At 40.0% G+C, this 72,089-nt stretch overlaps 3 protein-coding genes across 3 annotated transcripts; 2 read left to right on the top strand and 1 right to left on the bottom strand.

The window, feature by feature from the left end:
• Positions 1 to 4,932: 4,932 nt before the first annotated feature.
• On the top strand, positions 4,933 to 12,502 carry LOC142593486 (uncharacterized). The gene is given in 5 exon segments (XM_075709869.1): positions 4,933 to 5,603; positions 5,904 to 8,038; positions 9,778 to 10,014; positions 10,677 to 11,065; positions 12,197 to 12,502. Coding segments are annotated over 5 exon segments (3,738 nt in total).
• An 8,139-nt stretch (positions 12,503 to 20,641) lies between these two features.
• Positions 20,642 to 23,881, top strand: ZNF518B (zinc finger protein 518B). The gene has a single exon (XM_009481671.2). The coding sequence runs from the start codon at positions 20,642 to 20,644 to the stop codon at positions 23,879 to 23,881; it is 3,240 nt and encodes a 1,079-aa protein (XP_009479946.2).
• A 4,885-nt stretch (positions 23,882 to 28,766) lies between these two features.
• On the bottom strand, positions 28,767 to 64,613 carry CLNK (cytokine dependent hematopoietic cell linker). Its single transcript, XM_075709686.1, has 17 exons — positions 64,552 to 64,613; positions 63,493 to 63,542; positions 59,654 to 59,691; positions 57,057 to 57,219; positions 54,072 to 54,151; positions 53,724 to 53,769; positions 50,865 to 50,893; positions 50,573 to 50,592; positions 48,998 to 49,108; positions 45,888 to 45,915; positions 41,616 to 41,634; positions 40,370 to 40,445; positions 39,167 to 39,207; positions 35,300 to 35,433; positions 34,840 to 34,917; positions 34,554 to 34,709; positions 28,767 to 28,913 (listed from the first exon to the last, which is right to left on the bottom strand). The coding sequence occupies exons 2-17, from the start codon at positions 63,515 to 63,517 to the stop codon at positions 28,767 to 28,769; spliced, it is 1,191 nt and encodes a 396-aa protein (XP_075565801.1). The 5' UTR covers positions 63,518 to 63,542; positions 64,552 to 64,613.
• Positions 64,614 to 72,089: the final 7,476 nt, after the last annotated feature.

Raw genomic sequence — 72,089 nt, 5'->3', positions numbered from 1 at the left:
GAAGCTTACTTAGTTGTTCCTTACATGAAAGTTGAGAGCAAAGTACCTTTGATCATCCTTTTTACCTTTCATTGAAGTTTTTCCACTACTATTCTTAGATTGGATATTAGGAAAAATTTCTTCATGGAAAGGGTAGTCAAGCATTGGAACAGGCTGTCCAGGGAGGTGGTGGAGTCACCATCCCTGGAAGCGTTCAAAAAATGGGTAGATGTGGCACTCTGGGACATGTTTTAGTCTAGTCTACCCTTAATTGGTTTAGTGTGGACTTGGTAGTGTTAGGTTAATGGTTGGACTGGATGATCTTAAAGGTCTTTTCCAACCTAAATGATTCTATGATTCTATGATTCTATTCTATTCTGTCTTCCCTGAGCTGAGGGAACTCAGAACCACACACAGCTTTCAATATGTGGTCAAATCATGAATTTACACAGCAGCAAAAGGATGCTTTGTTCTCTGTTCCTTTTCAAACCTCAGCATACAGCTTGCTTTTCTGAACTCTATTAACCACTGAAGAAATGCACTGTAATTCCAGGATTTTGATCCTGCACAGTACTAGTCAGCTTGGAGCTCATCATTTTATATTTGAAGTCAGGATGTTCTTCCCCACTGTGCATCACTTTTCTCTATCCAGAATGTAATCTGCCATTTTAATGCCTAGTTATTCAGGCTCATAAGGTCCTTCTTGCAGATCTTCAGTGGGCTTTTGGCCTCGAGTCCCTGAATAGCATCAGAAGGTAGCGACCTGAGTACCCAGCTCCTTTTCCAAGTCACTTGTGAGTATTTTGAGCATGTCCAAGCACAGATTGCTACAGCGGTGCACCTGTGACGTCTATACTACAAGTACCACACAGTCACTCCCAGCCCCTGTGCTCCATCTTTAACCAGTTACTCATTCCAAGACATTTGGTCTTATGTCATTACTGCTTAGTTTCTTTGACAGCCTTTGTCAAAAGCCTTCTAGAAATCCCAAGAGGCTCTATCAGCCAGAAGACCTTCTTCATAAGTTTTAAAAATGTTCAATAAACGGCAATGTTCCAAACTCCACTGTTAACAGTTTTGTTGATCAAAAGATGTAACAGACTCTGAGGGCAACATCTCACTTTAGAATTAAAAAATTAATAGTTGAGAGGATTCTTTTCCCCCAAAGTTTCCTGTCTGATAGCTTTAGCTTTTCCTTTCCTTTTTGGTGACCCAAAGAGCCTATCCCAAAATCTGAGATCCCTGAAGATCCATGTTCATGTCTAGACAATGGTAAGGATAGGTCAAGCCCTGTTTCCAATCATTCCAGTACAGAATTGATCAGAAGATGTAACTTACTTGTGGTTCCTCTTATCATACAGAATCTATGCTAACAGAACAATCAGCAAATTGGAGTATAACTTTGAAGTCATGTACCAAAAAGCTCCAGTTTAAAGATACCATTTGGAAAGACTTTGGGCCCTATGTTAAATAAGGTTTCCTTTTTAAGCAGAGTGGTTAGATACCGCAGTGATGCTAAAGGTACTTTAGATGTTATCACTGAGGTGCTACCACTGTTGCTGACTGGCTCGGCCTTGGCCAGCAGTGGGTCCATCTTGGAGCTGGCTGGCTTTGGCTCGATTAGACAATAAAGGGGAAGCTTCTAGCAGCTTCTCACAGAAGCCACCCCTGTAGCCCCCCCGCTCCCAAAACCTTGCCATACAAACCCAATACATTCCACCCCTTGCCTCTGTGAATCACATAGTTAAGAATTATCATTAAAATCCACATACATCACACAATCTACGTAACAACCAAAATTCCCCATGATCATTCTGTTCTCTGACATTGTTCAGTCCATGTTTTGCCTGTTACCTCTCCCAATTACTATCATTTCCTCTAAGTGCTTATGCCCCATGTTGGGTGCCAAAACAAGACTGTGGTGGGTTGACCCTGCCTGGATGCTAAGTACCCACCAAAGCCACTCTATCACTCTCCTTCTCAACTGGACAGGGGAGAGAAAATATAATGAAAAAGCTTGTGGGTCAAGATAAGGACAGGGAGATCACTCACCAATTAGTCATGGGCAAAACAGACTTGACTTGGGGAAATTAGCTTAATTTATTATCACTCAAATCAGAGTAGGGTAATGAGAAATAAAACCAAATCTTAAAATGCCTTCCTCTCACACCTCTCTTCTTCCTGGGCTCAATTTCACTCCCAACTTTCTCTACCTCCTCCCCCCAAGCAGCACAGGGGAACAGGGAATGGGGGTTGCAGTCAGTTCACCACATGTTGTCTCTGCTGCTCCTTCCTTCTCAGGGGAGGACTCCTCACACTCTTCCCCTGCTCCAGTGTGGGGTCCCTGCCACGGGAGACAGTCCTCCACAAACTTTTCCAATATGAGTCCTTCTCATCCACTGCAGTTCTCCACAAACTGCTCCAGTGTGTGTCCCTTCCATGGGGTGCAGTACTTCAGGAGCAGACTGCTCCAGCATGGGTCCCCCACGGGGTCACAAGTCCTGCTGGCAAACCTGCTCCAGTGTGGGCTCCTCTCTCTCCACGAGTCCACAGGTCCTGCCAGGAGCCTGCTCTGGCATGGGCTTCCCACGGGGTCATGGCCTCCTTTGGGCATCCACCTGCTCTGGTGTTGGGTCCTCCATGGGCTGCAGGTGGATATCTGCTCCACCATGGACCTCCATGGGCTGCAGGGGGACAGCCTGCCTCACCATGGCCTTCACCACGGGCTGCAGGGGAATCTCTGCTCCAGCCCCTGGAGCACCTCCTCCCCCTCCTTCTTCACTGACCTTGGTGTCTGCAGAGTTGTTCCCCTCACACAGTCTCACACCTCACTCCAACTGTTCTTTGTGTCCCGGTGTTTGTGTTTCCCCCTTCTTAAATATGTTATCCCAGAGGTGCTACCAGTGTTGCTGATTGGCTCAGTGGCGGGTCTATCTTGGAGCCACCTGGCATTGGCTCTATTGGACATAGGGGAAGCTTCTAGTGAAAGGGCTAAACCTCCGACAATGCCTGACTCAGACAGTTTTAGTTATTTGCTGAAGCAGAGCAGATAAATAGGACAGATACTTCAAAGAATGTGACTCCTTCTCTGACACAATTAAAACAGATCTTAAGCTCCTTAGGCTTACTAAAGCACTGATAACATAGACTCAGGACACCTATGCCAAGATGAGCACTCAAGGAACTGGTTTCATAACATTCCAAGGCCAAAGGACTGATCAGCTAATTCAGTGACCATATATGGACAAAGGAGGCCCAAAGTTCAACCAGTGGACAAGTAAGGAGGACTATCGGAGACCACCAGAGGACCCCTGAAGACCACCAAAGAGGACGACCATGCCTGTGGATTGGACATTTGCATATATTAATGAGTTCCAGGAAATCTCATGTTTATGTGTATAAAATCTCAGAAATCCTGTGAATATGTACAACTTTATAGTATATAATCTTTGGAAGTTTCCCAAATCATTGGAGCACTCATGGTGGAACGATCCCCAGTGCTGCCCAGCGCTGCAATAAAGGATGCCTGCTTAATAGTATCTTTGTTGCTATTGAGTTTTATTTCGGGAACTTTCTGAATACTCCGTTTCCTCCTGTGGAGAGGTTCGGACTTTGAAGAATACTATCCACGAATTTTTGTATCAGTTTTGGTGACCCAGATGGGACCATCTCTGTCCGGCTGCAGGACCCCCTGAGTCAGAGACTCCCTTGGCCGGCCCCAGAGACTTCTCTGGAGGGACTCCCCGATTCAGCGGATCCATGCTGGGGCAGACAAGGACCTCTGGTAAGAATAAGGCATTCTTGTTTTTCTGTTTTGACCGGTCATTTGAAGCTACTCATAAGTTGAGGTTCAGGAGAACCCCGCAGGCATACAACTGCATGTACAATTTGTATTAATCACCCGGTTACTATGTTGCATGGTTGTATTGATCATTTGATTAGTATGGTTGTTTGTTTGTGCATTTGTATTTGATTTTAGTTTACATAACGCATGTGTGATATATGTTTGGTATACACATATTTGAAAATCTCTGATCACCCTATGTAGACATTTATTATCGGGGGTAGTAGTTGTTATTGTATCTGTGATAGTAATTGTTAGTTGTGTGTGGTGTTCGTGCCCCAGTCTCTGTCCTTGTTCTTGTGTTGTATAAATTTTAGAACGGGGAACCAACAAGGCAGAGTTCTGAAAAAGAGCCCTTTGGGCTGCATTTTAGCTCACTGGAAAGACATTGGGGGGCCATCTGCAGGGAATGTGGATCGTAAAACCTTGATAAAATATTGTAATCAGTGGTGGCCTTTATATAAGTTAGACGATAGCGAAAAATGGCCTTTTAACGGAACTTTAAACTATAATACTTTGTTGCAACTTATGTTATTTCTACAACGAGAGAGAAAATGGGATGAAGTGGTTTATGCAGATATGTTTTTCACTTTGCGAAATCACCCTGAATGGCAGAAAGAATGTGGAATTAATCTAGCGCCTCAGGACCCTATGGTTCCGTCGATAGAAGGAGAGAAAAATAAGCAGCGGAGAGAATTAAAGGGTGTTGCTCGGCGTGTAGCATTGGACAGAGATGTTTAAAAGTTGGCTCGCAGAATGAAAGGCTGGAGGATTATTTGCCTCCGCCAGAAAGAGAAGGTGATTGGGAGGGAGATGCTGGTGCTGTCGGGGGTGAAGAATCGGAGGCAGGAGTCAGGGAAGAAACTAATATCAGATCTTGTCCCATCACTGCCAGAACTCAGAGTAAAGTGGGACCTATTATACGGGCTCCACTAAGGCAGGCAGTGGGTGTGGGAGGACCTGTTAGAATTAAAGTGCCTTTTACATTAGCAGACTTGGACTGCTGGCGAATTACTGCAAAGAATTATCGGGATGATCCCGAAAAGGTTGCTAAAGGATTTGAATTGATTGTGAAAACTCAGGACCCTGATTAGGAGGATGTGGATGCAATGTTGGATGCGGCGTTTAGTAAATCGGAGAAGCAGATGATTGTGAGAGCAGCCAGAGCCCAGGTACAGACACTGGTTCTGGCTGGAACTCTGCCAGGAACGGTGGATAATCATGTTCCAGTTACCAATCCTGGCTGGGACCCTAACCAAGCAGGAGCCAGGGATTTATTAGTGAGGTACAGGGAATTGATTGCATATGGAATAAAAAACGCTGTCCCAAAATCAGTAAATCGGTCTAAATTGTACGAGATAAAACAAAATAAAAAGGAATCACCCACTGACTTCTTGAATCGGTTAGAAGAAGCAATGCAGAAATATACTCCTTTAGACCCTACCACCCAGGAGGGAAAGGGTCAGTTGATATTCCTGGTTTTGGGACAGTCGGCGGATGATATCAGGAGAAAGTTACAGAAGGTGCAAGGAACAGATGCGAGAGATTTACAGAAATTGCTGGAGACTGTTTGGCAAGTGTATCGGAACAGAGATAGACAGAAAGAGAGAATAATGGGCAAAACAATTGCTAATGCTACAGTGGCTGCCTTGCACACCACAGGGGGTCAGACACCACCCTCTTGGAACTCCTCAGGAAACAACACTAAGGGAGGGAGAGGAGCCATGAGAAGTGGTGTAAGTGCCCTACCCAAAGGAAATCAGCCCCTCTTGAGAAACCAGTGTGCTTATTGTAAACAAATGGGGCATTGGAAAAAGGATTGCCCAAGATTGGGCAAATTGGTGAAAGTTGCCAACATGGAAGAAAATTGACGGGGACCAGCGGAATCTTCCCTAGCAGAGCCCTTGGTAAGAGTACAGCTAGGGAAAGAGGAAAAACCTGTAGAATCTCTAGTAGATACAGGTGCCACATTTTCAGTATTAAATCAAAATTTATTGCCTGTAAGTAGGCAAAATGTTAATATTGTGGGAGCAACCAGACAGGTCAAGAAGGCTTTCTTTTTGAAACCCTTAAAATTCAGAATTGGGAAGAGTGTAGGGATTCACAAATTTCTCTACCTGCCTGAAGCTCCTAGACCACTTTTGGGAAGAGACTTATTAGAACAATTAAATGCCGAAATAAAATTTAACAATGGAGAAATTGTTTTTAAAATACCAGAAGAAAAACACATAGAAATTCTAAATCTAGCTCTCACTGAACCCCGAGCTAAAGAAGAAGAAATTATACAAGAAATAAAAGACCAGGTATACCCAGGAGTATGGGCCTCGGGAATACCGGGAAAGGCTAAAAATGCAGAATTGATTGTTGTTAAACTCAAAGAGGGAGCACGACCTATTAAGGTAAAACAATATCCCTTGAAATTAGAAGACAGGCAAGGAGTGAAAAGCATTATAGAAGAATTTATAAGAGTTGGATTATTGATTGAATGCTCTTCAGAGTATAACACTCCTATTTTGCCTATCAAAAAGCCTGATGGCAAAACCTATCTATTGGTACAAGACCTGCGGGCAATAAATAAGATAGTTGAAGATTTACACCCAGTAGTGGCAAACCCATACACTTTATTAACTAATTTAAAAGAAACCTATGAATGGTTCACAGTACTAGATCTGGAAGATGCATTCTTTTGCCTCACCTTGGCCCCTGAAAGCTGCCATTTATTTGCCTTTGAATGGGAAAACCCTGATTCAGGACGAAAAACCCAACTAACCTGGACAGTGTTACCTCAAGGATTTAAAAATAGCTCTACGATCTTTGGAAATCAATTAGGTAAAGAATTAGAGACCTGGGAAAGACCTCCAGGAAAAGGTATCCTTTTACAGTATGTGGATGATATTTTGATAGCCACCGAAAAGGATGAAGAATGTAAAGAATGGACTGTGAGTTTGTTAAATTTTCTTGGACTAAGGGGTTATTGAGTCTCATTACAGAAAGCCCAGATCTTGAAGAAGGAAGTAATATACCTGGGATTCATGATTTCTAAGGGACAGAGACAGCTCGGGAATGACCGAAAAGAAGCCATTTGCAGGACTCCAGAACCGACTACAGTAAAAGAACTTCGAACATTTCTGGGAATGACAGGTTGGTGCAGATTATGGATACATAACTATGGACTTTTGGTTAAACTTCTATATGAACTGCTGAAAAATAGCCAGATACGATTAATACGGACTGATGAAGCCAAGAGGGCATTCAAAGAACTGAAATTGGAATTAATGAAGGCTCCAGCTTTGGGCCTGCCCGACGTAATGAAGCCCTTCTGGCTGTTCTCGTATGAAAGGCAAGGAGTGGCTTTGGGAATTTTGGCCCAGAGAGTGGGTCCTTATAAACGAGCTGTAGCGTACTTCTCCAAACAATTGGATGAAGTAAGCAAAGGATGGCCAGGATGCCTTCGGGCAGTGGCTGCCATTGTCTTGATCATCCAGGAAGCCCGAAAATTCACGTTGGGGCAGAAGATGATTGTGCACACTTCCCACACTGTAACCTCCGTTTTAGAACAAAAAGGGGGACACTGGCTCTCTCCATCAAGATTCTTGAAATATCAAGCAGTTCTGATGGAACAGGATGATGTAGAAATTGTCACATCTACTATTATCAACCCTGCTTCCTTTTTTACCAATAAACAGGAAATGGAGGCTGTCGTGCATGATTGCATAGAAACCATTGAGACTGTGTATGCGAGTAGGCCTGACTTGAAGGAGGAGCCACTAGAAGAAGCTGACCACACCTGGTATACCGATGGGAGCAGTTTTGTAAAGAATGGAGTTCGAATGGCAGGATATGCTGTGACCACCACAGACCAAGTGGTGGAAGCGAAGTCACTCCCTAAGGGCACATCTGAACAACAAGCTAAAACAGTTGCTCTAGTAAGAGCATTAGAGCTTGCTGAAGGATTGCAAGTGAATATCTGGACAGATTCAAAATATGCCTTTGGTGTAGTTCATGCCCATGGGGAAATTTGGAAGGAGCGAGGACTTTTAACCGCTCAAGGAAAAGTCATAAAACATGCTGATATAATTTTGCGACTTTTAGATGCTGTACAACTTCTGTCAGCTGCAGCGATTATGCACTGCAAAGGACATCAGAGAGGTAACACTGACAGGGAAGTGGGAAATAAATTGGCTGATCATAAGGCAAGGCAAGCTGCGGAACAAGGTGAGATATTAAGTCTAATTCCTGAAAAATCTTTGCCACTACCTGAGGTAGTTGAACATGATGAAAAGGATCAGAAGTTAATTACTGATTTAAAGGCTGAAATTTGCCCATCAGGGTGGGCAATGTTGAAAGATAACAGAATAATAGTTCCCTTTAGAATATTATGGAAATTGGTAAAAACAGAACATGACAAAACTCATTGGGGAACTGAAGCTTTGTATAATTCCCTCACCAAGCAAATAGTAGCCAGAAATCTGTTTCAAACTGTAAAAACTATGGTTGATAGATGTGAAATATGCTTAAAGAATAATCCGAAGGTAGAGAATCGTGTAAAATTTGGAAGTACTGATAAAGGGAATGTTCCAGGTCAAAACTGGCAAATAGATTTTTCAGAGCTCTCTAGAAAAGGGGGGTATAGGTATCTATTAGTATTAACTGATACCTTTTCCGGATGGCCTGAAGCTTTCCCTTGCAGAACAAATGAAGCCCGAGAAGTAACAAAAATTCTATTGAAAGAAATTATTCCTAGATTTGGAGTGCCAGAAGTGATCTCCTCTGACAGGCGACCACACTTTGTGTCACAAGTAGTGCAACAAGTTAGTAGACTTTTAGAAATTAACTGGAAATTACATACAGCTTATCACCCGCAAGCAAGTGGGCAAGTAGAAAAGATGAATCATTTAATAAAGACACAATTGAGTAAAATTTGTCAGGAAACCAATTTAAGATGGGACCAAGCCCTCCCTGTTGCATTACTAAGGCTCCGAGTCAAACCAAGAACTAAGGAAAAATTGAATCCATTTGAAATTCTATTTGGGAGACCATTTCAAACTAGTTATCAAGGGCAAGATCCCACTCAGGTAGGAGAAATTAATCTACAACTATATATGATTGCATCGGGGAAACAATTACAAGAAGTAAATGGATTAGTGATATCTACCCGAACATGGGGTTTAGATTCCCCGGTACATTTGTTCAAACCTGGAGATTGGGTTTATGTTAAAAACATTTCAGGTGATCCTCTTGAAGAGAAGTGGAGCAGCCCTTTTCAAGTTCTGCTCACGACCTACACTGCATTCAAGCTTGAGAGGCACGTTGCTTGGATCCACTATTCGAGAATTAAAAAAGTGCCTGATGGACTATGGAAGTCCGAACCCACGGGACCCACATCTATAAGGCTGGTCTGAAACTAACATTAATATTGTTATGCTTTTGTCTGGGATTGGTAAGTGCATTTACTCCCAGCTGGCCCCTAGAGAAAAAAGGTGAATCTGTTGATGGTCTTCGGTGCATTTGGGGAAACAACACTGAGACATTAGTTCATTTTGCTGAAAACTGCTCTCTATGGAAACCCTATACTAGGAGTGGCAAATTGACAGGATGGCACAGAATGACCTTTGTATTATGTTCAAATTTGACGAATATCACTGTGATAACGAATGTCACCTTAAAATGTTGTGCAATCAAAGGCATAGGGCCTCCATTGCAAATGAAGAAGTGTTTTCTTCAAAATAACACCCTCATAAATGGGACACAGACTTGGAAAACAGATGACTGGGATACACTAATGTGTACAAATAGAAGTGTTAATAGAACTGCTGGAGTGGTAGCCTCCTTAACATTGTTGAATCCACGACCCATTGTGAATCAGGACCAAATAATTAGGTTACCATCCACTTGTAAGAAGGTAGCAACGATAAGGCAAAAACATATGTTGTTCTTTAATATATCCTTTCCAGCTACACCTCCCTGTAGAGCAAAACGAGCTTGGTATGACACTTTACTTGGAGGCACAGGAACCGGAATAGGACTCCTAAACTCAGCAGATCTTGAAACTTCAAAGAACAAAGTTGGAGCAGCAGGATTTGATGTAACTCAAGCAATCAAGATTCAGGCTGAATGGATGCCAACCACCTTTAATCCTCAGATGCAAACTTTAAAATATGATAAAGAGTCCTTGAATCTCTTTAATAAAAGTATAATTGCCCAGATACAATCACTTAAAAATTTGACAAAATTTATGGATTAGACCGGTTGTACCCTACAAGTTATGTGGCAATTGGAACAAAAGAATAAGGTACAGTCCTACTTGATGAGTAATAATGAGTTTATGTGGAGAAAATTATTTGGACAATGGGTCCACCCCAGACACTGGGTAAAAGCCTATTCGCAATTTGTGCAGTGCTATGATAGATGGTATGCAGGAAAACTGATATACTATAATGTAACCAACCCTGAAATAATGTGTAAATTCTTAATTCTGCCAACACTCTTCTCGAGTCAAGAAAGCCTAGAATATTGGTTACTGGAATTCTGAGGGAAATATATTGGGAATGATAATAAAACATATGATTTGGATCTTTGTGAAACCACCTTTCATGGCATCTTGTGTGGACAACAATCTCAATTATATGAACCCTGTTTGTTAGAACATTCTGCTAACAATTGTAAATGGATGATCCTGTCTCCTAATGTGTTTGAAATGTTTGTAGAAGTTAATGCTAGATATGTGTGCTTAGTGACTAACAAACGATCAGTATTGAAGAATACAACGTGACCACCCCATTCATAGGATGCCTTAAGAATATAACCCATTTAACTTGGCATGGTCAAACGTATTCATTTTTTGCATATACAGAAGAACAAGTAGCAATGTTTTGGCATTATGAGAGCCTAAAATTAAGTCATGCAAGTTTACCTCTGAGAAAACTAAATGATATTTTAAACCAATCTCAGGAACTTCGAGAACATTTAAGAAAAAGAAACAAGACACTAGCAGAATCTGTCATTAAAACGGCAATAACTAGAGACAAACTTGTTGGACTGTCTAGTCAAATTGAATCTGATACCGCCTATCACTGGTGGGATATCTTTTCAGGATACTCACCCTCTGCAGAGAAAACTTTGAATATTTTAGTTCACCCGCTTTTGATATTGTTAGTGTTTGTTATCATACTAACAGTCATCAATTGCCTTTTGTGGTATAAGCTAAACAAACTGGCCATAAGAGTTTGGCCTTTGCCTAAGGTAATGAAATATGAAAATTTAGAAACTTTGTAAAGGAATTTACAAAGTTTAAAGAAAAGGGGGGAATGAAAGGGCTAAACCTCTGACAATACCTGACTCAGACAGTTTTAGTTATTTGCTGAAGCAGAGTAGATAAATAGGACAGATACTTCAAAGAATGTGACTCCTTCTCTGACACAATTAAAACAGATCTTAAGCTCCTTAGGCTTACTAAAGCACTGATAACATAGACTCAGGACACCTATGCCAAGATGAGCACTCAAGGAACTGGTTTCATAACATTCCAAGGCCAAAGGACTGATGAGCTAATTCAGTGACCATATATGGACAAAGGAGGCCCAAAGTTCAACCAGTGGACAAATAAGGAGGACTATCGGAGACCACCGGAGGACCCCTGAAGACCACCAAAGAGGACGACCATGCCTGTGGATTGGACATTAGCATATGTTAATGAGTTCCAGGAAATCTCATGTTTATGTGTATGAATTCTCGGAAATCCTGTGAATATGTACGACTTTATAGTATATAATCTTTGGAAGTTTCCCAAATCATTGGAGCACTCATGGTGGAACGATCCCCAGTGCTGCCCAGCGCTGCAATAAAGGATGCCTGCTTAATAGTATCTTTGTTGCTATTGAGTTTTATTTCGGGAACTTTCTGAATACTCCGTTTCCTCCTGTGGAGAGGTTCAGACTTTGAAGAATAGTATCCACGAATTTTTGTATCACTAGCAGGTTCTCACAGAAGCCACCCCTGTAGCCCCCCTGCTCCCAAAACCTTGCCGTGCAAACCCAATACAAGAGGGCAAGATGCTGGCAGTTAAAATCCTTTTTTCTCCCTTCAAATTTGGCTAAGATCAGTTTATTTAAAGAGAAATTTGGATTTTATAGGAAGCATCTGAAAATATGCATCTACTACGTCACTGTGCTACTTAACTGAGCAATCCCCGTGAAATCTATACCCACGCCATACACTAATAAAACACCGTGGTATCAGGGGGAGTGTAGAGAGATTGCTGGGAACAACGGTTCTTCCTTCAGCCTGTTGTCCTGTCAGAATCCTTGAGGGACAGCCAGCTGGCGGCAACCCGATGGTACACCTTCTTATATACCCTCGCCTGTCATCTTGCAGGTGTTTCAACGCCAGCCCGGCCTCTTCCCCCATGGCTCGTACTGCGTTCCCCCCTCGGTGCTGGGTCCCACACGGGTGACAGGTCCCCACGCGGGTGCGGGCTGCGCTCCCCGCAGCTCCCCGAGGTACCACCTCGGCGCCGGGGCCTTCGCCGCGGGGCTCCCGGCCGGGCCGGGCCAGGCCGGGGTGCGCAGCGCGCCTGCGCCGCCGCCGGGGCGCCTCAGTAGAGCTCTACACGGCGCCGCCGGCGGGAGCGGCGGGGCGGCGCTGGCCAATGGCGGGGCGCGGCGCCGCAGCGGCCGCTGAGGTCAGTTCCGTCGCCGCGGTGGGCCGTGCTGAGGAGGCGGCGGCTGCAGCTGCAGCGGGGTGCTCGCCCTTGCCCTCGCTGGGGTAAGTACCTCAGGGCGGAGCGGGAGGGCGGGAGACTGCGGGTCGGGAAGGATGAGGATCGGCGCTGCCTTTCTTGTGCGCCTGGAGACAAGGGGAGGGTGGCGGGGTCTGCCCCTGAGGGAGGCAGCCCGTTGTTCTCCTCGGCCTCCTCCGAGCCAGGTGAGGCTCCCCCGCCCCCGGCCTGCGCCAGGCGCCCGAGCGCCGCGGCGGTCAGCTGCTCGCCGCCGCCGCCCTGCCTGCCCGCCCGCGCGGGGGGGCGGGGGTCGCAGCGGCGAGCGCGGGCTGCGGGCCGGCGGGCCGCGCGGTGCTGCCCCCTGCGGGCCGGCGGCGGCACTGCGCGGCGGCGCGGGCGGAGCCCGCCTCCCCGGCGGCGGCGGCGGCGGGCGGAGGTCTGCGCGGCCTGCGGAGGGTCCGCGCCCGCCCGGCCGCCTTCGCCCGGCAGCGGCGGGGCTCGGCCTCCGGAGACGGGCCCTGAGCGAGGGAGGCCTCTCTTCCCCGGAGAGGCGGCAACACTTGCGCGTGGGTGGGCTGGATGCCCAAGAAAATGGGGTTTTTTTTTGGTGTTGGCTGGCGGTTGCTGCTGTCTCGTGGACGCCATCAGGCTGCGTTAGACTCGACTGGACTGTAAAGCTGTTGTCCAGGTTTGTCATCTTGGTCTTCTTCCTGAAGAAAACAAGCTTTCGGGTTAGTAGCTGTGTTACTGAGCAAAATAGAACATCATGCATTTTGTATGTAAATAGTGTTCTTTAGAGAACTTATTATTTAAAGAGTTCTATTTGGGCATAGTGCTCGCTTACGTAAATCCTGCATTACATCTTGTTGCAAGAGAATCTGTCGTAAAAAAGTATTACATTGGACGCTTAGGATTAACTTAAATGTGTCCTGAAATATACGTTTAATAAAAAACTGTTTCTTTTATTATTAAGAAGACTAATGGTATTTTACAGGATTTTGCTAGCATTCTGTTCTGCATTGTTACTACAGTAAATGGTTATAGTCAAGGCCCTTTTCTTGCACATACAGATAGGATGTGGCTGATTTTAGCAGGAATGAATTGTATGGAAATTAATTTTAGCATCTACGTGAGTGTTTTGAGAACTGGGCACGGAGGGGTGTGTACTTTTAATGGGACTCTCCCCCCTCTTTCATTTTCTTCAGTGCCATACATCTGTGCTTTATTGCTTACAGGCCTTAAAGCTTAGAGTAAGGTAATGCTAAATACTAGTCAGTACACTTTGGCTATGCAGAGAGATTTTGAAAATGGTTGTAAGTTGTGTGAAATGATGAAATGTGCAGCATAAATTTAGACGTTTACCATAAACGTAATGATAAACAACTGTATAAACATCTCTGAGCACTCTAAAATACTGCTGTTAATACAGTAGTATATCTGAGAATGCCTTGCTTAGCTTATTGCAAGAAGATCACCAAGCAATTGAATGTTATGTCAGAAATGTGTATCTTTCAGATAAAAATAAAGCTAGGCCTCAGCCCTAGAGCCATAGAGCAGCAGACCTCTGTTTCAGTAGAATACTTTAGAGTCCATATATGTACCGGACTTCTTACAGTGCCAATAAATGTCAATAAATTGGACAATTTTTCACTTATGCATTCTAAAAATGATGATTCACTTTTAATTGGTATTTTGCATAACTTCATAAGTAGTGCAAATTTTGAATGTAATTAATTTTTTTCTGTAGAGTGAAATAACTGTGTATTTTGTAATAAAAGTAAGCTCTGAAAACCTGGTGCATGGTCTTTGCTCTTAATTCTCTGCATTGACATTGCTTATTCATGTTGATGGAAAAACTTAATGTGGATTTCAAATACAAAAAGTGTTATGACTGTGTGATTAGCTGTTATTGTGAAACAAAATGTTCTTAAAAAAGTAATAATTGTAGATAAAATTTCTTTGGTGTATTTGAATAGTTTTGGTTTTAATACAAAATCAGTTCTTTTAATTATTACAGTATGTTATACTTGAGTGAAGCAGTTTGGATCTCTGCCAGTCATTAGGCCTAAAATTAATGACTGATAATTGCGGCTATGTAGTTGGATCAGTAGGACAGTTAATTCTGCTTAACAGAGGTAGTCAATCAATGTTAAATGGATAATATATGGCATATATATAATTGTAAAATACAGACAAGGTAATTTTAAGTTTACGCAGAGATTCAAGTTTTTCCACAGAGACTCAGATTTTACACACTGTATCTTCCTGATATAGTGATGCACAGTGTCTTCCAATTCTGTTTAAACTTTCTTGTTAGGAGATGACTTACATGGGCTTTTCAATACCAAAGCAGGCCTTGATTGTTTGGTGCAGTTTGTGAACTTAGTGTGTGAGAGGTGTGCACTTTGCTGAAGTAAGGTCTTATTTATTTGATCACTTATGATAAAAGCATGATGCTCATCACACCCATTTCATTGATAGTAGTGTGCAAGTTGAGATAAAAAAGGGAACTAAAACACCAGAAAATAACTATTTTTCCTTGAAATGATGAACAAAATATTGATGTATTTGAAATAAATAGAAATTTCAGGAGTACAGAATAATGGGAAGACATTGGCAGTTCCTGTCTGACAGTGGCCCCATCAGTGGTTTGTAATCTACTGCAGTGCAAAAAACCTTGTACTGGATGAATTTGGCATAGTCAGGCTGCAGAGGATGTTTCTTCCTATTTTTCTTGTTTTGAATTGGTCTTTGATTTTTAACCTTTTATGTAAATGTGGTATCCACTGTTTGGAATGCCTTTTGACTCCTGCAGATCTATTGAACTCTGGGTGTTGAGCAGCAAGGTTCAAGATACACTAGTGTTGTGTGAAAAGCGGGAATATTTCCTTTTATTAAATGCCCCACTGTTTAATATCACTGAATTGCAGGTGTTTGGTAGGAGTGAATGAGAAAGTTTGGTTTATCTTCCTTCTGTTGTCCTTTTTCTGTGTGCCTCTAAGTTTTTGCTTCCGGTTTTTTTCAGAACTAATAAGGCCTCTAAATTTGTTGAATTTCCTCTAATTCAGGTACCTTATTGTATTTCAAAGTATTTTCACAAACTTTTTCTGAATCCATTCCTGTAAAGACAGTGACTGGAATTGATTTTAAGACTCGCAGTACTTCCATTCTTCATCTGTCCTGTTCTTGTGTTTGTCACTCAGACTCCATATAGACTTTCAGGTCTTCCTTTAACGTTATCTTTGGATTGGTCTGCTGTCATGAATACAGGTTTGTGAATCATGCTGATTATGTTAATTTATTGTGAATGAGTGACTTTACACAGTTTGATTTAGTAGCAGTTTAGAAATTACTTCACAGGATTTGATTGTAGTATTTTAATAGCACTCAGTCATCAGTGATTAACAAAGTGATTAGACAAAAATTGATCAAAACAATGACTCAGTTACAGATTTGAAGATGGCAAGGTTCACTCTATTACTACATGGAAGTGCATAAAGGAAAATTACGTTACACTGAGTTGGAATGATTCACAGAAGGATCGTGGGTGCAGGGGATAAGGGGGACCCTCCCGTTGAGTCACGAGGTTCAGAATAGACCCCCTTGCTTTCTAAACTGCTTTTCAGGGAGGAGTCTAGGTGCGGCTGCGTCCAGTCTTACTCTCAGACTTGGTCAGTGGTTTATAGGAATAAGGATAATGCAGCAGTATAACACTCACTTTGAAATTAAATCGTACATCTACAGACTACTTAAACTGATTCGCACGTGCATACACACAAACATGAATACATATATATATAAATGGTATACCTGTTAAAAATTCCCCTCAAGTTCAGTGAAATATTCACGTCTAATGTCTTGGCATTTCTCAACGGGCGAGGGTTGAGCCTCAAGGAGTGAAGGGTTTCAGCCCAGGCTCCACTGTCTGTCTTTGGCAATGGACCTCTGATTTTAGCAAACTTCAAGAGTTTGCTAGCTCTCAGAGGAGTCCTGCTCAGAGGGAGGTGCTGGTGCAGCCCGCTGCAGTCCAGGAGAGCTCAACGGGCCTCACTTAGGACTGCTGTTTTATAGGATTGTGAGATGATTGGCTTTAGTCATAGTAAATCTCCATCCGAGCCACAATCTGGGTTGGTAATTACTGCTCTGTTTCAAAGCTGTCAGGGGTAACTTGATTGTTCTCACTCTCTGCTTCAGCCATGTAGGAGTTTCTGGTACAATTAAGGGGCACCTAACCGACCAACTCACTACACAAGATCGTGGTCTGGCAGGAATCCTTGAGGTTGTAAAGCAGTTGAAGAGAAAAAAAGGTGGTGGTGGGGGGGGATGCACTACCACATCTGTGCGCTCTGCATTTGTTCGTAACTTGAAAAATTGAGTATGTATCTTTTAGTTAAATCTTCTGCAGTATGTCTCTGCTAACCCTTTCAATATGAAACCCAATCTTCGAGGGAATCCTCCCCCCGCTCCACTCATACGGAGTGAATGGATGCTGGATTGCACCGCCTCTCTGTGTATGTTGATGGTCTCATTTTTCTGAAGTAACCAGAAAAAGCAAATAATTTGTTTTTTAATACAAGAATGAAATTACAAGGTACTTTTGAGTTTGTTTTATCCAGAATAATGATAAAGTGGAACTGTTTGCATCAAAACTTTTGTTAACTATTCAGCATTTAGGAGATTGTTGAAAAAATAGCTAGGGAGACAGTGGTGTCGCTTCAGTGTCATGTGGTTATACAGTTCTTTTCCACCTTGTACTGGGTCTGGCTGAGATGGAGTTAAATTTCTTCATAGCAGCCTGTACCTTGCTGCGTTTTGAATCTGTGGCTGAAACAGTGTTGATAACACAGCAGTGTTTTGCCTGTTGCTGAACAGTGTTTGCACAATTCAAGGTTTTCCTTTTCCCCCTTCTCTGCCTTTGCTGCAGTGAGTAGACATGGGGTGGGCAAGAGATTGGGAAGGCACACTGCCTGGACAGCTGACCAGAATTGGTCAGGGGGATAGTCCATACCATATAATGTCATGCTCAGCAATGAAAACCGGAAGTAGAGGAAGAAGAAGGGGAGAGGGGAGTTGGTTTCTAAGGTGGCTGTTGCTCAGAGACTGGCCAGGCATCGGTCTGCTTGTGGAAGGTGGTGAGTGATTTCCTTTGCATCACCTCCCTGTCTCTTTCCTTCACCTATTAAACTGCCTGTGTCTGGACCATAAGCTTTGCTCGTTTTCTCCAGTTCACTTCCCTTCCTACTTAGGGAGGGGTGGGGAGCCAGTGAGCGGCTGTGTGGCTCATTGACTGCTGGCTAGGATCAACCCACCACACATCTGAAACACAGTGGCAGTAACTCCAACAACATTCGAAATCTGGATTCTAGTAATGTTGTATTTGTCACAGGTCTGAATGAAAACTTGGTTTTGTGGTTATATACCTACTTGTTTTCACTTTCATATATAAAGCCATTGGAATTAGGAAAGTTTAGAAAGATTACTAAGCTGTTCTTTGAATTACCTCTGTTAAATTTTTCTAGTGACCTCTTGGACTGAGCAACCCAGATCTGTCTGGTAAATTGACGTGTTCTTCAAGTGTTAGTGTTTTTTGTACTTTCTTGCTTTGTAGAAGTGGTGGATCCGTTTTCATGTTGTCCCATAAGGTGAAGTTTACAGTGTTAAAAAATATAAGAAAACTCTCCACATCTTCAGTACTGGTTTTTGTGGTCAAGGATGTTGATGGCATAAAGTGCTCTGTGCTTATCTTTTGGCCAGTTAATATGGAGTGCAGTTTCAGTATCAATTGATAGCTGTTGAAAGCAAAAAAGGCAAATATTGATCTAATGTCACCCTTTCCTTTAAAATGCAATTTTAGTTCTTTCTTAAAGCTGTATAGAAATCTTCAAAGCATCTTTGGTCTGGATCTTGAGCTTATCAACATCTCTTATTATCTTTCTCCTGAAATAAAACAGTGGATCTCCTGAACATAGGCCTACCATCACACTTGTGTGTCAACAAGAATCATCTTCAGTCTAAGAAGTGATATTAGCAGGGGAAGAATGGTCCATCTGAGATTAGCAGAAACATGTGTTTTTCTTTCCTCTTTAGAATCTGGATAATAGAGGGCATAATGTTACCAACACTAGAATTGCTTAAAAAAAAAAAAATCTTCAGATCATGATACAGTAGTCATGTATACTTTCCTCCTTCCTGGGAGGCTGCCATTGATTTGTTTTTCACATCGGGATATAGAAGTTTTTGACATAGGGATGTACAGCTGTCTGCATTGCAATGAGACGAGATTACTACAGTCCTAAGAACTACCTACTGAGGAGTTTTACAGGTGTGCCACCATTCATCTGCTAAAGAGTGAAAAGTCTTGTTGTCCCTTACCAGTTTTCTAACTTATTTTTACTGCTGTTTGAGGTTACATCAGTATACTTGCTCTTTGCAGAGCCCCATCTTTAGGGCAGCATTCCTATAGCAGTCAGGGATATTGGCAGATGGAGCACAGGGAGATGCAAGAAAAACTTTCTGGATCAGATGCTTACTCCTGTCAAGCCATTGTGGAGATGTACCACAGTGTAAAGTTTTCCTCGTTTGTGTAGGATTATTGTAATACGATGCTACTTAGGTGGTCTCAGTGCTGTGCTTTTGGAGCCCAAATCAGGCCCTGCTCTTGTAGATAGACTTGGAGAGGAACTGGATTTCAGAAGCAGAAGCCTTCTGTAGGATGTATTGAAATCTAAAGGAATCTAGAAATAACCTCATGAAATAGGGTCTATACATGAATGCAAATTTATACAACAGTATGTCTGTAAGTAGGAATGTTTGAATAAGAAAGATATTGAGTAGATTTTACTTGTTGCTGTTAGCTTTGGGCTTTATCTTGTTTTATGTATGTCTCAAAAGGCTAATTTAGTTGTTTATTTTCCAAATAACAGTGGTCTCATAGTCTTGGAAAAAGCTTAAAGGCTGCGATTGTGTTAATGTTAAATATAGAAAAGAGAGAGTAAGAGTGCTGGAACCTGTGGGGCCAAATATGCTGCACAAGTTAATGTGGTGGTTTTACACTGATATTACTGTTCTCCCTCTGCCTTCTGTTGCATTGTTTATTTTGCTTGATTGACACATTCTGTATTATCAGGATGGAGTGAATTATTTATGTGCTTGTCCACATATATAGAAGTGATTACACTGTGATATTAATAGAAGTGAAAGTAATTAATTTTGCAGCCACAGATTGTTTTGACTTCATTACTTCGAGAACATGTAAAGTATAAATCACACCTTGTTATGAATTAGTGTTCAAGACTTTGGATCTGAAACATTGGTGCTGATTAGAAAAGAACTTCCTTCTGTACCTCAGGAATTTCCATGTTAACTTAAAAATCCTTATATTTAAAAACAACTCATAGTTGTGTGTTTCTAGTAACCATTGTAGTCATCTCCTTTTTCCTGCTGGGATTCACAAATGAGTGGCATCTGCAGTGTTTCATAATATCTTTTCCTGAGTTAAGGGCTGCATATGAACTGAAATCGTACTCTTGCTCAGTTCTGTTCCTAAGTGTCTTTCTTGTTAGGCTTATAAATACATTTCTTAAATGTAAAATTTTTCATGACATGGAAGAAATAGCATGAACTCCCTAAGTTTTGATGCATAGCAGATACTTTTATGAATTTATGAACATTTTGAGTAAGAGCAAACTTAAAGGATTATTTGATTGGGTATGTTTTGCTTAGAGTTAATCGATATATGTGTAGAAATCAATCAGTGGTATATTAATAGTAGACTTGCACTCTGTAATTCAGGTGTAGTCCACTAATTTTAATTAGTTACTAGTTCAGTTATTAGTTCATTGTATTTCAATAAGTGAATTGTAACTAACTTAATCTTCTGTTTCTTATTCTTTAGTGCTGCAAGTTGATTGAATAAAATTAAGAACATGGAATATAATACGGATGCAGTTCCTTGAGCACCATTTCTTCCAAAGTGCATATTCTGCAGATTGTTGGCCTGAATGATTGATTGATAAGCAGCATATACAAGACTAATATCAAGAAAACATTCCGTCTGTTGCTTCTGTGTTTGACAAATCTGGTGTAGAGTCACGTCTTCTGAAATGCAGTTGAAAAAAATGAGGGAAATTTTACCAAGATTGTACCCTGGCCAAGTTAATGATAAAAATTCCTTAACTACATCCCCAAAGCAATCTTCTGAGGATAAAACAAACCCATCAAAAGGGGATGATGACCAGAACTGCTGTTACCAAGGGACTGAGGCTGAGAATAATAAGTTGTCACTGATAAGCTGTATAAAATGCAGAAGTGTTCAGCAAGTTTCAATGCAAGATATAGAAAAGCATAAGAAGCTTGGGTGGACTGAAGACAAAAATCTCATCTGCAAGAAGTGCAGTCGTATTACACCACCAGCTTTCCATTTTGTTCCTGGGGGTGCCAATGCTGTAGACTTTGAAAAACATGAAAAAAAATCCCCAAGTAAAACCCAGAAAACATTTAAAGTTAAAAACTTCCTGCCAGGTAAATACTACTGTGATAAATGTAGATTTTCAACAAAGGATCCTTTGCAGTATAAAAAGCATGTAGGTCAACATGAAGAAATTAAATTTATTTGTTCCCACTGTAGTTACGTATCCTACACCAAAGGAGAATTCCAGAGACATTTGGTGAAACACACTGGAACTTTTCCATATCAGTGTGAATACTGTGAATATGGTGCTGTTAGACATGACTATATAGTAAAACATACGAGAAGAGTACATGAAACACCCACAAAAAGGCTGTCAAATACTATCGTAAACCACAAGCAAAAGAAGCTGAGTCAAAGCACTTTATTTGAAAAGCAGAAATATGATAAAATTCCTTTTCAGAATGAACTTTCAAATTTGCCTTCAAATATGGTTTGTGAGTTTCCAGATAAAGTAACTAAAACAGTCTGTTCGTCTCATGATGTAGAATGTAGTGTAAACACAACGTCAGTCCAGGATAAAACAATATTGGAGCCATCTGAAATAAGCATATGTGAGAATCAAAGTGTTGAAGTTGAGGTTTATTCTCCAAAAACGGAGCCTTTACAACCTGGGATGCCTTTAACAGTAATTGCACCATCTGAACTTGTAGTTCCTTCTAACTGTTTAGCTCAGATAGTAGAGATTAAAATAGTGAATGGAGCACAACAGCTGGTTCTTAAACTAATTCCTATGAAAGAAGCCACTTACAAACCTGTGAACGGTGCTGAAGAGGAACTTGAGAATCAAGGTACAGAACGATCTGCAGAAGGAAAAAAAACATCTTCTGTATCTCAAAATGAGTTATTAACCATGGAAGTGAATGTAGACAAATTATCCAGTATTAGTGACCAGCTTAATTTGGATAGTACATATGACAAGAATTCTGAATGTGTTTGTTTTTCTGATTCTCCACTCTCAGACTGTAACTCTGTATCTATACAGAGGGAAGATGCATCAAAATTATGCTTTCAGTTGGTGAAAGGTATTGATGTCCATTCAGGTGTTATAGAACTTTGTTCTCCGTCTCTGGTGATGAATAGTACTGAAAAAAAAAGTGATGTTAAATCGTCGAGGTGGGAAGTAGATAGAAAAAATAACTTGCATTATGACTTGTATTGTTATGAAGAAGGTGTGGATATACCCCCTCCAAAATATGCTGCTATTTCTGAAGAGAAAAGTTCCAAGAACATTTCAGTAGAAGCCACTCAGGAGGGCAAAATTTCCTCTTCTTCTGCAGTTCTTAAACAAAAGGATATATTGCCTCTAAAGAGGGATGACAAAGAATGTAGGAGTCTGCCAGTCAGCTCTACAGAAATACATTTAGCTGGTAAAAGTTTTGATAAAAAATCTGTTACATGTTCTGAAGCAGGAAAAAACTTTCCTGTCACTAAAACTCCGCCTTGCGAGGACACGACTTTTGGCTTTAGCAAAGTAAAGAGAGCTGAAAGCATAAGTCAAAAGAACAATCTTCTTCTGGAATCATTAGAACTACAGAAGATGGAAAATAAAGGCAACTCTTTTGAGGGACCTGTTATTTCGTCTGTATTTTCTCTTAGCTCTGGGGCTGAAAATGTTCCAGAGGGTGTCAGATGGGATGACACAACGTGCAATAAGAAGTCAGCAACATTGCTGTGTAGAAAGATTGCTCAGCTCATGTCTGCTGCTGAATCTAACGTGAAATCCATGTCTTTGAGATGTCAAGGTTCTAGTAAAAAGGTGCTTTTCCCTCAAGAAAATTCAGCAAGCTGTGAGAGGGTTGTTCCTGCCACTGAAGTGGAACAGTCTGCATCTTTGCCTCAAGTGCACGGTGGAAGCAGTGTGATTAGTTGTGAAGAACACAGTAAAGATCAGTTGCTTACATTTGCAAGAACATCTAAAAGCAGGGTGACTAAAAATTCCCATGTTGCTACTCCAGTGTTTATCCCCAAAGGGACAATGCTGAGAGTGCTGAATGCTACTAGCAGTCAAAAATCAAACGGAATAGAAAACGGGAGTGAAACATCAGCTCCTTCTGTGTATTGCAATGAAATGTTTCTGCCTCGCCCAGTTCCCGTCAGTGTTTCTGAGACACTTAGCAGTAATTTGCCATGTTTGCCTAATCAGAGTGAGCCAAATGCTCAGTCCCGAAATATATCACTCAGGCAAAGACCAAAGCGAGAGGCAAGTGTTAAAAACAAACAAACTGGTGTACCCTTTCAGAAAACCAGTGATGTGAGTAAGCAAAGCAAACCCTACTCAAGAAGTCAACTAGGTCCCAAAAACAAGGTGAAACAAGCAAGCTTCAAGGAACTTCCTAAGAGGAAAACAAGAACTCAGTCAGAAACCAGTTCAAGTTCTGACATGTCATATCTGTTGACAGCAAGACGCCTTCGCCTTGTCCCTCTGAGAGCGAATCAGTTGATAAAATGCCCTCGTCGTAACCAGCCAGTTGTGGTACTAAACCATCCTGATGTTGACTCGACAGAGATAATTAATGTCATGAAGACTATCAACAAGTATAAAGGTCAAGTCCTGAAAGTAGTTCTGTCAGAAAGGACAAGTAGTTGTCTTGGTGTCAAACGTTATCGAAAGCGTCTTACTCTTCAAAATGTTGAGACAGGAAACCAAGCAAAAAAGCAGAGTATGCTAAAAATGAAACTAAAAAAGACCCATAAAAACAACTACCAGGTGGTGGAAACTTCACCAGCTGAAACACTTCAGTGTATGTTTAAGTGTTGGTTTTGTGGAAGGGTATATATGGACCAAGAAGAATGGATAAGTCATGGACAGAGGCACTTGATAGAGGCAACCAAGGGTTGGGATGTTCTTTCTCTTCCAGCAAAAAAGCATTAACTGAGAGACTAGGGGGTTTTCCCTCTTAATGAGTGCCACTAACTTGCTTGGAAAGTAAGATTGAAATAACTGCTTTATTTTGCCAAAAGGTCTCTACTGTTAGCAAAGTGGGAGAGGGGAGCAGAGTTACAGAGATACAGAGAAGCTGATGGTGAGGATTAAGCACTACTTTGCACTCTCATGTTTGAAATCTGTATGGGAGGTCAACTTCATATGTTCCATAGGAGAAATTTGAAGAAGATTTGCTATGCAAGCATCTTTCTAGTTACCATTGTCTGTGTTAGGATACTGTGCAGTAACTGGTTTGTACTAGGTCTATATGGATTAAAATCATAGACGATGAGATCTTTGTAAATTTAACAGGGTTTAGTTTGCATTATTACAGCATGGTGTTTCAGAGGTCGAGCATACGTGTGCTCAAAAGCACCTTTGATCCTCTGCGGGCAGCGAGTGTGTATCATAATTTTTAGTGGCAAATTACGCACCACGCATGAAAAGTAAAACTTGAATGCAAGTACTCTGTTTCAGTGAGACAAAACCACTTCTGCTGACTTCACAGGAGATACAAGGGTGTAAATGAATCTGTGGGATCAGAGTTACTCCCACTAGGTCAGATAGCACTAAAAAGTTTAATTTTGTTTAGTTCTTAGTCTTTACCTAGCCTTTATTGCGTAGATGTGCGAAAGAGAGAACACTGTCAGCTTTCTGTACCGTCTTCGTTCTGAGCAGGCAGAGCTGGAGATATCATCAGGCTTGGACCAGTAGGAGAGGGAAGCTTTTCTCTATGTGGTCTCAAGGCTGTTAGGAAATCTAAGGAAGTAATAGCCAAACATAAACCCTCTACCACCGTGTGTGTAGCCTGATAGAAACACATTTGCAGAATTGGACATTTGGTTACAACTGTAGCTGGTGCATTAATGATTCTTTACTGGGGAACTTGCTGAAGATGAAGACTTTTCAAAATGAAAAACCATGTTGCACAGCTTTTACATTGACAGTGTTGAACCAGATTTTCAGTGCAATCTGTCATCCTTCTTAATCTTAAGAATTTAGACGTTGTTAGAATATATTTTTTGTAGGTCTTAATTCATACAAGCATGTGCCTAGTTACATATGTATGGCTAACGTGTATCTACTGACTTCAGTGCAGTGTAAACATTGGTCAGTTGCTTAAACACTTTCCTACATCAGGGCCAAATTTCAGGTTTTTAGTGAAGAAGAGGGATGGATGATACTGAAGTCTAGTGTTTCTGTACATGTACAATAGTTGTTTTTCTTCATCTTGTCAATTTTAAATCATTTTAAAATCATACAGAATGAACTATATTGAAGCACATATTGACAATTAAAAACTTCTTACATTTTTACAGATGAGAAGATCAATACTGACTCTAATGCTGGATGTGTGTTTTATGTTTGAACTGGGACTACTCTTGAAAAACTCATAGTTCCTAACTCTTTTCACTGTTGGTGCATTTTTGTAAACAGTTTAAGCTGGGAATATTTTTTTTATATACTCCAGCAGATTATACATTGTTTTGATAAAGTTATGTATTGTATCTGTATTGAAATGTAAATATTTTAAAACTACATCTGACTGAGGCTTATTTTCAAAACCAGTTAAAACATTGCTCTCCAGTCATTTTGCAATACAGTGTTAAAATCCTTCAGATAGCTGGTGCTTAAGTCGGATCTTTTTCATCATATACACGTGGAAAATTTTTGTATCATTTGTATCAGACAAACCTGTTCCACAGAACAAACTTCCTTTTGTCTGTTTTGTCAATAATAATGAAATGACAGTTCTCATTTTGTATTCAAATGGAATTATATTTTTTTAGATGGGTACACTAGAGGGTTTTTTCACTTCATATACTTTGATGCCAAACTTAACAGTACTATTTGCATTTTCGATTGTGAAAATAGCTTCCATTTTAAAATTCTGGCATACCACATATAATAAATATTGAATTGTTAACATAAGAAAAAACACGGTTAAAATTCCTCCTTTGTTTTAACTCCTTCAGTCCAGGTTACTGTTTGAATTAATTTTGTTTCTTTAGAAGCTACTAAATAAATAGTTTTGAATTTGCTTCCTAAGAGTTGTCACTGGCAAAATTAGAACATTCCACATGAAAGATGTACTGGGGGAGGGACGGGGAAGTGTTGCTGCTCAGCATTATAAGCTCTAGGAGGTTTAAGTATACTACTAATGCTTGTCTTTTGTAAGTAAGTTTACTGTTGTAGTAAACATCTGCAAAGCTTTGTATGTCACTGCCATAATCTGCTATGTCAATTGTTAAGCTGTGTGTTCTTCATGAGTTTAATTTTAAAAAAATTCTTTTTTTAACACCAAAACTTTTGTAAGTTAAATTGTATGGTGGCTATGAAACTCGTAAAGCAGATTGTCATGCCCCTTTTCCTTTTTACGAGCTCTGCCAAACTCTACTTAGCAGCTTCTGTTTTGTTAATGTTCATTCTTATTATTAGATAGTGTCATGTCAGAACAACTTCATTCAAGTTTAACAGTCTCAGTGGTTTGAGAGAAATAATGATAATGAATGTTCTCTTGCATTTCAATGCAGCATTGAGAAATAAAAAGGGGTATTAGGTTTGCATGGCAAGGTTTTGGTAGCGGGAGAGCTACAGGGGTGGCTTCTGTGAGAAGCTGCTAGAAGCTTCCCACCATGTCCAATAGAGCCAATGCCAGCCGGCTCCAAGAGAGACCCATCGCTGGCCAAGGCGGAGCCCATCAGTGACGGTGGTAGCGCTTCTGGGATAACATATTTAACAAGGGGGAAACAAAAAACATGCTGTGCAACAGCAGCTGGAAGAGAGGAGTGAGACTATGTGAGGGGAACAACTCTGCAGACACCAAGGTCAGTGCAGAAGGAGAGGGAGGAGGTGCTCCAGGCACTGGAGCAGAGATTCCCCTGCAGCCAATGGTGAGGCAGCCGTCCCCCTGCAGCCTATGGAGGTCCATAGTGGAGCAGATATCCACCTGCAGCCCATGGAGGACCCCACGCTGGAGCAGGGGGACGTGCCCAAAGGAGGCTGTGACCCCCTGGGAAGCCCACACTGGAGCAGGCTCCTGGCAGGACCTGTGGCCCTGTGGAGAAAGAGGAGCCCATGCTGGAGCAGGTTTGCCAGCAGGACTTGTGACCCCGTGGGGGACCCATGCTGGAGCAGGCTGCTCCTGAAGGGCTGCATCCCGTGGGAGTTACCCACGCTGGAGCAGTTCATGAAAAACTGTAGCCCGTGGGAAGGACCCATATTGGAGAAGTTCATGGAAGACTGTCTCCCGTGGCAGGGACCCCACGCTGGAGCAGGGGAAGAGTGTGAAGAGCCCTTCCGTGGGAAGGAAGGAGTGGCAGAGGCAACGTGTGATGAACTGGCCACAACCCCTACTCCCCGTCCCCTTGTGCTGCTTAGCGGGAAGAGGTAGGGAAGTTGGGAATGAAGTTGAGCGTGGGAAGAAGGGAGGGGTGGGGGGAAAGTGTTTTTATGATTTGGTTTTATTTCTCATTACCCTACTCTGATTTGATTGGTAATAAATTAAGCTAATTTCCCCAAGTCAAGTTTGTGTTGCCTATGACAGTAATTGGTGAATGATCTCTCCCTCTCCTTATCTTGACCCAGGAGCTTTTTGTTTTATTTTCTCTCCCCTGTCCAGCTGAGGAGGGGAGTGATAGAGCAGCTTTTGTGGGCACCTGGCATCAAACCCACCACAAAGGTTTGCAAGGAAATAACAACCAACTTCTAAATTTCTTTAGAGCTAGTTTGTGCCACTCTACATACCACATCATAAATTGGGTTAGAATGACATGTTTTTGGGCTTGAATATTTTTATTTTTCTTGTTCCTATTCTGTAAGGATAATTAACTGATGTTGCTTTCTTGGTATATTCCAATTACCTAGTCAAACTTTGAAGTGTGCTTAGAAAGGAAGATTATGGATGCTTTGCAGATAAATACTGATGTTTGCCTTTCATACTTATAATCAGTTTACTTAAGCCTTTCAAAACTGAAATTATATGAATAAATATTACCATATTTTTTCTGGAAAAATACCACCTTCTTGTCGTCTTTGATACAAACTGGAATGTGTTTTCTTGCTAAGTTTGAAGCACATCTACTGTTCCTACTGATGATTTTTATCTCTACCTTTGCACATGATATGAATTCAAAGGGACCGTTTGCATAATGGTCCCACTATGTAAGTGGTTGAAGGGTCAGATACGGAATACAAGTATCTGCTACTTAAGCTAAAGAATAAGTGTTAGTTAAGTAATAGAATTTACATAATTAAAGGTAGCTTTATAATCTGCTCCAATACCTATGAACACCAGCTGACACCCACTGACTTCAGTGGCTGCTGAGCACAGCTTGTTATTGTGCAAACACATATGCAGACTAAGTGAAATTGTTAAACAGTGAATAGTCAGATAAATAGCATTTAATGTGTATTTTTAAAAGCAAGAATATTTTTTTATATAACTAGCATGCTTTATTAAGTTTTGCTACTAACTGAACTTCAGTGACATTTAGGTAAGCAAGACTGAATTTGGTTTTTGTCTTGTGTTAGAAGGTACAGTGCAAGATAAGCAAATTTCTCAATCATTGTAAAGATATCAGGATTTGGTCTCTTAACACTTTTTTGTGAATTAATACAATGGCATATACTTTACCTGTGTCCTCAAAGTTAAAAACAAATTACAAGAATCAAAAAATAGAGTAGTATATTCTCAGTTGAAGAGAAGTTTTTTTAGTGGAACATTTAGAATGCTTCATAATAATATGGGGAGCTCCTCACTCAAAGGTTAATCTGATTGTTGAGACATTTAAATAATTGTTCTATTTACATCTATGCAAACAAATCGGTGACGTTAAGGCAGAAAACATCTTTTGCGCAACTTGAATGGATATGTAAGGTAGCATTGTTCTCTCTGGATTCCTGATTTATCCTTCCCATCAATGAGTGTGATGGGAACAGATTTGTAGAAGTCAATGATTTCTTTCACAGAATTAAATTTCTGGGGGGAAAAAGAAAAATTGTAATCAGTGATTGAAAACGGAATTGCCAGATGTTTTTGTCTATAACATTAAAAGACTTGCAAATGACAGTATTAGAAATAGGCAACATTTTGCATATGTTTATGATTAGATTAGATAGAAGCTATCATAAAAGGAAAAGCACCAGAATTTAATCCTCTTAATTCCTTTGTGTCTCTGTCTTGTGTAGGAGAAAGCAGCTGTCTGCTTAGGGCAAAAGGGGAGCATGTTTAAGCCCTGAGAATACACTGTCACCTGTAAAAGTTCGTGATGGTAGATGTGATGATAGATTTTGAAAAGATGAAGCAACTGTAAATCATTACTAACTTTCACCTATCAAAAGTTACACTTAATTAGCAGTACATGATATTTTACACTGCAACTTTCTTTGTGGCTTTTTAAATGTACCTTCTATTTTCCCATTCAGTTTACTGAGAAAATTGCTATGAAACCCCTTTAAAGTATGGAACAAGAGTGTTCTCGGCAGGCCTTTAGTCTGGTTCTCTGATGTTCAAAACAATGACATCCTCCAAGCCTGTTCCTAAAATAGTAAAGGTGTGGTTCAAGGTTCCTGAACTGATCAAGCAGCAATGGAAAGCTATCCAAGGTATTTATCTTCATCTGTCCTGGTGGGAGTTTCTTAAGCCTACCATTCCGATTGTTAGCAGTCCTTCAGTTTAAATAGTTCTCTTCCCTGTGTGTAACTTGTAAGCTCTCATCATACCACTAAGCTGTCATCATACCCGTGTTTCTCATCTTGAGCTATTCTTTAGACTACACAGTAATGCAAGCTTACTGTGACATTAATACTTACCATGTATCTATATTATATTACATTTACTATAAGCATGGGCATTCATTGTATATGTGATGGTATCTCATGGTATTCTCTGTCATTTCCACCTGATCCATGCCTTGTTTATAACAAGAGAATCCAATTAAATGTGATTTGGTGTAATGGTTCCTGTATTATTTTAAGATGAAAATTTGATCTCAAAACCAGTGTGCTATTTTTTTAAAGTTTTGTTTTTATAATTTTTACTTGTGTACATTTGTTCCTCTGCTGTTTTGTCTTTGCCTTATGTTCACGATTACTATTGCTACTAGAAATCTAGGCAAAACTGGTTTGTATTTCATGTAATACCAAAGTAATCCTAACTTTTTTTTTATTCTCAACTTACTCTTTATCAGGGTCAGTTCCTTTTCTGTTTTGTAATGTTTTTTGCTGATTGGAAAGTTAAAAAGTCTTACTGTAATTGTTCATATGCTCTGCAATTTAACTTGGCCTCACTGGGCTAATGTCATGTTATTCATTACTGTATCTTTTAGCTGTAGCTCTTTGGTAATTAGGGAAAAATGTCTCAGCTGTTACTTAGATTTTTTTTTTCCTATTTTATTTTGTCCTGTACTCTTATTTGATTTAGTGAGATTTAAAATATTAATCTCTGAGTCTCTTCATGGCTGCTAGAACATGAAGTTGACTTAGAAATCATACTGATGAGCACTGATGGTCCAGAACTTTACATCCTTGGCCCTTTTAATGGAAACCCACATTTTGTTAGGTGTAAAGACACCTAAAGACATGAAGAAAATTCAATTCTTCAGAGTTGTTCATTTCCCTTCACTGTTTGAAAAGACTCAAACAGATCTCTGCTGTCTTAGGAATGTTGTATCTGCTGTTCTGGGGAGATAGGAATAGGGTCTCAAGGATTGCTCCTTGAGGTGTAGTTTTGAATTGTGTTGGGGTGGTGGTAGGACTCTGGACTACATGTTGCACATCCTGAGTGAGAATAGTTCGTCCTTGAACTGTCATTTAAGCTGTGGACAAGTTGTTTACCATGTAAATATCTCTCTCAGTTGAAAGTATTAGCATCCCCGACAGGTGTTCACTGTGCCCATTTTCCTGGCAGTAACTTTTGACATAACGCTGTCAGTGGAAGACATTGTGGAAGTGCTCCCTCATCTGCTCTAAAAGTCAGGCCAGTTTAATGGCTGATGAAGGTAGTTGTAGCTAATCCATTTGACTCACTTTGAAATGAACTGAGTTGAATTGATGTGACTTCTATGACCAATGGTTTGAAAATGAAAGGTAGCTGCAAATAGTGATAGGGAGTGGTGAGAATGGAGAAAACGTCTGTGGCCAGAACAGCAAGATCCAGAGACACACGTCAGGCCATGCTCTAAGCTTGTGTATAAAACAGGCACTGAGTTGAAGAGGAGCCTACTTCTGCCTTTGATTTTTAGTTACTGCATTGTGAGCTGAGCCTGACGCTGCAGACATGCTAAAAACATGTATGTTGTGTGTGGCAGATCTAGTTTTGCGAAGGTGCTAAGAAAAATACTAAAATTTTGTGTCATGATAAGCTTTAAGTGTGAGCAAGGTTTTGATTTCTTTATCTTCAAAAGAACTGTGTACATAAAAAGAAGCAGCATTACAGGTATCTCTGGATCTTTAATACTGAAAACTGACTGGAGTGGGGGAAGGCAACAGCCAAGTAAAGGGTGCTCAGGACAGCAGTTTTGAATGTAAATGCCTAAATTCCACATATGTCCCATTCGGGGATCTGATCTTTATAGCTTTATGTGATTTAGCCTTTAGTGAGTTCAGTATAATATATGAAATATGTATGTAGATGTGAACATCTGTGGCTAAATTGCTAGCAAAAGATACAGCTCTACTAACAGCATGTGTGGTTGGTGTGTGGTTTTTTTTTTTTCTTTTTCCTCTGCTTGTATTCATTCTATTCCAGCTTGATACTAATTTAGCTGCATGGGACTTCAGTTACTTGCCGTTGATCACCATTACATTGACATAGAAGTAACAGTTTTTAAAAATAAACAGAAATATGATCAATGCTTTTTCCCCCCTTATGGCCTTAGAAGGCTATATGAGAGCTAATGATGCACTCATGAAAGTTGAATTAAATACAATTAAAAAAATTGTTAATCAGAAATCTTTTTTGATCATACAAAGTGTTAACACCTAATACACTGTATGTGAAAAATCAAAGAGTTGCAATCAGATAGGGAAAACTCTTAATTATGTGTAAGAAAAAACAAGTTTTTAATGGATGGAAATAGACTAATCCAAAAGCGGAAAAAATGCTGCAGAAAATCAGTAAGATTGAACCTTTCAATAAAATGAACAACTGGGGAGAAATGTAATAGGTTTGCACCTGTTTGTTGTTGTTTAGGTTGCTTTCTCTTTAGCAGGTGAAGAAGGCATGTTCAGCTAATCTAGATAAAGCAGCTGGTCTGTCTGCATTGCATACTGCAAAATGTGGTGTAACAAAGGGCTTCCCTGTGGAGGGACAATGCAGAGCACTCTGCAAAGCATTTTAACAGGCACTGGAAAATTATAAGCAGCAATTTTGCTGTAATTCACAGCCTTACAAATTTTTTTCACCCTCCTGAGATGAGAACCCTAAGCAAGCTGCAGAAGTTGAGATGGCAGTTTTCAAGAAAGACCATTTTTGGGCAATCCTTTCAGACTGCCTGAGATGGAAGTAGCTCTGCTGAGCAAGGCTGGTGCCGTTGATTGTTCATTGTTGCACGTGTGCTTTGTGCCCAGTCCAGTGTTAAGTTTATGTCTGCTGCTGAGAATAATGCATAGAAGTGGGAGGCTGTCATTTCTGTGGCTCCCTGGTACTCCACATAGCTGGCTAGCAAAACAATTCAGAAACTTTTCTGTTGTAGTTGATTTATGGGAGGATTTCTGAATTCAAGAGAAACAATACTCTATTAAAAAGGAAGGCTTGAGGTAACGTCATGATTACAGATTTGGCCTGGTAAAGCCAAGTCTTAGATATACTGTTGGTTATAAACTAGATGTTTGAAATCCTTATTCTGGAATTGTAGCTTTCCAATTTGACTGTTGTCAGTCCAGACCCACTGTTTAAGATATGTACTTTCTGTGCACAAGTTGGAACATACAACAAAGTCTTATATTTTGGTATTTCCTGAGATGGGAGGGATTGTGTTCTCCTTCCTTTTAGTTCAGCAAAAATTGTTCACGTATTGCTCAGGTAATTTTCTAGTTGCCTTAATTGTTAAATCTGTTAAAATGATAAAAATTTAGTTTTATATCTTTATTCTGTAGTGTACCATACATAAACTACAGTATCCTGTAGAGTACCATATTAAGTTCCATTCCATATTTTACTTAGTCATTGTTTCTAATCTGAGCCTTTTTTAATCAGGGCCATTACAGGAATACTGAACAATGGAAGAACCACAGAAAACTAAACTTGCTTTCTCCTAAATCATATTAAAACTCCAGGAAATAGTCTGGGAGGTTCACGTCAGAAATGAAGACAATGTTTTAAAGACTGATGGTTCACTGCAGCAATGCCAGGGTGATGGTACATGCAGTGCAGTTCTTGATTTGTTAGACCCTTCTGCTTCCCAAACTTTTTCAGTGTGCTTGAACAGTGAAGGATTTTTTTTTCCTTGTTATTAAAGCAGTGTTCCTGAAGAAAACTTGCCAGTAAACCTTGCCCGTCATCTCTGAAAGCTCATGAATCCTATCCCACGTTTTCTAATAAGAATCCAAATGTCAATCTTGGACCTGCCAAATGTATCAAGTTAGCTTGGGTCAGTTTTGATTTCATTTTTTTTTTAAATCTATCTATAGAAAAGATAAGTTTTGAAAGTATCGACATGCATGAAAAGGACATAATTGAAGATTCAGCTAGAGAGGCTTTGCTGCTTCACCTTAGTTGGATTTGTCTGTTGTTTACATAGCTAATAACCCTTGTAGTTTGTTGCTTTGCTTTTTTGCTGTGCAGCTGGTCCTCCCTTATGCTGAACTTCATGCTCAGCTAAGCATTCTTGAAGTTTCTTTTAATTTTTTTTTGCAAGTATCACATCTGTATAGAGATGACTGTTTCAGTTTTTCACACAAGAAAAAAAAAGTTAAGAAATGCAGATACAGTATTTGTTGTTTAACCATATAGGTAGATTAAGAATTAGGCTCTTACCATGAATATAATTGAATTTAATTATGTAAAAAAGCATTGCTAATCTAAAAGGATTTTCTAATTGAAATTTACCATATCTGAAAGACTGATTGGTGGGGACTCACATGATTTAATTGCTTCTGAATATCCATGAAAACTTTTGTTCTATTTCCTCTTTTTTTTTCAAATGAAATTGATTCCCCTTTTGTTACATGAGAGACAGACAATAAGAGACATTATGCAGCAATAACAGCAACAGGCCATGCAGATATGTAGAGTTGTGTATATTTTAAAATATCTGCTTGTATTATAACAAGTTAAAAATAAGTGCTAAAATAATATGCATACCTGGAAAGCAAGGACTTTTCTTTCCTCTTTGCAGGTGTTACTTAGAGTAGGTAAAAGTATTACAAGTACTTAGGAAATTTTCACATTGATTTAAATCTGAATAGGAGCATGGTATGGAATACTCAGTTTTAAATTATTATCTTGAAGTTGCTTGAAACTTTGAGACATATTTGAAATAAGAGTATTGTACAAGAAACTTTAATGAAACAGCAAGTTTGTTATGTCGGAGAGTGTATAACTAATCTTTAGTGTTAAGAACATATGAAGTGTGACATAAAAGCAATAGACTACAACATTAGATGGGATTTTACTTACATCATCTCCTCTGAGCCCTGTTCCCAGTGCATATTGTTGGCTGTCTTCCAGAAAACGTACTTTAATGTTGTATACTCGTCTTCCATAATAGACAACCAAAACATATGGTTCAGTGTTTGATTTCTTTGAACAATCTCTAACCAAGAATGTCTCATCCTGTGTGACACAGATTTAAATCATGGATTGTATGGTTAGTTCACAAAAAACTTTGTAAGCCATCATGGACAGTTTACAGTCGTTTTCACCAAGAATTTACACCCCAGGCTTTGAGGTAAATTGTACTTACAGTGTTTTCCTGTAGCAGTGCCTTCTCTGCTTCATGGCGATCATATTCTCCAATGTACCACTCATATTTTTTTAAATCCTTAATTTTAAGATAGTATAATCAGTGTATAGAAATTAACCACAGCTGGCAGAAGCAAAAGCCAGTGAAAATAGATTATATCTAATCTTCATTTAAAAGCAAGTTTAGCACAGCTTATAAAAAATAATCGTAATGCATCTATATTGAGAAGTTGAGTTTTCCTGTTAGGAAATCTGATTCAAATTAGACAGGTAAATTCTTATCTGTGGTTTCAAGAGCTCATATTGGACTGTTTTCAGGGGTGCTGAATACCCACAGATTTCAGACCATTTAACTTTTCAGGTAAGCCTTTTCAGTAAACAGCAGTTCTTATGGTATGCGTGTGCCCTGTAGTGATTATCCTGTTTTCTAAAAACGTGTCTCCTTATGAAGTATTCTTTACCTCTAAAGTGGGTTGGGTAAGAGATTGCATTTCCCATTTTCCAAGTGAATGTTTTGATTTATTTTTGCATGCTGTGTACAGCATAGGAGATGGTGACCTCTTCACTGACAAATTCTCTACATTTAGCGTGGACCCTGTAAAAGTAAATTCAGAAGGAAAAAGTTGTATTTTTTAAACTGAAGTTATAGTTTAATTTTACCCTATCAATTTTACTTAGTAAGTCTGAGAATAGCATAATTTACAGTTTAGAAATACAGTATTGTGATATTAACCTTTAAAATTTAGAGCTGTCAGTTATGAGTGGTCTTGTGCTAATGCAGCACCAGTGATTTCAGCTTCATGCCCCAAGAGATTTAACACATTGGTTTCCTGATGTTTTTTAACTGACATCACTCTGCCAGGTTCTTGCACACGTAAACACAGCAAAATATTAAAGATAAACTATTAATAAAATAGAAAATGCTAAATAAAATAATACATATGGGACAAATGTAAAGGTTCATTCTATTCTGCTTTCACCTTTTGAACCCCTTGTGTTTGTGTTGGATCAAAGCTGCTGTTACGTTGGATCATATTAAAGCCCCTTATCCCATTGCCAGCTAGCATTCTTTCCAGCAAGCTGTTGAAACCTTAAAAGATTCAGAGGTTCTGCCGTGCTGATGAATTTCAGTCTGCTCTGTGACTTTGAGTCGCTGAGGTGAGCAGCTCCAGTGCCAGCAGGGTCCAAACATTTGAATTGAAAGAAAATTGTAGGATAGCAGGGGGAAAGGCCACTTGTTTGTTCTGTCCCTGTTGTTTCATGAGGGCAATGAATCTACAGAGTGAAAAGGAGATTGTGCTGTCCCAGAGAGCCTGAATGACCAAGAACAGTAGGAGGGATGGTAGGAAGTGTCTGAAGTGGGGATGGGTGTGGGGCACCTAGGAAAAAGACCAAGGTCGTGTTATTTATATGTACTCCATCTAAAATATAGAATCATAGAATGCTTTGGGTTGGAAGGGACCTTTAGAGGTCATCCAGCCCAACCCCCCTGCAGTGAGCAGGGACAGCTTTAACCACATCAGGTTGCTCAGAGCCCCATCCAACCTGACCTTGAATGTTGCCGGGGATGGGGCCTCCACCACCTCTCTGGGCAACCTGTGCCAGTGCTTCACCACCCTCATTGTAAAAAATTTCTTTCTAATGTCTAGTCTAAATCTATTCTTCTTTAGTTTAAATCCGTTATTCCTTGTCCTGTCACAACAGGCCTTATTAAAAAGATTCTCCCCATCTTTCCTGTAGGCCCTCTTTAAGTATTGGAAGGTCACAATAAGGTCTCCTCGCAGCCTTCTCTTCTCCAGGCTGAACAACCCCAACTCTCTCAGCCTGGCCTCATAGGAGAGGTGCTCCAGCCCTCGGATCATTTTGGTGGCCCTCCTCTGGACCCGCTCCAACAGGTCCATGTCCTTCTTGTGCTGAGGACTCCAGAGCTGGACGCAGTACTGCAGGTGGGGTCTCACCAGAGCAGAGCAGAGGGGCAGAATCACCTCCCTCGACCTGCTGGCCACGCTGCTTTTGATGCAGCCCAGGGTACGGTTGGCTTTCTGGGCTGCAAGTGCACATTGCTGGCTCATGTCCAGATTTTCATCCACCAGTACCCCCAAGTCCTTCTCCGCAGGGCTGCTCTCAATCCCTACATCCCCCAGCCTGTACTGATATCGGGGGTTGCCCCATCCCAGGTGCAGGACCTTGCACTTGGCCTTGTTGAACCTCATGAGGTTCACACAGGCCCACCTCTCCAGCTTGTCCAGGTCCCTCTGGATGACATCTCGTCCTTCTGGTGTGTCAGCTGCACCACTCAGCTTGGTGTCGTCTGCAAACTTGCTGAGGGTGCACTCGATCCCACTGTCTATGTCATTGATGAAGATGTTAAAAAGCACCGGTCCCAGTACGGACTCCTGAGGGACCCCACTTGTCACTGGTCTCCATGTGGACATCAAGCCATTGACCACGACCCTCTGGATGTGAATCCAGAGGGATGTATAGATACACCTCTTTATCAATTAATCTGTTTATGAAATGCAAATATATCAGAGAGTTTTCTTTATAGCATCTTTTATCTTTGGTATGCATTTCTGCAAAAAGAAATCATATTTACACAACAGATGATGTGTTTTCTTTTGCTTACTGTCCTGATTTCAGCTGGGATAGAGTCAATTTTCTTCCTAGTAGCAGGCACAGTGCTGTGTTTTGGATTTAGTAGGAGAAGAATGTTGATAACATGCTGATGTTTTTAGTTGTTGCTAAGTACTGCTCATGCTAGTCAAGGACTTTTCAGCTTCCCATGCTCTGCCAGGTGCACAAGAAACTGGGAGGGGGCACAGCCAGAATAGTTGATCCAAACTGACCAAAGGGCTATTCCATACCATATGATGTCATGCTCAGTATATAAACTGAGGGGGTTGGCCGAGGGGCAGCGATCGCTGCTTGGGAACTGTCTGGGTATCGGTCGGCGGGTGGTGAGCAATTGCATTGTGCGTCACTGGCTTTGTATATTATTATTACTAGTATTAATTATTTTCCCTTCTTTTCTGTCCTATTAAACTGTCTTTATCTCAACCCATGAATTTTAAACTTTTTTTTTTTTTCAGATTCTCTCCCCCATCCCACTGAGGAGGGGGAGAGTGAGCGAACAGCTGTGTGGTGTTTAGCTGCCTGCTGGGTTAAACCACAACACACAATTCCTTTCATGAAGTTTGGCTAATAAAGGCATTTTGCTTTTCAGAAGTCTGTAAGTAGATGCTAGGGTGTTTTTCTGCCTCTTTTGGGTTTATGGAAGTACTTTTTAAAGCAGGTGTAACTGTATTGAAAGGTAGGGATGAGCCACATAGAATTTTTGGGTTAAACACTAACGAGGCCATATTTTTCTAAAAGAAATTAGGTGGAGGGGTTGGTAGACAACAGATACAATGTGATATAACAACACAAAGCTAACACAACTTTTGATAGTGTTTGTAGAAGTATCATCTTCAGGATTAGGGAGACAGTGTGCATATGAAACAAGTGATACTGCTCCTGCATGTTGCATTCAGTTCTGGGAATCTTAAAGAAATCCAGGAAAAACAAGCAGAGGGACATTGCCACAGTTGCTGGGCAAGCTATACCACAGGCCGTTTCTTGGCAGGGCACCCCACCAATTTTAATGTTGGCTTCCAGCACATTCCCTTAGGTAAAACCGCACAGTCCAGGGGATGTGTGTCCAGGGATTTCCAACCATAATAATTTGATGGAACTGCCTGATGATGGCACCTGCAAGTCCTTCCCTCTAGGAATCTGGGATAAATCTAAAGCAATTTCTTCAAAGATTAGTGTATTTCTTCACACAAAGTCATTAAACCCATAGTAGCTGCTCTATAATGTCTTGAACATCTGTAGCTTCCATTTAGCCCAGCTGATTGCATCGCTGCCTGGCAAAGCAGAGACTGCTGTGCTCACAGCATGCTCTTTCTCCTTGGGTGTCTCTTTGTATGCCCAATTTGTCTTCTCTTCCTCTCCCCATTGTCCTTCAGTAGCTCATGCAAATCCCCCTCCTTTTCTGGGTGTGGGGGTCTGCAATGGTTTAACACTTGCATTCTAGGCTGGGCATTTTTTAGCTTGAACCAGGCATGCAGTATAGCCAAGCAAGTAACTCTCTGCTTGTTTCTTCACTGCTATTGACTGTGCTATTGTTTTAACTTGTTTTCTGCTTGCTTTCTTTATCAATCCCTTTGCACTAACTCCATGCATTGAAAATCCCCAGTGCAGACATACCCATGTAGAAACACAAATCTGTTTCTTATTCTTATTTATCCCCGCCTGGTTTAGTTTTCAAAGCAATCTCTGATTCTTACCTGAGCTGCAAATGCTTTTAGAGCTCTGCGTACACTGAAAGCTAGGAGAAAGCAATGAATGAAAGTAACATCAGAAAAATATTTCTGTTAGTGGGATGTGTTTAAGTAAGAGTCAAATTAGAGAGCAATGCATAGCTGTGCTTCCCCAGAATACCCCTTCTTCCCTCTGCAGATTGTAGTTTTGGTCCTTCCTGGGTTTCAGGTGGTAATTTTGTATTTAGCATCTTTTGACAGATTTCTCTCTCATTAATTTCACCAGCCACTTTTTGAAGTTATATAAATTTTTACTCTCCACAAGAGACTTTGACAAGAGTTTCACATTTTAACTGCATGTGTAGCAAAGCACAATTTGCTTTTGTTTGTTTTGAGCCTGTTCCCTGCTAATTTCACCTGATGTTCCCAGTGCTTCTGTAGGGAGACCCAGGGAGCAGTTGTTCCCTGTCCTTTCTGATTTTCTAGACCGCTGCTGAGTACCCAGCTGGTATTTTGTTGTGCTATTAATTAGAAGGTTACACTGGGAAGAGCACCGACCAAATAACTTCAAGTAATAGAGCCACTGGTACCACACAAGAAGAAACAAAAATACTAGGGCTCACAAATACTGTCACGTTTACTCCAGACAATAATTTTATCTTGGAGAAATGCCATCATCGTAAACAAGGCTGTGAAATCATTCATATACTTCCTATACTTCATCCTACACTTTTGGTTTTTGTTGAGTACTTTAGGAGGATACAGATTTTAAAACACATTTAGAAAAGAAAGATTTGTGTAGGTTAGAAAAGAAAAATAGGAGCAGCTGTGGCAGATTTCAATGGAAGAATAATTGGCCTTTGGAAGGCCAAGTATGTATTCTTTGTATATAAAAATAGAAAATAAGGGGGAGAGGAAATGCTGAGACTGGAGATGGCAGAGCTTCTTTATACAGTATGTTTAACATGCTATCACAGAAGGCGAGGCAAAAATATAATACAGCAGGATGCTATTGAAGATAAAATTGAATGTGCAATTAGAATAGCTTGAAAGCAATTCCCAAAGATGGTTGTTGTCATGCATCAGGGCAAAACATAATATATCGCTACATGGCATCAGAAAGTGATATCACCTTGCTTTTATTGCATAGTGAAGTATAATTTTCTAGGGCAGAATGTGTTTAGTCCTTGAAGCATCCAGTACAAACTCATGAAATTCTTATATTCCTACCTGGCTTCAGGATGATGCTTTGGTTTATACTGTTGTGCTTGAAAAGATATTTCGGGTTTCTTCCCCAAATCTGTAGCTATTAATAAAAAGAATAAGAACTTATTATTTCCTTTTTTGTGTAACTTTGACAGTATCTAGCAACTATTGTGAAATAAATTAACTTAATTAAATTCATATATGAGGGGAGACAGTTCAATAGAAAAAGCTAATAGGCTACAATCAGTCCAGCTTAAATGAGTCGGCTAAAGATTTCAGTGGGAAACATTTACACTAGTACTGAATGTTACATGGTGAATGTTACAGGTTTTGGTGATGCCAAATATGGCTTAACTTAATGGTAAATATTGCAGAATGCTGTACTGGAAGTATACAGAGTGTTCATAAATCCTTTTTATAGGACAGGATAGATAAGCATTGAAGGTATTAATGCAGTCAATACTATTTCTAGCTGAAAATCATGAAACTGTGCCTTAATCTTCAAAAGGAGCTGCCAGAGGAAATTATGAACTCATTAACACAGAGGTGTAAACAGCATAAAAATCATGTAGCCTGTATCGATCTTCAGAATAACATTTTTTTTCATGGACCTTCATGCACATGTACATAGTGAGTGGCTTAAGCTGTTTTTTCCAAGCTGTGTGTACATCTAAAGAACTGACACGTTTTAAAAACATGCTGTTTGTTTGTTTGTTTAAAAAAAATGTTTTTTGTAGCTTTAAAAACCTAAAACTTTTCAAAATCTTTCTTTCAGAATTCTCACCCTCAAATTAGGGGAGAGGAGCAAGATGGAGAGAAGGGAGATATTCTCTGTGCAGATCCAGTCTTTTCTTTTCAGGATATCCTTCCCTCAGTGTTTTAGGTTCCAACACTCTTATTTTCCCCAGGTCTTAAGACTTTGATTTGCTTAGAACGAATGTGATACCCTGGTTCCCCAAATAGCTGTAGTTAATGCCAAGTTAGATTCCTTTTTTCCGCTACATCTTCCACAACTGTTGAGATCACTCTAAATCTCTCTGTTCTCAGTAGATGTATACCTGGGGGTGTCTCTTACTTATTTAAATATAGAGCCAGACGGCCTGATGCTACATAGCAGAATAGATGTCAGGTTCCTATACTGATTACTTCAGATAGAGTAATATCTTCATATTAAGTAAAGATATCAAGTAAAGATACTTCAGGTAGAATATTTTGTTCTTAGAATATGAAGGAAACACAACAAATTATTATCATATTATTAAGTACTAACCTTGTTCTCTTCCAGGTGCCTATATAAAATGATAACATAGACAGTAAATACTTTTCTTTTGATTACCAACTTGAACTTACCCCAACAGACCCAACTATTTTCTAATTTTAAAACAACTTATAGACATTCAGTCATTAATACCTGATCACTTTGTCAAAAACTCAGGCTGAATGTTGATCTCAGTCCGCTGACAGCAATGAGAACTGAATTTTTAGGGGTATAAGTGAACATACGGTTATCACAATGGTCACCATTTCGTAATTACTATTGTGCATCTGTTTAACTTACAATATGGTTTTCTATCATTGATCTTGTATTAAATCAAGAGATTGATTTTGATTGACTGGAGATACACTATCCAAAGATTAAAATCAATCATTTCTTTTCAGGCTCCTCAACTGACAGTACAATTATTTTTACTGTCATGGCAGATACTTCATTCAAAATCACTGTGTGGAGAGTCTTAATCCAGTATATTATATTACAAAGAAATGAATGATAGACAGGTGTCTAGAGACCAGATTTTGACTTAAACTTTCACTGTATTTCCATATTATTTGATTCACACAGGAATAGTAATTATTTTGATTAATTTGATACACACGAGACTATAATACATAAATATTAAAGATAAGAATTTTTTACTCTTTTTAGATGTTGCACCTTGAGTCTTCCTTAAAAGTTACTTCCCCAGTAATGTCTCCCCATTACTTAGAAATTCATAGTCTCATTCAGGTTGGAAGGGACCTCGGCAGGTCTCTACTCTAAGCTCCTGCTTAAAGCATGCTCAACTGCAAGATGAGACTTGGGCTCAGAGCTTTGTCCAGCTGGGTCTTGCAAACCTTCAGAACCTAGATTTCACAGCTTCTCTGGGCAACATGTTCCAATACCCTCATAATTATCCTCATAATTATTTTTTCTTCCTTATTTCTGGTTGAAAACTCCCTCATTTCAAGATCATTGCATCTTGTACTTCCACTGTGCACTCTGTAAAATGCTATGCTCTGCCTTCTTGATAATCATCTCTTAGGCACTGGCAGGCTGCTATTAGGTTCCCTCAGAGCTCCCCCTTTCCAGGCCGAGGGAGCCCAGCCCCATCAGCCTCATTTCACAGGGCAGGTGCTGCACACCCTGACTGCACTGGTGACCCTCTGCTGACGCACTCCTCTGTCAACAGCAGCCTTGTGCGGTACTCCAGGTGTTGTCTAATGAGTGATAAGTAAAAGGAAATAGTCCCTTCCCTTGATCTCTTGGCTATGCTTCTCTTGATACAGCTTGATACGCTGTTAGCCTTTACGGCTACCAAGGGCACACCAGTGACTCGTGTTCAGGCTATGGTCCCCACGTCATTTGAGCAGAGCTGCTGCCAAGGGGGTTAGTCCATCCTGGGGCAGGATTTTGCATTTGTCCTTTCCAATTTCAGGAGGCTCCTCTTGACCCTTTCCTACAGCCTGGCTGGGTCCTGGTGAAAGGCAGTCTTGCTCTCAAACCTATTGACCCGCTGTTTGGTGTCTGAAACCCTTACAAGGGCACACTGTCTTCTCCTCCAGGTCACACTGAAACTATTTATGTCTTCAGAGTTCTGTGAATGGGGAGTGATCCAAATTAAATTTTGTCTTTTCCATGTGATGAGATATACAATATTTCTCCTTAAGATGTAGCCAAACTAAGAGCCTGTTAGGAGCTGCAGTATTTGTGCAGCTGTACAGTGCCCAGCCAGAAATATTAATTACAGATGTAAGATATTTATTGTTCTTGGGGGTGTTTTCATATTTGGTTTGTAATGAGTCAGTATCTAGCATAAGACAAATCTTTTTGTGTTAAAATATTATCTTTCTTGCCAATGTCTCATTTTTTAGCATTAAATGTTAATTACAATATTGCAATCAAACCATGTCTTGTAATGATCTTTCAAACTAAAAGAGTTTCTAACCATGGGAGGACTGAGGTTCTGGGACAGCCTTCCGGTCAGAACTGTGGAGAAGAAAAACTCAAAGGATTTGAAAGTTAGAGCTAGACCAGTCTGTCGATTTGTGCTACAGCCCACTGTGATAGGAAATGGCTGGATTTAACTAGTATAGAGATGCCTTTCTTCCTTCTGTTTCCTTACAATGAATTAAAACCAATACAATAGAAACATATTTGTGCAGTGAATAGAACAAGCAGTGAGAAATACAAAATGCCATCAATTATAGCCTGTCTCTGAATTTCACAAACATTCCTTAACACTCTGTGTTATTGTAGGGACTGTATCTCTTAATAGATCTTATAGGAAACCACTTGTCATAACTAAACCCCTTTATTGCTAAACCCATTTCCTCTGCTTTACTTCATTGGCCCAAGTAGAAAGTGAAGGAACTTGTTAAAAACCTTTTACAGAAATTGGGATCCGAAAAAAAAAAACCAAAAACCCAACCACTTTCCTTTACCAGTCTCTGTAAAAGTTACTGCTTTCTGCTTTATATATGCCTACAGGTGAATTCACAGCATTGCCTTTCAGCTTCTGCTCTCTGGCCACGGCCAGCTGGTGAAGGGGTTGTTGGTGGCAGGGCTGCAGGCGTCCATGTTGGGAAGAGAAGTGGTCAGCTTGGAGGTGCGAGGAGGGAGGGAAGAGCCCTTTTAGCCTCTGTCAGACAGGGGAACTCAGAGCCACTGCTTCAGCTTTGCTGGCGTTGAGAGCACACATGTCTCAGCAGTGCTGGAGCCTAGAGCTGCTCTTGGTGGAGCTTTGCAGACCGGCTGTGAGGAAGGTGGGTTGTGAGCTGGAGGATGGGGCCAGTGGGAGAAGAACTGGGGGATGTACTGAGGTTTACTGGGCTGCCCATGGCTCAGGAGGTTTGAGGACATAGTGGAGTGTAAGCTTTGGCAGGTGGGCTGCGCTGTATGGGGCTGTGCTGGGCTCAGAGGGTGTCAAGGACCATGCATCGCTGTGGCTGTGGTCCCCACCTTCCTGGGGGTGTGTCCTGGTTTCGGCTGGGATAGAGTTAATTTTCTTCCTAGCAGCAGGCACAGTGCTGTGTTTTGGATTTAGTAGGAGAAGAATGTTGATAACACACTGATGTTTTAGTTGTTGCTGAGTACTGCTCATGCTAGTCAAGGACTTTTCAGCTTCCCATGCTCTGCCAGGTACACAAGAAACTGGGAGGGGGCACAGCCAGAATAGTTGATCCAAACTGACCAAAGGGCTGTTCCATACCATATGGAGTCATGCTCAGTATAGAAACTGGGGGGGGGGTTGGCTGGGGAGGAGCGATCGCTGCTCGGGAACTGTCTGGGTATCGGTCGGCGGGTGGTGAGCAGTTGCATTGTGCATCACTTGCTTTGTATATTATTATTACTATTATTATATTATTATTATTACTATTATTATTATATTGTTATTATTATTATTTTACTTTATTTTATTTCAATTATTAAACTGTTCTTATCTCAACCCAGGAGTGTTTCTCACTCTTACTCCTCCGATTCTCTCCCCCATCCCATCGGGGTAGGGGGAGTGAGCAAGCGGCTGCGTGGTGCTTAGTTGCTGGCTGGGGCTAAACCACGACAGGGTGGTGGTGAGGGGTTCTGCTGGCGGAAGCCGTAGGACAATGCAGGTGCTTGAGCAGCAGTGTGGTGGCCCCCTTGGTTGCTGCTAGAGCTATTTTGCAGGTAAAGCTGCCATTTGTCTGAGGTGATGGATCTTGCAGGACTTGTGAGAGGCCCTAGGGAAGGAGGGGGTAGGGAGGAGAGGGAGAAGGAAGCTGGGGGATAATAGGCGAGATTCATTCTGGTTATAAAATTTGTCAGGTTTTTATTTCTCTTCTTGAAAAGTGTCGTGTTATTTTTGAGGTAGCCTCGTATTTACATCAGAGTAATAGTATTACACTTCTCTATTAACCTTATAATTTCATTTTTCTGCTTTTAAAAATCTACATGGAATCTCTGTTTCTCTGACAGAGTGTCTCTCCTGCTGCTTACCGTTCATAGGCATCTACAGCATCTGGCAGTTATGAGATAAGCTTTTATGTGGATACTTGCGAAGGTAGCCTTTACACTGTATGTATGTTTTTATTTCTGCAAGCAACTTCAGGAGCTTACCTTACCATTGACAGAGTAGCGGTATTGAAAATGCTACATACATCAAAGATAGATAAATTTATGACCCAAAGCTAATATGATTCTTATACTATTTTTACCTAACAGGCTAAAATACTGTTACAAGAGAGGCTGTGCAGCCATGCAATGTGTATGCTTTTTATGGTCGTAATATATACAAAGGTGATTACTTACTTCATTTAGTTCCTGAACAGATAGATGTCTGGAAAAGAAAGAATTGTATGCAAAACATTTCATTATCATAAAATAAAAATCACTTTGGGTACTTAAATACTTTGATTACATCATCACTGAAAATTAACAGCCCTTGGCAAGGGAAGGATATTATTACCGATATAGAAATTCAGAGGTTGGTTATTTTTTTACATAAATTATTTGCAGGAAAAGGTTATGGACTTCCATAAAAAAGAATAGCATCCGCTGAATTCATAACAGTAAATGAGAAAAGTCTTTGTTAAAGATTTATTCTGGGAGGAGGGGAGAAAAGAAATGAATGATTATCAGCTTTCTTCACTACTTTTCATGTCATGCCAAAATGTCTTATTATGAACTTTCAAGTCAGCTATAAATGGGGGTAAACTCCTTGAAGAGCTTCAAAAATGAAACATTCACAGAGGCAGAATGGAAAGTGTAGAGGAAAGGAGGTGCAAACCAGGAAAAGAGAAATGGAGAATGCTCCTCATGGTCCTGATTCAAGTAGGTGTTTAAGTATTTTTCTGCCTTCTCCTGATATACCTGTTCAACAGGAATATCTTCCTTTCCTGAAAAGGATTGTTAGAAAATATTCTCCCCTAAAAGGGACAATGTATGATCTGACATCTTTTGTTAGATGTCCTGGGTTTGATGAACACTCATGCTTTTTAGCAGCTTGTATCTCATAATAGAAGACCTGATTTTAGAAGTTATTCAGAAACATAAGGTGTGGATAGGCATCCAATAGTTTTTGAGGGCTCCAGGATTTAGTCCCTGCTTAGCTTACCTCCTGGACTGTGAAAATACAGCAGTGAGTTATTTTGCAAAATCAGTCAGAGAGAATGTAAAAGGAAGACATGGTATAGAAAATCCTGGGAGCTACTTTTCAACACTTGTTCAGCGAGACTTGTTCCTGGCGCCTGTGCTGAAAACATCAGCATGGAGGGTTGAAGAGTCAAGAAATTTGGTAATGATCTGTTAGGGGAAAGTTTCAGGAAGGCTAAGAGAAAGGAGAGGAACTGTTTTGGGTTTGGAGAGTTGCTTTTGTGTTAGCTTCTGCAATTTGTTAGCTTGGACTTCAGGATAATTATTTGACGTGTGAAAGCCTATATTCAAGACATTGGGTGCATGGTAAAGTTAAGCAATAATCAAAGTGTGCTTGCAGGGCTGGCCTCCACCATGATGGGCCATGCCACTCATATGGCCTGCTTACCACAGGCATGTAAATGCTTAAATCTCACCAAAGCTTCTAAGATACATTCCAGGATCCTGCACATGCCTATATTTTTTATGAGACTATTTATAGAGTGTATAAATAATGATGTGTTTAATTTTATAAGTCTTCCAAATCTTGTTGGAAAACAGGACTTGCACTGCTAAATCACATCTGCGGTTTGACAGCTTTGCTTACAGTCTAGCAGATAACGGCTGTAGCGCTGTACTCCTCCACACTGCAGCTCATACATATGTTTTCTCCTTACAAAGCTGTGACTGGACTGAAGATGAGTGAAAAATATTTTGAGTGAAGTGTTTATGTGGGAAATTTGTGAAGTGCCTTCCCCAGATCATGTGTGGTCTTGGTCTCTTACGTGATTAGAAAAAACTAGTACAATTTAAAAAAACTCAAACCTATTAGAAATATTTTGGTATCTATAACTACAGTGTGGAGTTTGGCGGTTATGATTTTTGCTACTGCCTTTTAATTCTAGTACAAGACAAGACATGTATTTATATTACAGATTTTGGCTTTATAATAGGACCTTTCAAATCCAAGTGCTTTTCATACTGATGTCTGCTGGCAAACACAGCTTATAACAGTTCTCACAGAGCTTTCAATGTATGTGCTGCCCTACCGAGGGAGGGGATCAGTCACGGGATCTGGAACTTTGCAGCTATGGGTCAGGTCATGAATCTGAGTATGAAGCTACTTCGTATTAATAAAATGCCTTGCAACAACCAACAGCTTTTGGAACCTAGTCCATGAAGGAATTTAAGCACCACTCAGGAAAAAAAACCTCAAACCATACTTAGAACTCGGTCCATAAGTATATACCAAACTTGAAGCAGAAGATTACTTCATTGATTTTTTTTTTTAGCTTTTTTTTTTTTTTCCCCATAGGATTTGTAGTGACCTTTGTAAAATGAAGCAGAATTCCATCCTGATGAACTGAAATTGAAACCGTTTATGGAAGGATGGGCAGGATTGACACAGCTCAGTTGTGCCTAAACTTCTGGCTGCAGTAGTTTTTTGTTGAGGGATGTTTGAGCTTTATACCCTGTGGCCCCTGGGTGTGCGTCATTCCTGTTCCCAGCATGTGGCCACCACCATCCCCATTTATGAATGTGCATTTTGGTCACACAGCAAGAGCACATACACATATGGTTACATGGCAGTAAGCAGCATACATACATGCTCATCTGACTAGATACATGTGTTATGTGAAAAAAGCAACCAGACTCATAACCTGACATATGCATATGCTTGGTCATACAGCGGGGTGCAAGCGGTTTGTGCCTCAGGACTCAGTGCTCATCCTCACTGCCATGTCAGGATGCTGAATGAACATGGGGGTTATATGATGGAGGAGTGCAAGATGGAAAGGGCAAGAAGTGACTTGTAGTCTGGATTCATTGGTCTCATGGGCTGGAGCAAGACTTCTGGCTACAGATTAGTAATTTCCTTGCTGAATGTAAGGTCCTTGGGATGTGGAGTGTATTTCTGAATCTCTGGTGTGGTCAGTGTATTTCCCCATTACTTGGTTCACCAACTGTGCTAAGCAAGTGCAATTGTTTCTATGTAGAAGTGGTTGCAAAACCTCTAAATGTTAGTAAGAAAAAATAGGACAAACCTTAAACAAAGTGTTCATGAGAGTTCCACCTGCTTTTCCACTCCTTTACCATTATTTTGGAAGTTTTTTCTTTAAAAAATTCTAGTGTCACATTACGCTAAATACTTCTCAATTATTCACAGCTGTCTAAAGAATAACTTTTTTTTCTTAAGTAAAAGCAGAGGTGTGATAGAGGTAAAGTCTCATTTGACCGCGGAGAGTGTTTTGATTCTCAGGGAATGAGGATGAGGAATGCACTTATACCTTGTGACTTTTGCTGATGTTGGAAAGGTTTTCCTCGTGTGAAAGAACTGGCTGCTTATCTCTGGCTCTGGAGGAAGTGGCTGATACTGCTTTGGCAGTGTCTTCAGAGGCCTAGGGAAGTCAAAGGAGAGTTTGAATAACTATTAGGGAATAAAGGAGGTGGAGGGGCTCTGTTGTAAGTGCAAGCTCAAGAAGTAAAACACTAAAATTTTCCAAGAGCATTTCAATGTATTTGTGCTGAGCTTAGCTTAGGTCCAGGAGCTTCTTGGGGCCCTTCAATAGCAATAGTAATTTTGAATAATATTCTACATTTGCAAGACATTACTGTACTGTGTTACGTGCCACTTAACACTGCCTTTGTGTGCTTCACCAGTATGCACCAAGTACAGCTCTCCAGTGTTGCTTTTTCTGGGTGGATATGGCTGTGTATAAGGCCCAGCCAGGGAACACGCTGCAGTTCAGACACATGGGAAAAAATGCTCTTCACCCCAGAAAACTCACAGCTAACACATGCCCAGTGTATTTGTGGGCACACTCTGCCTGTGTTCTGAGACCAGCCAGTCACAGCCCAGCTCCAGCTGGGAGCTGTAGCACGGAGAGCTTGGGTGAGTAAAAGCGGAGGTGCATCCGTCCTGTACTGCAGACTTGCCCTTCAGCAGCGGGCTCCTGGGGAGGGAGCCTTGTGCGTTTGCATGGTACAGACCAAAATTAAGTCAGGTGAGAGAATTAAGAACCATTCTGGTCACCATATTGCAAATAGAAACACATAGTGAAATAGTGTGGAATAATAAAATGAGAATGTTCTTATTTCTGTGCTTTTACAGTTTTGAATTTGTGAAGCTACACTGTCCTTTTATTTCACATTTTAATTTAAAGAATAATCTGAATATGTCTGTAAAGTGAATCATATTTTAAACTTGTTTACAGCTTTTATGGCAGTCAGTGCAGGCACTGAAGAATAAGCTTGTCAGTCCTGGATGACCTTTTGGAAGGATGTCTTAATTGTAGCTGTTATTATTGTTTGGGGCTGAAAAGATCAAGAAACAATTAATTATTTGTTTGTGGGCATATAATAGAAAAATATGTTTGTGGAATAGAGATTGGTCCATCTTCTGTGGGAATAAGTGGCAATATTCCAGTTGATTTCTATGGACATGATTTAGACTTGTAGCAAAAAATTGGCAGAAAGATTTAAGAGGCAATGAAGTCAATATTATCATGGTTAACACAGCCTGAAGCACCAATACAAACGGATGGAAGATTTTTTTCCCAACAATTTATATCTGGGTTGAACCAGATTCAAGATTTCTAAGCTTTTGACTTGGTTGTAGGCTCAGCCAAGTTGATTTTAAAGATGCAGGCCTGAGCTCCAGCTATCAACATTTACAGCTCATGTTTTGTTCTCTCTAATTTCATTTCAGAACCTAAAAAAGTCCGAACAGAGCCAGGTAGTAAAAGGATGCCGGCTCACTTCTAGTTGTCTTGTTACTCTGAGTGGTACAGAACTATGTGAGCATTCACTAGCACTGTGTTCCCTGAGGAACTGCAGGTATGCAATCTCTTAAGTGATCTTACCGTGGGGGAGGCACAGGGTTCTGGAAAAGAGAGGGAACAGAAAAATCTGTGTAAGCTTTTTCCTGTTTTACTAAGAAAATGTAAACAGTTTAGATATCCCATTTTAAAATCACTGAGGGGTAAAAGACATCTACGTAAACCATGAATGCAAATAAGTGAGATAATGTAGGACTGCAGATGCGAGTTCTCTTATCCTTTAGTTAGTGCTAGCAAAATTGCAACCTGCTTTTAAAAACATATTCAATGGCAAAACGACCTGTAAAAATGTTAATTGATGAAAGATTCTGCTTACCTGGGGCCCATGTATTTTCACTCTTTCTCCTAAAGATAATTATTAACAATTGTTAATAGAGTGCTGTGCATATAATTCACAAATAAAGTTATAGCTTTATGGTGGTATTGTTGTTGTTATTATTGGCAGTCCAGCCCCATCCTTCCGCCTCCCTGGCTCTACCTCCAGAACCCAGCTCCAAGGTCATGTTGCTGTCCCCACAGCATTCATCCTACCTATTCTATCTGTATCTCCATAACTTTTCCTGCTATCGAATGGGAAGCATTAATTTCTGTGAAGCTAGGGCTGGAAGCTTCAGAGGCTCAGTAGGAGGTTACGTGTGGGAATGAAGGCAAGTCACAGCCTAGACCTGAGGTGGAGGTCACTGAAGTGACTGAGTGCCTGTTTTCCCCGTTAGCTGTTCTGCACATGAAGCCAGTGGGCTCTGAATGAGGCATATTGCATGTGGCATGGATTTTGTTTGATGTGTACTTTATTTAGCCTTCTTTAAGGATGGATTCATGGATGGAATCAGATTAAATTTGTAAGTCATTCTCAACCGTTTGTGCTTCTCTCCATATAAAACACAAGACTGATTGTACCTAGATAATTATGATAATCATAGAAGGGTTGAGAGTCTTGCGCTGCAGCCAAATAAATCTTTTTAATATCACTCACAAACACTCATTTCATAAGAGACATAACTAGTAATTAGTTAAATAAGCAGGAAAAAACAAGTATCTTTAGTTTTTTATCTTAAAATATAAAATAAAGGAAATTTAAAAATCGTCATGATACTTGATAAAACAGAGTGAACTTTGGGTTTACCTCTGGCTTTCAGAATGAAACATCTGAGGGTGATATTTATTCAAGTATTGTAAATTTAAATATTGTTCAGAGACTTTATACATATGCTTATCAAGTTGTTTGGGATTTTTTTTTTCCATTTTGATTTTTGTATAGAAATTTATAAAAATCTTGAAAAGCAACGAAAGTAAATCTATTTTTTTGTTTTCAAATTTACCAATTTGAATATGACTGATTATTTAAATGAACATAGGACATCTTACTAATAAAAACCCCTCTTACTCTATTTGCATTAGATTTTGATTTTGAAAATATTTTTGTAAGTTCTACATACTGAAATCCTAACTAATGCAAAAAGACATGCAATATAAAGTTTTCCTTCAAGTAAACAACAACAAATTGCTCTGAATAAAATAATGATACCTGAAATGTTTAACAATTCAAGAAAATAATTGTTGATTCTTCTGTGCTGTTCATGCCATCTTGTGGCAAAGCCACTTAATAGCACTGGCCATGAGAATAAATGTTAAAATACATTTAATAACAGTGTAGTTATTACCTAAAAATAATAGAGTCCTCCATAAGCGCTATTAGCTCAGGATGTACTAAAAAGATGTATAAGTTTCATTCTAAAACTGCAGAGTTTACCTGCCTGCACTGTCTTTGGTTCATCTTTCTTAATGTCAGCAGACATCTCATGGAAGCAACAAACCTGGAAATCCAACCTACTAAATCCTGGTGGAATGTGAAGCTTTATCTAAACTGGCAAACTGTCAGTGGGACCTTTCCTACCAATTTCTGCAGATTTTGAAGCTCTGAATTCAGCTTTTTTATAAGTTACATCAGGATTTGCTCACAAGAGTCAGTCTAACCAAACTTTATAGTGCTTAGTTTCCCATAATTTGTAGGAATTATTTGGCTCTATGTTTTGTATTATAGTATCAACTAAAAGGGAAAAAACAAACAAATTCTGTTTTGCATTGAATTCTTTGCGTTATTTTTCTGGTTGATCAAATATAATACTCTCTGAAAATCAGCTGTTACAGCAAACATAGAAAGAATCCTATTTTCCTGGCTTGGCAATTGCATTCTTTTTGACCATATTTAGCATATAGTTCAAAGAGTTGAAAATGATAAGAGAAAAAATACCATTCCCTTTCAAGGTTAATCAGATATTTAATCCTTCAGTAGTTGTCTTCATGAGATATTGCTACATATAATGTATATCAGATATAAAAAAAGTATATAGAAACCTACTTTTTAAATAATCTTATGATTGAGTAAAACCATAAATTAAAGGATTTAATAGTCGGACACCTCATTAGGTTCTTGAAGAATAAGATAGCAGCCTGTCTCTGATTTCACCACAAGAAACAAAACAGAACAAACAAAAATTAAAGGTACATTGGTGACTCAAAATTATAGGATTTTGAAGCAAATTTACAGTTAATGGTAAAGCAGTGGAGAAAAAATATATTCCAGGTGATATACCATATAATTAGCGTATTCTTAGTAGGAGAACATTGTCAGATAGCTTTTGTAAATAGTTACCCTAGGATGTAAATCCTTAGTAGGAATTGCTAGAGTTCATATTACTATTTAAAAATAGTTATTAGATTATGCATTACAATATATTCATACAAAATGCCTGAGAAGGATAGGGAGCCAAAAAACAAGAGAGCATGAGAAGAAGTAGTAAAGCATAGCAGGGATCTTGCAGCCTTTTGGTGGAACAGTTCAGGAGACACAGGCTTCCCCCCTGCCCTTATGCCCTTATAATTGTAGGGAAAAGGAAAACCTGATTTTTAAATTGAATTGCTCTTCCCCCCCTCCCTTGAGGAACAGAGAACTCATGAGATAAAATACATCTCCTTTTGCAAAATAATTACTTTTATGTTGGATAGTTGAAACAGTATTGCAAATTTTGTAGTATGATTATTTTGGAAAGTGGCTGCTGTACTGAAAACCATGTCTTTTCTATTATCAGCAGTCTCTACTTATGTACAAAAGCTAAATATAGAAGCAATAATTTCTATTTTTGATTGCAGAAGTGGATAGATTTTTTTATTATACCTCTAACACTTGGCACGCTCCTCCCCTCTGCAACAGGTGTGTGTTTCTGTTAAAACAAAATAAAGATGTGATGTTAGTCATCATCCTTGAAGCTATGGCTAGTAGAAACAGTGCTGCTCCTGACGGGGATGCCTCTAATGCTTGGTAGATTGCTGGCAGTCAACAAGTGAAAGCAAGTGGCAAGGACATTGATGCAAAGTGAAACAGGAACAGCTCACAGGAACTCGTGTGACCTTGTACAATCGAATGTTATGTGGCTAAGACTTTAAATAGACTGAACGTAACTTTAAATGATATTACCGAAAAGGGGAAATCTGTTTGTGAATAGGTTGTAAGATCTTTACTTACAGCTGAGTATTGAGGGGGCTGAGATGCGTGCTGGCTGTTCATTGGGGAACTGGTACCTGAAAGCCTTAAACAACATTTATCTGTAAAAGAGGAAGAAAAAGCAAGCCTGAGTAATTCAATAATATTGTGTTGTAAGAAGAAGAGGTTTTAATGTTCAAAATATGTTTTCAGGTCAGATCTTGACATTTTTATAACATTTTAATTTTTTCCCTTTTCAGAACTTAACTGTTACTTTAGTAGCTGTATTGAGGACATAAGCATGACCCCGGTAATAGCTTTATGGTTAACCTCTTCACTGTGGTTAAAAAAAAAAAAGCTTTCATAAGCTGGTACACAGTTAAGGCAGACATTTGACCTAAACTGTGAATAGATTAGTCAATTTGTTTTTCATTTGAACCTTTGTTCTTGACAATGCTGTTGTACTGTTCTGCTTTTGTGAGGAGAGTTTGGGGGGTTACTCTCTAGAGAGCTTTTTAATTTCTACTTTAGCTTTTAATAAATATTGTACCCATGGCCTTCTAAAAGAAATGCACAGGTTGTACAATAGCATGTGTTTTAGAGTAATTAATTTTATATCTTGAGGGCATTGTTATTTGCCTGGGAAAGGTGGCAAAATGGGATGTTAGCATTGACTTTTGCCTTCCTGAAATACTTTTTTAGACATTTCCTCAGTCTTGTATCCTGCTATGTTATAGTTACTGGGTGTAACACGCTGTGGTGGGTTGACTCTAGTTGGATGCCAGGTGCCCACCAAAGCTGCTCTATCACTCCCCTCCTCAGCTGGACTGGGGAGAGAAAATATAACGAAAGGCTCATGGGTCAAGATAAGGAGAGGGAGAGATCATTCACCAATTACTGTCATAGGCAACACAGACTTGACTTGGGGAAATTAGCTTAATTTATTACCAATCAAATCAGAGTAGGGTAATGAGAAATAAAACTAAATCATAAAAACACCTCCTCCCCACCGCTCCCTTCTTCCCAGGCTCAGCTTCATTCTGGATTTCCCTACCTCCTCCCCGCCAGCAGCGGCAGGGGGACAGGGACTGGGGGTTGCGGTCAGTTCACCACACGTCTCTGCCGCTCCTTCCTCCTCAAGGGAGGACTCCTCACACTCTTCCCCTGCTCCAGCGTGGGGTCCCTGCCATGGGAGACAGTCCTCCACAAACTTCTCCAATGTGAGTCCTTTCCACAGGCTGCAGTTCTTCACAAACTGCTCCAGTGTGTGTCCCTTCCATGGGATGCAGCCCTTCAGGAGCAGACTGCTCCAGCATGGGTCCCCCACGGAGTCACAAGTCCTACTGGCAAACCTGCTCCAGTGTGGGCTCCTCTCTCTCCAATGGTCCACAGATCCTACCAGGAGCCTGCTCTGGCATGGGCTTCCCACGGGGTCACAGCCTCCTTCGGGCATCCACCTGCTCTGGCGTGGGGTCCTCCCTGGGATGGAGGTGGATATCTGCTCCACCATGGACCTCCATGGGCTGCAGGGGCACAGCTGCCTCACCATGGCCTTCACCATTGGCTGCAAGGGAATCTCCGCTCCAGTGCCTGGAGCACCTCCTCCCCCTCCTTCTTCACCGACCTTGCTGTCTGCAGAGTTGTTCCTCTCACATATTCTCACTCCTCTCTCCAGCTACAATTGCACAGGGGTTCCCCCCCGCCCCCCCCTTCTTAGATATGTTATCCCAGAGGTGCTACTACTGTTGCTGATAGCCTTGGCCTTGGCCAGTGGTGGGTCCATCTTGGAGCCAGCTGGCATTGGCTCTATCGGACATGGTGGGAAGCTTCTAGCAGCTTCTCACAGAAGCCACCCCTGTAGCCCACCCCCGCTACCAAAACCTTGTCACACAAACTGACTACACACACAGGCAAAAAGCAGCTTTTTGTTTAATGTGTTTTCTCTGAAATCACAAAACAAAAATGCCGTCTTTTTAGTATTTCAGGACAGTCTTACATAAACAACAAAAGATGCTGACTGCTGACTGAAAGTCTTTACTGCTAACCAAGATAAAAACAGTGTTTGGAATTTACTTCAGATTTACAAATAAAATGCGCAAATGAGTCTTTGGAACATAATGTAGGCTATCTGGATGTTCAGACTGATTGTGATCTGCTGATAAATTTACCCACATTGAAAGCCATCTGTTTAGACATCAAACTAATCCCACAAAAATCAGTAGAAATGTCTTTGCTGACTTTGTTGTGAACTGGAGGAAGTTTTCATACATATATTGATCCTGTATTTTCAGATATTTTTGGTTTCTGGTTTCCATTCTTTGTCGTCTAGGATTTCCCCCTGTTTTTTAATGATTTAAAACCTCCACAGAGTGTTTATAATGGCTTCGAACAATGGATAGCTAGGATGATATTTCACTTCTGTAAATGGGTTATTAATTGGCTATGTATGTTTGGGCATTAAATGTGGCTTAGAATGGCTTTAGTAAACCAAAACTTGATTACTGCAGCTATCTTTCAAGGTTAAGAGTGCCTGAGAAATGCTCTTAAAGTTATTGCTTATTACTGCTATTGAAAGTGGCAGAGAATGCCTTTAAAAAGAATACTACATTTCTTCATTTGCAAATTATCATCTGGAGGAAAGTTTCATGTGCTCTTTAATATGTTTTCCATCTTAAAGGTTTCTAGGCTTAAATAGCAGCAGGCTTTTCTGAAACAGTTGTGGGTTTGACCAGTCAGTTTTTTGCACATTCCAGTTGGAATGGGATCATAGAATTTCTTCCATGAAGGTAATATTAAAATTACAAAAGGAGTATGTAATTATTAATTTAACATAATCTAATGTAAATAAGGGTAACTATTGAATATGAAGATGCAGACAAAGCTCTTCTCTTGTTCTTGCCCACCAGTGTTTTATTTTTCAGTTGAACCATTTCATTTTAAAAAAATATCCAGACTGAAAACCCCAAGTCTGTACTGTTTCTATTTGCCTCTAGGTTTGGCTCACTTTCCGCAGACAGCAAAAGTTACCTGCATATTCAGATTCTTGTAGAGGTTTGGCAGGAAGGATTCTCAAAGCATGGATGGCCTCCAGAGTGGAAGAACTTACAGTCTCATAATCACTTTCTTCCTCCTCAGATAACTCGGATGAAGGTTGTAAGTCACTTGTGCCCTTCATTGTCAAATCTTTGTTCTGGATAGAAGAAGAGATACACAGATAATACAAATAAATTTAAGGTCAAGATTAATTTCAGATTTGGAAATACTTGATTACCAGAACCAGACATTTTGGTGCACAGGAAATTTTCTGATGGAAATTGAAGGGTTGGAAAGTAGCTGAGCAAGGGTTTTGAGGATCTAAATTTTTTATTTAGATTCATAAAATAGCCATTTGGGAGACAGTTTGTCTCTCTCTGAACTTGGCTTGTCACCACTCTTGAAAATATAATGAGAGTGTTTAATTTTATGATCATTGCAGACATTTGAAACTGTGCCTTTCATTATCCATGTGGTATTTGCATTGTACTGACTGTTTACATATGTTACTTGCAAGAATATATTAACTATTAATAAATTAATAAAATATATTAACTATTCAATATCACACTTTAAAACAAAAACATGCACCGTTTTAAAGAATTTGTGCTAGCAAATGTGCAGTCCAAGTGACCGCGATAGCAAGTATGTATTGAACAGTGGAGTCCACAGACGTGGTGCTGAGAGTGACTCAGGATGTCTCTGGATGTATCTATACGCTTGTACTAGGTTTGTTCAAGATTATTTTCTGGAGTCCTGCTCCACCCTTCATTCTCACTGTTTACATGCTGGAACATAACCGCTGGCTTCCTTCAGGAGGAGACATGCAAAAACAGTGCAGAGCCAAGATTACTGCTGAGTGAACTGAACTGAGGGAAGCCAGTGTCTTTGTAAGTCATGTTTTGCTACCAGAGACAGTATAGGTGCATCTATGCACTTGGATCTTCCCTGATGTTTGTTTTAATCTCTTCTTGAACTCACAAGTAATTGGGAATCAATAGGTTCCTGAGGTCTCTTCCACTAGTTAACTGTCCTTTCAGTTCATGCTTTTTCTCGAGTGCTACAAATTAAACCAATTTGTTTTACCTTCCAGGGACACTAAAAAAATTGATTACTATCCACTTTATTTCAACATTTATTATACTTAATGCCTATAATTATATTTCTTTTTAGTCTTCTCACTAAGCAAGTACAATTCTTTAAAGCTTCCCCAAGTTGTCAACCAACTTAAAAGATTTGGAACCTCGTATCCCCAGTGTTACTTTCCTGTGAACTCTCTCCAGGTTGTGCACATCTTTATTACAACATCAAGCAGACCTCCAAGAAGTGTTCTTGACAGTACATTTCAGGGTAAGGTTTGCCTTTTTATAACAGTACATAAAAAAAATACCACCACATCCTAGACAGACACCTGCAGGATACCTGGGTTTGCAGGCTCTTCTGCTGTGTAACTCTTTCCAGTTCAGTAGCAGACTACTGTCAACTAGGCTGAGGGTGGATATTTTTTAATCAATTGTGCAAACACTTCACACATTTTCATCTAGACCAGGCTTCCAGGTTTTTACTTGTGAGACTGTCTTCTGAGAAATGTCAAAGACCTAACAAAAATCAAGATATATCACATCTGTTTTCTTTCTCCCCATTATGGTTGTATTTCTGCTGAGAAGGAAATTACTTTGGTTTGAGGAGTTAATGTGATGTTCTTCATGTTTATATAAGCAATTTTTTACATCATCAGACTTATTATTTCCAAAAGATGCTTTCAGGCTGATTATGTTTAATAGTCTCTCCAGGTATCCAATGAAACCTCAGGATTTACTTTCTTGTAAGAAATTGAGGGTACCACTGTTCTTTTCCATTGTTTTAGGAACTCAGGACTCCTTGGAGAGTTCCCAAAGAACTTAATGTCTCAGAAATTGCTTCAGATACTTCCTTAACTGCTTTAGCATAAGTAAATATTCTTCTGGTTGTTCTTTCCCTGTTCTGCTCTGCGCTATTACTGCCTTCTAGTTGATATTAATCCCATATAGCATCTGATTGTAATCCTGAAAGCAAACCTGAAGCAGCCAAAGTATTGATTGCATCAACCTTCTTTAGTCATCCTGTACTGGTTCAATTTGCTTATTAAGCAATAGACCTGTGCTTTCTTTTAATTTTTCCTCTGACTTGTAAGGTATTTGCAGTCTTTTCTTATACACCTGAACTGAAACTCAAAACCAGCTTTCAGATATAAATGAGAAGACACTGACATGTGTACTGTTAGCTTTTCAGTTTTCATTTGCATTGGTTACATATTAAACCATGAGGTTTATGACTTACATACTTGTTCAGCTTGACTCCTGTTATTTTCACATGATCTTATGAAAAAGGTTTATTTTAGATTCAGACCATAAATGGAGAATTGACTAGTGAGTGACTCACTTCTCTAATCTAGCTCCCACTAAAACAAAGTAAAAGTTCTCATATATACTTCAAAATTTTGCATTAACAAACAGTGAGGATTACATTTGCTGTTATAGCCAAGATGATATTAACACACATCAGGAAGTGAAAGAAAAGTAAAATTTTAGGAAGAACAGTGTGATACTTACAAAATGATAAGTATTAGCAGGAATAGTTCTTCTGTTTTCTGTATGAAATGGAGAAAAAATGTCAGCAGGTATCATTCTGTAGAAAATAATACAATAACTAATAACTTTATATAAAGGAATAAAAATCTTCCAACTGCACAGTATTTTACAGATGCTAAAACAAAAGAGATGAAGCAAATCCACCCATAAGTCTGTTGACCTATGCAATGCATAAGGAAGTAGCTGTGTGGAAATGGGATTTACAACCACTAGTATGTCTAAGCCCGCCCACAGAAAATGCCCGGAGAAGGGTGTGCTTGAACTCCTCTCTCTCTCTTCTGAGTTTTGCTGCTTGGTGCAGAACTGTGAGGGCTCACCCCAGCGAGCTTGGGGATTCTAGTCTGGAAATCCCTCTTCCGAATAGAAACATATCTTGTTCCTTTAGTGGCAGAAGCAAATCTGAGCCTGCTTTCAAGACTGAACTGGAAAATGAGTTGTGCTGATGTCTTTTCTCCAGTAGCGCAGCACTTGCCCAGGAAACTGGAGTCCTGGTTTCAGCTTGAGAAGCTCCAAATTCACATTTTCCAAAACTGAGAACACTCCAGCTACCAGGCTATAAACTGTTCTAGGTAGTGGCTGTCTGCCCATGGAAGTTATCTTATGGTATAGCCAGGAGAGCATGAGTTACAGGGCCAAACAGCTGGTGGTGAACAGGAGAGTGAGTTCACCTGAGAAGAGACTCCCAAGTTCTGCCCTTAACCTGATTTATTCATTTGATCCATTGATTGTTTAATGCAAAACAGCCATGGTATGTCCTTGCCCAGTATGTGCTCTTGTTCTGGACCGTTGAAGCAATCCTTGCTTAGGCTGCCTGTAGCCTCACAAATCTTGCATCTGTGGCTACATAATAGCCTGATTTCAAAAGCAGAGCATGAAGGTCCTTCTATTAAGCCTAACCTATAACATATAATTACAAGATGCTCTGATGCTTAGGAGGAAGGGAGAATTGTGGACTGAAACCCTTTTATGCCAAGGAGAGAGTTAAAACCAGACCCACTTCTTGCACAGGTGTTGTACCCTGTGCAACTATGTGTAAGGATGGGCAGCACCCTACAACCCTCCCTTCCAGATGTGTTTTGAAAGAGACCAGCCGTTACCTAAACAGTGTCTTTACATTTGTAACTATTGTTCTTTTAAGGTCTGAATACTGCATGAGTCTGGTATTGCACAGTTTTGTATACCCCAGCAGATGGCATTGAATGTTCATTTATTCAATATATGTAGTACTTTTATCTCTGCTTAGAGGGTCATTCATGGTGGGGAGGAAGAGTTATTCATGCAAACTAGTTGTCTGATTTTCTGTTTAGTTATGCTGGTGCAAATCAGAAGTAAGCCCAGTTAAATCAGTAACATTGCTGAGGAAAACTGATGCAGATGAAGATAATTAGGTGGTACCAATATAATAATGAAAAAAAGGCAGTTAGTGTCTTAAATTGTAGCCTTTTTACTTCTAGTAATAAAAAATGGTTATTCTATCCTCAACAATAAGAAATGAATAACAGTGGTAAACATCAAAGCTATTAGCCATGCATTTCATGGCTTGATGCTAAAAGGGGACTGTTTGACACAAACCTTTGGGGTGATTTATTGCTATCCAACATCAGTTTACAATTTGATGTCCAGGGTAGTTTATAATCTATTCTGTTATGCAGGGATCACCAGAGTTTGGAGGAACTCCAGCCCTCCCTCCTTTTCTTCTAACCCCTCCTTTGCACAGCATGAGTGAAGGGAGGGGCAGCGTTGCTGCTCTCCTGTGGGCATTCCCTTTACATAAGGTGAATGCCCAAATATTTGCTCTGTGCTAGCTGAGGAGTGCAAACCAGCGAGAAACCGCTCATCCTGTTACTTAAGGATGACATTTTGGTACAGAAGATGAAAATTTCATTCTGTCAGCTATGCTGAACATATTGGGCCTTCAGAATAAGAAGTGCTGCGCTCCATCTGGGTGGTGGAAGACTGTCAAAGGGGCTTACTGCTTGGGGGGGAGACTATTCCTGCTATTTGCTGTATATATATATATATCACCCTGGAACATCCAATTTCCTGCCTTCTGGTGCACTGGCTGTTGTACAGGGATAAAAGAGAACAGCATCTTTGTGCCAGGTAGTTGCAAACAGCTGGACCTTCTGACATCAATATTTTTGCACTGCAAGCTAAAGACCTAAAGCTGGTGGCAGTCAGAATCTTCTCAAGCTATAGGGACTGATCATATTTTATTCAGTCTGAAAAATTATTGTTGCTACATCCTCTGTGAAATCAATAAATGGTATATATCAGTTATAACAATAGTAAGGTGTTGTATTTCTATGCCAATTGTTTGTGTTTCTGCCAGTTGACAGAGAAAGCTTGATGTCAAAGGACAAAAGGGAAGAAGTTAATTTCTCTTTAATTTGCAAGAGAATAAAGTTGTGTGGATTTTGTGTCAACCTTGCCTGTTTTTCATAGCGACCTAAAAAAAGTCTGTTCAAAAGGGTGACAGTTTAGCAATTTGTACATGAAAACCCAAGGTCAGAAACATAGCCCTTCTTTAAATGAGAAAGCAGAAGGTAAATTTGTTCCCACTGACTTCTGTGAGTCCATGAACACACAGTAGTTTTTCAGTCACTATTTGTGGTGTTTCAGTGAGTGACAGAAAGCGATAAAGTATTGTGGGTTATATTTTAATAAACCTCGTGATCCTGACAGGGTATCTCCTAACCACTTCAGCAGAAAAAAATGAGGCTGGAACTGCTGCAAGGAAGAATCTGCATAGGATTTTTCGGAGTAATTTTTTTTCTGTCTGGTCCAAAAGTATGGTGTAAAAACTTGTCCTGTTAAGTACATTGGCATCTTCCGGTGGCCTATAGAGGGGTTAGGCAAAACAAATAGAAGCTTCCTGAATTTAATAGGTTTAATTCCAAGACCAAGCAAAAGACTAGGCAGGCTTCACTTCAGAGACTAAAAAAGGCCTGTGAATAAATGCCAGTTATGGTGAGCTTTTGTGATATGGCCAGTTATCCATAGAGAATAAAAGACTTGCAATAAGATGATAGACTGCTGCTTTTTATTTTTCCAGAACTGCTTTTTCCAGCCCTAAATCTAAATCTTCTGTATTGTACTGATATTGACTGCATTTAAGCAAACTTCTCATAACACAATAAACATATGGTATACCAAATAAATTTATCTGGCTAGGTGTGCCCCTGTTTAGTTAGATAATTTTATATGCCTTACATTAAATCTCTCTTAGCTCAGCTACAGTTATGAAATATGGTATCATTTTCCATGGACTTAAGTAGGAGCTGTGTTTTACTTATTCAATCGGTGTGATTTAAACACATGCTTACTAGTGACCATAATCTGTCATGGAATTGGATTTAGAGATCCTGTATCATTGTCCCATTGTTCTGGAACAGCAAACAGCAAAAAGAGGGGAGTACTTCACAAGTGACGGCAGATGAAAAAGGAAAGTTCCCTTAATTGCTTTCTAGAAGTCATCAGCCAATGTAATGTTTTCAGTCTCTAACAAGAGGATGATTTATTGATGGCTTTTTGCAGTGTATAACATCACGAAGCCAACATTTTTTGGGGCAGTCTGGAAGTAAACACCTTTTTGCTTTCTTCAGTAGTGGGTATCCAATTTCCAATTACTGGATATCCATTTCTTTTCCTTTTTTCTTACAATTAATTTTAATGTTTATGATCTTACAATGTTCTGACCCTTCACACCTTGCATGTTACAAACTATCACTGACTGAATAATAAGTATTATAAAAAGACATGCTATAGTACTTCCTTTTTCAGTACTGAAAGAATTTTACCTTTTGGATGTATATCCAGATTCATTGCTGCACATATGTTTGGGCAAGATCTAAAGACACAGAAAAAGAAAAAATCAATCCACTTTAATATTAGAATTTGCCATTGTTCTATGAAACTTCTCAAAGAGTCTAGCTTAACAGAATGAGTGAAAGCTGCAAGGATAATAATTAAATTTGAAAAATGATTTGGCAGATTTGGAAATTCAACAATCTTGGGTCAAACCTTACATTTTTGTTCACTTACAGTTCCATTTGGTACAGTTACAGAGAGCTCTACTCATTTTGTAAACATTCATTTTAGACATAAATATTATAACAGCCTTATTGATGCTTTAGCATATTCAGTATATTGTTCACAGGATGAATTTGCCTAGGGAGATAGGAACTAAACCTCTCTTAGCATGCAGCTGTGGCACTGCGCATGGCTCCCTTCCCATTCTGCCAGCCAGCAGAATAGGTGTAACAATTTCCCCTGATCCTGATGTGGTATTCTTCCATCCTGCTATTACTCTGCCATGGGGAATATATGAGATATATTGAGTGTGGAAGAAACACATAAATGGATCTTGACCTTACTCTGGTGTCCTGGGTGATGGTTCTCTCACCATCACCCGCTTCACCTACTGGACCTTAGCTCTGTATCAGCCTGTCCAGCAACATTTATGGATCATTGCAGTAGTAGTACTTAGTATTCTGACACAAGAAGAAATATTTGCAATGAAGATGTGGCCAGGAATCACATTAGGACTACATTAATGCATGCTTATTTTATCTAGTATCTAAGCATTCACCCTTGGAATTGTCCAAAGTTTGTGAAATACCAACACAAATCTTTGAGTTTCAACTGCCGCACTCTTAGAATTAAAAGATAATTTAGGTTAGCAGCAGCTTTTGAACAAAGAGTCAAGCTGAGTGGTTTCCTGTTCAGTGAGCAGGGTGTAAACCACACTGAAGTCATCTGGTGTTTCACTGTCTGCTGCTTAGAGCATGGACACATCACTAATAAAACTTTTATTGATTTTACTTATCAGTGCTTTAAAAAGTAATTTATTTACTTACTTATTTTTTGGCAAAGTTGTATTCCTGCTGTTTGAATCTGCTGGGCAATGTACTATTGTTTTCCTGTTAGCTCTGACAGAATTGAACAAAGTTTACTGTTAGCAAGCAGCAGTAAGTGGGGAAGAAATGTGAGTGCAAGCAGAGTTGAAAAACAAATTTCAAATCTGGGAAATGCATATATTTAAATGATACCCTTTTTCTCTACCTCAAACATTTCCATTCTCCGAATATTTTGCTGATTTTCTTGTTGTTTTCAACTATTTGGAAAAAAGAACAGTGGTTTCCTGCTGAGAGAATGAAAAGCTGGAAACTGGATTCCTGCATCCAGTCTTTTGGTTTCTTTAGAGTAGGGTACTTGTACAACTGAATAAGAATTAAAACCCAGGGGCACCTATCCAAGATCTCTCTTGCTAGGAAAATACTTGCTAAACACCAGCGATGTAGCTATCAAAGCAAGAGATCAGTTCCCTTGGCCTCTCTACTTCTGGTTGCTCTTGAGCCCCACTTAGAAACAGAGCTCCCTATTTTACTCATGTAAAATAATACTGATCTGTAAATCCTTCAAACAAACACTGAGATTATTTCAACTTTTACCCTTTGACTACCAGAGACTTCAGTGTTTGCAATAAAAGAGTTAGGGTTATCTCACCAAATAATTCCTATGGATTGTAAAGATGGTCATATTCTCTTGAACAATGTCACTTGGACCTAGTCCTGCCCAAATTCCTTTAAATTCATAAATCCTATAATCAGTGTTGTGAAATCAAGTTTCAGTTTTTCTTTAGAAACATGTCCCCAAATCCTATTTAAAAAAAAGAAAAAAAAAAACCCCTTTAATGAATATTTGAATGTGCACATTGATAATTAATTTTTCTAACTGTCAGTGCAGAAATATTAAAGGGCACAAATGCAAAGATGCAAATTTTAGAAGAATGAGAAAATATGATTTTTCAGCTGTGGAGTTAGCACGAGGGGTATGCTTGAACAGTTGCTATAACTATAGAGGATTTTGGTTAAATGGTTAAATCTATATTGCTGAGTTATCTCTCTGGAACATCAGGAATACAAACAGGTAACTGATTTCTGTCATTTGTCTGCTCTTTATCATTTATGTATAATTTTTTTGTCCTTTAAAAGAGCAATTTCATTCTTTGCAAAACTCTTCCCCCATGTCCCCCTAAGGCAGTGTGTATTACAAATGCAGAAGTCTATTGCATATGAATATTATACATACAGTGAACATAATTTTTTTGTGTTTGACCCTTCTGATGGCGAATTTCCCAACACGCACCTGAAGAGTGACCTTCTGCAGTTCTCCCTTGCCTACAGCAGGGAACATTTTAGTCTGTTTAGTCTGTTTTTTGTCTGCGTGTGAGATGCAGCACTGAGGTTGAATGCTTCTTTTGCTGGCTACCTGCTTGAGTCCTTCAGAACTACATACATGTTACTGGTAACAAGTAGCTAAATGGCTCAGAAGTACAGGATTTGCCAGAAACTTATCATGGGTTCAGACTGTGAGGACATTTGGCACCTTTTGGGTGATCTATGTTAATAAAATCCCCACCTTGCCTAAAAAGATTACAAAAAGACTTTCACCATTTTTGCTTTAAAATACAGCTATTCCATTTTTAAAATCCCCATGTCTAGTTATAGGGCCAAAGCATTTTTCCTTCACAGGATTTTCTTCATTCTCTGGTCAATGCTACAGCAACATTGCTCCCTCCTTCTGCAAAAAGGTGGGATTTTATCTATGCAATTTAAGACACTTTCACCTCTTCTAACTTAAGGGGAATGTGGAATTTCATTTCACTGGCTATGTTCTATAACTTTTTCCATTTATGATACTCATTTCAGATACAAACCCCTAAATTGTGTGTCTGTGATAGTGCAAGTTTAGTGGCACAGACAGAGCAGCAATACCCATTCAGCTCAAGGTTTAAGTTACATTATGTATGGCCAGAAGATATACTGGGGAGAAAAATTGAGGGTAGGCTTCATTTTAAGTGATGATTGACTAACGTTATCTGCAGACAAACTGTAATGGAGCACCTACAGAAATACGGATGACATTTACATTAATGTCAACTGAATTCCCTTTGATGGGTTCTTTTGCAATAAATTATGATTCATTTATGATGAATTGGATGTATAAAAGTTTCCATTTCAAAAATCTTAAACTTTCCAAGAGTCATGAAATTATGAGGTAAATTGTAAGACACTTACTCCGTTTGAAAGTTTATTTACTTCACAGCATTTAAGGGATTATTGCTAGGGTAAATTTTACTTGCCAGGAATAAAACGTGGCTAAGTCAATAGTTGAAGTACAGATGGTTAAAAGAGAGAAAAGTCCATTTTGTCTTACCTTATCTCTTTTCTTCCATTTCAACAGTGAAAGAACAACAACAAAAGTAGCTATCATATTAAATAGCTCTCCGACTGCAGTGCTTTACATGAAACAGTCCAAAGGCCCTGCCGTACTCATGTGTCAAATCCTTCTTCATGAGAGACTGTAAATAGCATAATTTGGCTCAAAATATTCAGAAGCAATTCCCTATAGGTTAAACATTATTGCAGGTATCTGTTTTTGTAGTTACTTATTTTTGCAGTTATTTGCATATTTATTTGATTTTGCGGAAATCTTTGAGAGCTCCTATCATAGAAGAGATCCTCACTGTGCCAGATGATTTGCAATCATAAAGTGAGTCCTAGTCCAAAGCATGCATAAAACAAGAGAAAACCGGTGGATGCAACTAACAAATGGGGGTTAAAACAGCAAGCTGAAGGTAAAAAATGTTTTGCTAGAAAGAAAGGAATAAAACATGGAGCATGCAACTCCATGCTGACTGAAGGGGGTCAGTCCCTAGTTTGAAAATCCAGGCACCTGTCAGGCCTGTAGAGAGAGAAAACCACCTTTCTATCATTACTACTATTGAAAGACGTCAGTATTATATTTTATAGGCTACTTAATATAACAAAAGGATCCTACTACTTATCACTGATTATCCCAATCTGTGGCTTAACGCTGTTTTCTGAACAAACGTTTACCAGGGTGATTATTAAGGGATGCTATCATTCAGAAACCAGCTTGTTTCCTGAAATGATGGCTGACAGTGGCATGTGCACTGTGTGTGGCAGTGTGGTTGGATTTTGGGGGACTTTGCAATCACAAGGTCATTCTGTTACATGGGGGTTTGAAAGTGCATTGTACTGTTCATTTTGTTTCCTGCTAACATACATCACTATAGATGCTGTTACTTAATAGTAGGGTTTGGGTTGAGAGGAGGCTTAGCCACCTCTGCTGTTGCCCTGATTAAGCAAAACTGAAGTCAGTAAGGAAGAGGTAATGTTTAAACATAACAACAGATGACATCATTGTCAAAAAACCCTAAGGGAGTGCATAGCAGAGAGTTCACTTTTGGAAGTGATACGGGCAAGTATGAGAGATCATGAACCCGGCTTGATTGGGCTATCTCACTATTGAAGATAAGCTTGGATTTCGAAGTTGCCTGAACCCAGGTCTGCCTTGCCATTTTGGGTGCCTGGGTATATCCTGGCCTCCAGGTGCTGCTCTGGAGGGAACTAGGTCTTTTGCAGATCTTGGACTGGACTGAACTTCTTTGGCTGGTGCCTATAGACTTAGGTATCTCAAAGCAGGGTCCAAAATCTCAAGCTTGCTGAACAGACCTGCTGTGAGCTAGCAAAGAGCAGCTGCCTGAAATCACAGCCTGAGTGGTTGCTCAGGCTGCGGAGGAGGTGCATCCCTGTACTTGCAGTATGCAGTTGGGAGCATAATGCAGACAACTTTCTTCCAAGGAAAAGGGAAGGATAGCTATCCATTATCTTTTGTATGAAATAATCTAGTGATTAGAAGAGGTATATTGCTTAGTACCTCGATCATTACTGTGTTCTGCTTATATTTGCTCTCCACTGAAAAGAAAACACAAGTACAGGAGCCTGACGTGGGCTCCTGCACCCCAGCTGAGCACATGCACCTCTTGGCTCTTCACTCGCAGCCTGCTCTGCTGCATATGACAAAGGAGAAGTGGTTTTTCTGCAAGGTGGTTGGGCAGGCCATAACTACTTCTCACCAAAATACCCTGCAGTCCTCATTCTGTGGGTACTTTCCAGAAAGGGGCTTGAATTCCCCAAGGATGTGGGCCCAAATCTTCCTTTTCCCGAACACCGTAACTATGTGCAGAAGGATGATGGGAGAGTTTCACTACTCCCACCATCCCTCCTATGGGGCAGCAATCAGAGGTGACTTTGGAACTGATCCTGCCAGAAGATGGGAGGTGCAGATGGGGAGTGCATATCCAAGCAAGGCTGTTCAGGGCCTTTAACAGGCTGAGATGGAGCCTCCGTACCCTGACTTGCCTGTGGTACATGCTCAGCTTTTAAGCTTTTTTGAGGTAGCTTTGGACAGGCACAGAGTCGGCTTTATGTATGTGAGAGAATTTGCAGTGTGGTGCACTGCTCTGGCTAGGATAGAGTTCATTTTCTTCAGAGCAGCCTGTATGGTGCTGTGTTTTGGAATTTGTGACCAGGGCAGTGTTGATAACACACCCGTGTTTTGGCTGCTGCTGAGCAGTGCTTGCACAGCATCAAGGCTTTCTCTTTTTCCTGTTCTGCCCTCCCAATGAGCAGGCAGGGGGTGGGCAAGAGGTTGGGAGAGGACACAGCTGGGACAGCTGACCCCATCTGACCAAGGGGATAGTCCATACCATATGACATCATGCTCAGCAATAAACACCAAGGTAGGGGGTTTTTTGGAAGTAGCCACTGCTCAGTGATTGCCTTCACACCACTTGTTTTGTTTTCTTTTCTTTTCTTTCTCTTTCCTTTGCTTACTAAATCATCTTTATCTCAACCCCAAAGTTTTCTCACTTCTGCTCTTCCATCTCTCCCCCATCCCGCAGGGTGGAGGGCGCTAGCAGCTCCGTGGAGCTTTGCTGCCAGCCGGGGTCAGCCTGCCACACGCACAAAGGCAGGCAAAGCAGAAGTCATTTGGTCTTTCAGCCGTCACAGGGGTTTCAGGATCACAGTTTTGACACAGGCATATAAGCATCACGTGGGTCTGAGGCAAAGTGCCTAACCACTTTTCTGAAATATGTCCCAGATACTGCCCTAAAATGGAGCTTTGTTTTTTTTGCTTTTAATTTATAAAGGGCAGTTTTATGAATCAATAATAAGATCATCCATGGAAGCATTGTACTCGGTGTTGTGACATCAGGGAAAAAACCTCCATAAAACTGGTGCTCATATGATTAATGTATTTAAAATACTACAGCTGTGGTCCTCCAGGTATGTCATGTAGGAGGAGACTTGTTCTGTTTTTTTTACCTGAAGTAAATGTTAGGAACATAATAATAAATATTAAAGGCTATATTCTCTTATCATAATTATGTAACTGATCACTTGCAAAACTATTTAAAAATTATGACTGGCACAATTCATTTGAATTATTTTCTTCAAAAAAGAGTGCTCCAGGTTTCCCTGGCAACCTTTAAAATTATATGTATAAACACACCAACCAATCAGCATAATAGCAGTTCAAATAACCCCACAGAAACACAATGAACATCAATTAATTATTGTACTGGTTAAATGCAGATTTTCGGAAGGTCAAAGAGAAATATTTCCTTAGTGCCAAACTGCATTAACAAGCTGCAAAATGCCAGCTCTTTGCAAGTCCACCTACAAAATATTAAAAGATATTAAAACTAGCTTTATCAGGGAAATAGGTCCCCTGGTGAATGTGTTATGAATCCCACTTCCCTAGTGCTGGTTAATACAGGTATTCAGGCTGACAATTAGGATACACAGAATGCACTTTTATTTGTATTACAGCCTCATCTGGTTTGGAATTGTTGTAATGAATCCTAGCCAGGTGACTTTGCACCAGATGGAAGAGATTAAAAAGAGAAAAAATTATAACCCATTGTGGCTGAAGAAAAGGATGGCATTATACTGAGGCATGTTTCAAACCAAATGTTTGTGAACTTGTAGGAGAAGAAAATATTTTACTCAACCTTAATTGCAAATACTCCTAGAAACCAGCCCTTTTAAGCCATTATTGTTGCAAAACTGAGATTTGTTTTTTGTTGTGCGTGACATCATGCTGTGCAGAGAAATGCCTGGAAAAGATTTGGTGTTTGGCACAATTTTCTTCCCACAACTCTTCTATCGGATCAGACAAAACATTTTCACACAGCAACAGAGTGTTTTGGGACACTTCAAGCCAAATGCTGCAATATAATCTGAACCACATTGCAAAGCTTCCTTGGGGAGGTGTGGCATGAAGATTTTGCCCCTGAATAAAATAGTATGAACCAGGAGCCTGCCTCCTCCTTGCCTTACCCGTCCTGTATGTCTCCTTAATGATATACATTGCACAAGGCAGTACCACACAGCTTCATTAATAATATGTACTTGTTTAAACATAGCATCTGACACCTCAGTCCAAACACTTGAGACCAGCATGCATTTAGCCAGGTTCATGTAGTTTGAACCACTAATAAATTGTCAGGCAGTGACTTGCTAGCTGAAGAGGTGCTGTCAGGAGAGACAGAGGCTGTGGGTACCTAAAAGGTAACCACAGACATTTGACACTTGGAAAAATGCTAGTGGGAGGCTTTGGTACCCGCAGTTACTGCTCATATTACTGTGCATGTTTATGCCAAGCATTTTCTTACCTAAAATAGCAGCTCTGCCATGGCACAGTATAGAGCAGGGAGATTACGCAAACAGTGGATTGAAATGGAAATGCTTACTAAGTGCAAATAAAAATAGTCTCTCAGTGACTTTTGCTAAACTCACCTGAAATCATGTATTCTATGAGAAGATGAGGAAAAGCATAAATGAACCAAATCTACCATGTGGATAGGGTTTTCTCATTTTTCAGTCCAAGCAGTTAAATACTAAAGTGAGCGGGCATGACTGAGGGAAGGCTTTAATACATGTTAAATGGTTTATAGTAACATAATAATAAAAAGATGCTCTTGAAGCACTGTGGTTTGTGACCATAGAAATGGGAGTCATCCAATTACAATGTCTCATCTGAATTTGGTCCTGGTATGATAGTAACACTTTGTAGAGGTTTAGGATTGCATCACTGCAACTATTTTCATTTCTGCATTTCTTAGCTTCTGTGCAACCCCTTGGGATTTTTCGCATCTAAATGGTAGAGGGCTTTTTCTGGAATAAAGAGCAAAGATGTGAATGGGAAATTAATGTGTTTTACTTTTTCATTAAGATGCTGGTAACACAGACACTCTGAGAGGACATGCAAAATTTGAAAACATTCCATCTAAAGATAATTCTGCCTGCAATATATGTCTTTCAGAATGTTCATATATATATTTTAAATTATTTTCTCTTTTGCCTCTCTCTTATAAGCAGTATAGTTTTCAGACTTGTTCTGTGTTGTTACCTACCAAGTTATTTTTACTGGCTTTTTAAGTCAGGATACATTGCTTATTGCTGCCCTTGCATCTTATATTGAAAACTGCAAATCCCTATTCATCCAAGGAAGTCAGAGG

Source organism: Pelecanus crispus, chromosome 4 (assembly GCF_030463565.1).
Source record: "Pelecanus crispus isolate bPelCri1 chromosome 4, bPelCri1.pri, whole genome shotgun sequence".
NCBI lineage: Eukaryota > Metazoa > Chordata > Aves > Pelecaniformes > Pelecanidae > Pelecanus > Pelecanus crispus.
The sequence above is the reverse complement of the archived record's forward strand: the minus strand, read 5'-3'. Positions and strand labels throughout refer to the sequence as shown.

Excerpts from the sequence above, each read along its gene's own strand:
- ZNF518B (XM_009481671.2), top strand. The coding sequence starts at position 20,642 with ATGCAGTTGAAAAAAATGAGGGAAATTTTACCAAGATTGTACCCTGGC.
- CLNK (XM_075709686.1), bottom strand. The coding sequence starts at position 63,517 with ATGAATCTGGATATACATCCAAAAG. Across the intron at positions 54,152-57,056 it reads ACAAGAATCTGAATATGCAG|ATAAATGTTGTTTAAGGCTT; the intron begins GTAACTTTTGCT and ends CCTCTTTTACAG. Across the intron at positions 49,109-50,572 it reads AACCCTGTGCCTCCCCCACG|GCCTCTGAAGACACTGCCAA; the intron begins GTAAGATCACTT and ends TGACTTCCCTAG.